This window comes from Dysidea avara, chromosome 3 (assembly GCF_963678975.1).
Source record: "Dysidea avara chromosome 3, odDysAvar1.4, whole genome shotgun sequence".
Classification (NCBI taxonomy): domain Eukaryota; kingdom Metazoa; phylum Porifera; class Demospongiae; order Dictyoceratida; family Dysideidae; genus Dysidea; species Dysidea avara.
In genome coordinates, this window is record NC_089274.1 from 27,049,911 (window position 1) to 27,100,794 (window position 50,884).

A 50,884-nucleotide genomic window follows, 5' to 3' on the forward strand; every position below is an offset into this window, starting at 1 on the left:
ACATTACAATACTCACACACACACACACACACTACACTACACACACATACACAATCCTTGCTAATATGCTAAGACAAACACCAATTTTGGCCGGAAAATGTCAGATGTCCTACAAGCACTGCATACATACTACACACATACACTAAGCACATACAACACACACGCACACACACACACACAAACACTTGGCTTGACTTGACTTGACTTAATTAAAGACCACCATCTCATGGTGATGTCTTTCTATAGTGTAGCAGATGGAATCAATCAATACCACCTCAAGTGAGTTTGTGCACACTTGTGCCTTGACAAATCCCGGCAACATCTAAATGTTTGATGACAATTAAGATTCTATTGCTGTTCCCTTCTGTGCATCTGGATCTGATACTATCACACAGACACACACAGAGCAGGGAGCAAAGCAATGAAAAAGTAAAGCCTTTTCTGCTCCAGAAGGATTTGCACCTAGCGTACAGATATCCCAGTGCTGGTTTACTAGGTAGGCTCTAATATCTCAGTAGCTATGTACTAGTAACCCGCAGGAGGCTGCACCATGTCACACAGGTGAAGGTGTGGGCACCTAAAGTCCCACCTGGACTATCACCTGCTGTGGGAGATAAGGACAGATACAGACACACAACTTTACACACATACACATGACACATGCTCATCACATGTACGCACGCATGCACACGCTACACACGCATACAGTACACATGCATGGATCTATTGTATGAAAGTGACTCACTCTTTAACTACATACACTATAATATGTATTCACTAGTACTAGTATTCACATGCCTGTGATTAATAATCACTGTACAAGCAAGTGAGAAAATTATATAGTGCAGTGTGAATGTTGAAATAAAATTAGAATGCATCACATAAATTACAATCACTGACTAGCACATTTTTAATTGATGGCTTGTGACAAAATTATGTTCACACATCAGTATTTATAGGATTACTGTCCCTAACTGCATATAGATAAAAGTCTATGCAAACTGGCTGGCAATACAGTACCCAATATAATTCTGGACGGGAAATTTTACCTGCTTATTATGTTAGCAGCATGAGATATTGGCTGAAAATCAATTGCAGCAACCCGCAGTATTTTTGGTAGATTGTAATTGTAATTTTTTAACAGGGGATCCACTCAGTAACTGAATACTGATTTTCAGTGCAGCCCTGAAAAGATTACTGTAGCATAGTTGAAAATTTTCGGGAAAGTGAAACGTCATCACAAAGGATTAAAGCATGAAGATAGATTCACCAAAGCTGCACAAAAAAATGCAAAGTAAAAGTACTAAGCCATAGGCAGGAGGATAGTTCAATCATGGCTCCTACATTAGGACAGTTTTGGACTTACAGGCCTGTGTGGGGGGTAGGGGTGAGTGGTAGGGGGCTGAACATTCATTAGTGCAAATTAAAGCATCTAGAAATGCTCCAGCACCACTGATGCTGGTGGGAAATAATACCAAATAAGTACATAAATGGTACAGTGTAGTCCCAGCTTGATACTAGTCAGTGACTGGAGGGACAGAAGGCAGAGCCAAGAACTTCACTTTACAAAGTATATAAAACTAAACACATACCTACACAAGCATCACTAAATCCAACTAGTCTGGGTCAATCAACTCCAAGATGGACTCGCTCGCTTAGTATTCAGCACAGAACACTGTGGCACGATTGATTGTGGGACGCCTAAAGCAGCATAGCTAGTATACTGCTAAATCACCCCGTGTACACTAGCTACTCTAGCGCTCGTATGGACCAATAGTCCAAACTAACGTACCATGTACCTTTGGACTATTTATCCATATACTTTAAGATAATAGGTTGATCGTGGAGTACCGGTACCTCCGTACAGTAACGTGGTCTAAGCGCCTTAAATAATTTTGTGGCGTCTATTATGCTGCTTAAAGAAAGTGTTGATATGGAAAATTAATGCCTTGATATGGTTTCGTTGGATGAAGAAGACAAGCAGCTTGATTGAAGATAAAAGAAAAGACAAGGCGCATAGGGCGCACATTCGTCGGAACCCCAAAAGGCACATCCCACCGGTGAGTTTGTTGTTGTGGCGTAAAATGGTGACCGTACACTGTTTCGTTGGGCTCTAGGCTTTCGACTGTGGTCAGGCAGTGAGTGGGACGAAATTTCAAGTTTTGACAATTTTAAAAAAATTCTATATCCGGCCGCCAGTAAGCGTTTTCTTGTTTTTAACGCTACATTTGATGTTAGATGGACTAATACTATTCCGTAAAGGTGACTTTCGTTGTGTAAGAAGTTTCTAAGCTGGTTTTAAAGGTTGTATTTTTGGCGGCGCGCATCACTTTTGATGCAAACCCTACTAAACAGTACTACCGTACTGTTTGATACTGAAATTGCCAAATGACAACACCAATATTTTTCAGATTTTCTGATGCAAAATCATATATTAATAGATGGCTGACAAGTTTTGATGCTATTTAACAGCAGCAGTCTTTTCACTGCTGCACCATTTTACCTTAAATTTGCATTCCCATATGTTTGCAATACATTCTTTTTCCTTTTAAATCATAACCTTATGTCCATCCAAACTTGGTAATGCTGTGAAATCAGCAAAAATGTTCCCCCTTGGCTATAGTCACTACCAATAGTCCTGTAGGATCATCTGCAACTGGGATCAAAAGTTCAAAACTGAATCAAGTCATCAAGAGGTTAGTTCGAACTTAATCAAGAAGTCCTCAAAAGTGGTGATCAAACGCATTAGTAAACTAAACTATTTACAACACTTTGATATACTAGCTAAATCTTCTAGCCAAAATTTATATACCCGCATGGGGTTTATATTCAAGCAATCAAGGCAGACCTCATCGTGAGAAACCAGCAAACCATCCCCCATGCAGCTGTGAAGCCTACCATCTTTATGATGGGGCTCATGCACATACAGTTGTTTTAACAAAAAAGGCACAACTAGCTAGCTATGTGGGTGCAATACTGCTGTTTACCACAGCTCATCTCTATACTATAGCGTAGCCTACTCCATAATATGAACCTACTATCTTTGCTCCATTGTTGAATCACGTGATACCAGTCTTTCAACTTATGATGCACTAGCTCAGCAATCATTCATCATTTAAATCACCACTTGTTTCTTCAGTGATCAGTATCCAGCAGTGTAGATTCAGTCTTCAGCACAGATTCTCCTCACAATTCACCTCATAACAATTGAAATTAAGGAATAAACGTTTGCAATGACATCACTGGTGAGATTTCACCTTATTCTTCACCTTAAATGTGTGCAGACTTTTCCCAAAGGATTTCACCTTCAAACAATGCTCGGTCCATTGAGATTAAAATCATATTAGAGGCGTGTGAGCTCCTCTAATACGTGTCTCTAATATCTATGGTAACGGCCCCACATAGTCCCTACCTGGAGGGGTAGGGGTTTAAAATTTATAGTTTCATTTACTATAATTATATATAGTTCATGGATTCAACCCACACTACCATCCACCATAGATTATATATCTATGCCTCCACCAATTGGTCCTGACCTTTGTAGGGATAGTATGTAGCTACTGATGCGCACAGAAAGTCTGTTGTACCCCTGACAATGCCGGTACAAAATATTCATAATGATTACTCCGCCCTTCGCCGGCATAAAGAGAAGGACCTGGTCAGTCCTTCCTCTTTATTCTAGGGGCGGGCGCCGCAAGATTAAATTATTATTATTATTATATACTAACTTTAGGCCGCTATTTGATGATTATTAGTTTCTCATCCAGCCTTTCTAATTATTATGATGCGGGCGGGAGGGTATTACCATTATGCCATTATTTTATAATATTAACACACTGATGTACAGACCTTGTCCAAATTGTCTTTCTTTCTTGCTACAAACATTTCCTTCACTACTTTTCGTGATCGCCAACTGTTTTTCGACAGTCAACTGAAAGCCTGCTTTGATGAAGTCGATAAAACACGATTGCAACTGGTACTGCAGCAATTTGCTAAGGAAACAACAGTTCTCCTGGCGATATATAGCGCATTGTAGCGTTCATCAACAAACAATTATAACAGTTTGGTATTACGTGTTCTTCTGAGCATGCACAGAGTAAATAATGGCTTACCATGCGGTAGCTTAAGAAGGATGCGGGCGGTGGATGAGAAACTAATAATCACCAAATAGGGGCCTTATAGAAAGGAACACGAAGGGTTTGGCACTACATATCATATCTCATCACGAAGTGCTGGAGAGAGTAATAATCACGTGATATATTCCCGTTGCTAAGCAACGACCATCAGCTTTCGTCTGGGTAACTTGGGATCCTAAACTTCAAATTGAGTGGAAAAACTAGCTAGCTATAAAGCTATCCATATACGCGCATAAAACTTGAAACCTTGACTTTACTGAGTAAAGGACCGGAGTAGCCACTAATTCAGTGTCAGCATGATTAGGTTAGTAGAACTTTTATTTTTCATTTATTAAGGCTTTACAGCACAAGTGCTGAAGGTCTGTAGGACACCTGGTCCTACAGTCTGTTTAAAGTTGTTACGGAAAGTGTGTTTGAAAAGGTGGAGAAAGGAGAAAAAATCCATGACTAGACTTAGGCAGCCTCAAACCTGCAGCCATCCAATTTTAACGCCCGAACGCTTACAGGAGTCTGCCAGGCGGTCAGGATGTTTTCTCCTTGTCAATTTCATGAACTATGCCAGTTGTCACATTCACACACTGAACCAGCACTTCCAAAGACCATGGCCAACACTTAAAGTGTCATGCACCAACTCTATTTGTATTGGACTCAACGGATATGCTTGCATGCTTGTACTGACTCAGCATGTAAAGCATACTCTAGGATGATCTGGGGGAATGTTTCCAAGGTAGCAGATAAGTGACTGAGAGCAATTTTATGTACTGAGTGCTCTATTTTTGATCAACTGTTATATTATTTCAATCTTAAATTCTGAAAATTAGTAGGGGGTCCCCCGGGTTGCTATGCTTATGGGTGCATGTTATCATGGTAATGTAGCTAAGCCACACCTGTGACAAATCCCTACAATATTGACTCAAAAGGATTTCTGGTAGCAATGGTAATTGTCGCAGGAGTATCTCAGACTTATAAGAATCAAAGTAGAAATTTGTAGTTACATTAGCTATATACCACCCCATGTATACAGGGATTCCATTTTGTTTTGTGGCCTTTTCAACAGTCCCTCTTTTATAAATTTCCGTTTTAAAAACTCAGCCATAACTATTATAGCTATAATACAATGCACTACTAACAATTCAGTAGGTTTGATGTTGGTTGGACAACCTATTTTAAAAGCTTTAGCTAGCTCTGAGTCTATTGAATAATATATTGCTTAGTGCATGACTCTGCTCCCAGCGGCTGCAGGTTAAATGTTGATCACAATTGAAATATGTGGAAAGGCCACCCGACTGAAAAGAGTATAGTGAATGAGTGTCTGAACATTGACAATAAATTACAAAAGTTTGCTATTCATGATCTCACAAAGTATAGATTGAATTGATGATTAATTTTTGTGTTTGTTTCACACTTCGTTGTGCTAAAACTCATGAATCTGCCAAGTACTGGTCTCCAAGAGCTAAAATTTTGCTGTATCCATGAAGGTGCAAAGAATGGATGAAACATCACCACAATGAATGGTATCTGGCATGTGTTGTTGTGTATTTTTGCTGGACCCTATTATGAATAATTAGTGTGCAGCATAGAGATACATGATACTGATTATGAGCTGAAGATAAATCAATATACGTTTAACTACAGCTATAGTCTACATTAGTGCTAAAACAATAATTCAGATCATGGTATTTGTATTCGGTTGGCATGACATTATTTGATTCGTTAACGTGCTATTCGAATATTCTTTAGTACTGTAGTACTGTGATCAGATGAATAAAGCCAACATAGAAGCTTGAAATTGTGGTATATTCATACTGAAAATTCATTTTAGAAGAGATAGAAATGGCTCTCAGGCTTTATCTTACTGTCCAACAAAGATATCAGTTTATGCTTAAAGGATAATAGAATAATCAGTCATTTTGTTCACAATTATTTGAATAGTAAAAATTGGTATTAGTTTTACCACTAGTATAGTCTATATGCTATTTAATTCTTACACAGTAAATGTTAGCCATGCAGTGTAGTGGCAGTGTTCACAACATACTGTATTGCAACTGTTGTCAGTTTTTTTTTACTGTATTTCAGTTTGAGTAGGCAGGTGGCCTTTAGGTGTCCTGTATGACCCAGCAATTGTCCAAAAATTGGTCACTCTGTTCAACTACATCACTTTTGGCCATTTTCATCCTAGCAATTTTGATTTCTATGAACCATACTCCTCAAAATCCTTGTATTTTTATGATGACCGAATTGCATAATTTATATCTATAGCTTATGTGCAATTGATGTATAATACATTATTTGAAAATAGTTGAGTGCATTGGGAATTCCAAGGGAAGATCAATAAGAGTGTACAGAAGTAGGTGCATCCCCTTCTAACATGACTTTATAATACACATCAAAGCCATTCACCTTGAACAGTTTAGCTAAGTGATGTTCATGCAACCAAATAATTTAGTGGTGAATGCAAAATGGAAGAGCACAGGGGGCTATCCACCCTCAAACCAAAGAAATGTAGATTGAGATACTCTAATAGAACAGTCGGCACAGAGAATATAAGTAACAAATTTAAATCAAATTGACACTTTTACTGGTGATAGAGAACCATTGATATTTAGCTGTTGAACAGCATTGAGTAGTTCGTGCTATATAGCAAGGTGTTGATACACAGTATGTATGTTTGCTGGAATGTATAAAGTGCCTAGGCCGCCTATATCAGTATTGTGGTGTGGAGTGTGAAGAGTGAGGTATATACTACTCCAGTTTGATACTCTTCCTTCCGTACATGCATGTAAGACCAATGATTCAAAGCATACAAGATCAATGAGGTTTTATATCCATGGCATTGTTTACTTTTACATATTCACGCAAGTACATGAATACACCATGTGAAATGACAATCATGTAAATAATCTTATAATTAATCAAGTACTGGTTAGGACAGTAAAACTCTATACAAACTACTAACATGGCCTCTATTTTACAAGGCTAACACTTTAAAAAAAGCACAGTCATCCTTGACATATTGACAAAATGGGGTGTTTTTGTAAAAGTCTACAACAGAGATACAGTTAACAATTCCCAAACCTAAACCTTCGTCATCATTCTCTACCCTAGAAGCAGAAGAAGCTGGAGTATCCTTGTCATATGTTATCCTTATAACACGGTGATGATCATTGCTAACTTGATTCGTGGCTGTCACTTGAAATTGCTGTTTTAATGGCCATGTCAGCTTCTCATCGTGTTCCCCTTTCATGATACGCATAAAGATTGACAAGTGAGTGCCTGCTCCATTAACAGCCGTAAGCTCATCTTGTAACCTTCACAACGTGTGTAAAAAGCACTGGAAGATATATACTGCTTCACCTTACTTAGCTCTGAAAACTTGACAACAACTGGAAGAACATTATTTACTGGAGATATTGCTGCTAAGGAAGACAAATGAAAATACCATCCTGCACCAACTGTACTTCCACCTGATGAGCCCATTCTACCACTCTGATTCAAGAGTAGACACTTCTCTAAGGAACTAATTCTCTTAAGGGCTCCTTTTAGCTGTTCTTCAGTTTTGGTCATCTTTTGCTGCATGAACATCATATGCTCTTCTGTATTTTTCCCGTTGTGTCTATTTTGGTCTTTACGCGGGAACTCAGCATCACACCCCACCTTGTGATACTCGCACTTAACAATTTCAAGTGGGCACACATTCCTGTGGTCATCCATGTCTTCACGGGGGATGTTTATGATTCTTCCATGAGCCTTGCAATAATTGGGACAGGGTAGGGGTACTTTAAGGCATAGCTTCAAATGTGTACCATCAGCAAAGTGTTCCACATGGCAGTAGGTGCACTCGACTTTACGATGTGAACAATAGTTTTTCTCATGAATCAGCAAGTGTCGTCGTTGTACTCTATCACCACATAAATTGCCACATTCTACTTCTGCAAACTGACAACCATCGTTATCACTAAGGTGGCCACAAATCGAGCTTAGCTTGTCAATCCATCTGCAACCACTCTTCTTATTGGTGCAATAAATATCTAAACTTTTGACTTCTCTATCTATCTGCTTGTTTGGATACGTGACAAACTTTTCATCTCGACACATGGGGCAACCACTACTGGTATCAGGACTGGATCTTCCTTTCCTTTCTTGAGTACAGGACTTACAGAAGACGTGTCCGCAGCACACAGACAGGTAAGGATCTCGGCTAGGACATTGGCATATCACGCAAATCACACGGTCTAGCGGGGTACTGACGAATTCGTACTTATATCCTCCACGAGTTTCAGGGACTTCTGAAGCCATGTACTATCTGAAATATCACATAGAGACGCACAAACGAGAACAGCACCAGTCCACGTGGTTTATCACGTGAATTATATATGCATGCACCGAAAATGCAGCTTGTCTAAAGTGGCATCGCCTGATGTGAGGTCCGAGTCACTGAGAATGTTGAATCATGCAAAGATGAGACCATTTAGCGTGATAGTGCTCCTTCTGGTGCAGTCGGTGGTGCAGGTGGCAGTACACAGAGGTGAATATATAGTCTACGATTCAGTAAAGACTATAATCATAGTGTCTCGAGAGGGATTCAGAGCACAAGAGAGCTCTAGTGCTAGTTCTAGAAAAGGTGATGTTCAGCTGTTTTTTAGTACCTAGCTACTTAGGCTACTAGATTGTCTTACAGATGAAGACCAGCAGCTTAACATGGCTGTACTGATGATTATATAATAGCTATTTCAATCAGCCGTTAGAGATGTTCAACTGGTGGTGATGCTGAAGAAGCATGTGATCAGATGTAGATGATGGAAAGAAAGGTATGATTAGTTATCTTGTTAGTTTAGTTGCCCCACTCAGGGGTGGATCCAGAGTTTGGAAAGGGGGGGGGTGCACTTTGCTCAAAAGTTAAAGAGCAAAAAAAAGAAAAAAGGTCACAGTAATAATTTACCAAATATATTTACTATAAAGTATATAAAGATCTTTATTCAGATCCTTATTCATAGCTTCATCATAGTTAAGCTACACTGCCTCATGAACACTGTGACTGCTTTATTAGAGTGACTGCTCTATTAGAGTATCTCGATCTTGTATGCAATTTTTTCTGAAAGGGATCTTAGTGAAGGAGAAGGGGGGCACGTGCCCCCTGTGCCCCCCCCCTGGATCCACCACTGCCACTACACCTTCCTCCCTAAGTGAACTTTATTTTTTGGGCCCACTTCTATCTTAGAACATTTTCACCTTTTGTGAACATACCGTTTTTATTTGTTTTACGGAAATCACATTGTTCGAACGATAAGCAGGTGGATAAAACAGTGTGTTCCTCGAGGTGTTCCTCATCTTCTCAAGTGATGTTGTGAATTCTACAGAGGTGAACATTTCCTTCTTCAACAAGGCACATCTTTTTGCAACATATGGGTGACTGGCAGAATTACTGAAGCTAGGAGCAAGGGGGTAGCACTCCAATATAGCCTGTACTCTGATCTTTGTCCTCGGTCAAAGTGATAAAACTCGAAAAATAAGCCTTGACCTTTGACTTTTGCTAAAAATTGCACTTGACTCTTGACCAAATTGCAGTATATTTTAGTAAAATTACGTTCACGTTGCTATTCTAAAAGTATCGATCGTGGTATATACTTCACAAAATCGTGCTTGTCCTTTGACCAGCTGCAAAATTCTAGCTTGACTTTTGACTTTCACTTTAACCAAGGATGAAGATCGGAGTACAGGATATATTGGAGTGCCACCCCCTTGTAGGAGTGAAGAAATGAAGTAAGAACACAGCATCACAAGTAGTGAAAACTAGAAACATACATGGTGTCAAAGTTTAAACTGAAATTGTTGGTTAATTGTATGCTCTGAAATTACATGAGTACATTCAGTGCCACTAGTTAGTTTGTTCCCATGAAAGCATAGAGCTACTGAATCATGTCCGTGAACTGAGTGGAATTAGTATTTACTCTACAAGTGTTTGCATCAACTGGGTGAATGGGAAGGGAAGCACTCACTTTCACTAGCTATATGTATAGCTGTGAGAAACTGTATAAGTCAAAACTAATAATGTGGACTGCCTGCCAACCGGCATAGTTTAGAGCCATTAAAATGATGTCAGGAATTGACTGTAATTAGTTATAGTGACTGTTAGTAGTTATTATTGTTATGATGTAATGTATCACGTGTGTGCAGTTAGAGTTCTGAGATAAGTTAACATGGCATCAGCGTAGTATCCACAAGCGTTGGCTTGATCTCACCGCGTGTCCGCTCTCGAGCCTTATACTCATCACCGCCCCCCCCCCCCCCCCCCCCCTGCAAATGGAAATCTATTACAATTAACTTTGAATAGTGCCCTATCCTCAAATAGCATGGTACTCAGTCTCATGGATGCGGCAAGTCAGTGTAACTGGTAAAAAAATTTATCTGATTTTGCTTTAAGGATTTCTAATATGGTTGTAGACTCCTATATAAGACATTGTGTATACTGTATAGTAGCAATGGTAAGGGACTTATTTCAGAATGGCCTTAACCCCTGCACCTAGATTATTCTTCATTGGCCTGCCAGGTTGGGATAAAACTTCATGAAATGTAAGATTAATTTGGTATGGCCTAATTGGGGTCACTTGCCTATTTTGATGAAGTATGGCACAATGGTGGATTTGAAACCATTTTTTACAGGCTCATTATTCTTGATTTAGTGAATGCTTTAGTCTACCAATGTGTCCAGGTATACTGGTAGGGATGGCTTACGGTATGGGCAATCCTATATATACTAGATGAATAAAAAATTAGAAATTTTAAAATGGGAATAGGAATCGCTGAAAAAGCCACCAAACAAGAAGGGATCGCTGGGGTGGTAATGTAAACCACAAATCCCTATTTTGACTCTGTCATAAATATTTAGTTACATGCTCCAGTCATTTTGAAATGAGTCAAAATAGGGATTTGTGGTTTGCATTACCACCCCAGCGATCCCTTCTTGTTTGGTGGGTTTATTCAGCAATCCCTATTCCCATTTTAAAATTTCTAATTTTTTATTCATCTAGTTTGTGTACTTTTTACTTAATCCAATAATGGATTTGTTTTATTGATAATGATAATTATTGTAGATACAAGTCTCTTATAGTCATGTTGTCACATTAGCATCCTAATGCAGAGTTCATGAATACACACCAGATGGTATGATACTGAGCTAGCTACCTGTCACAAGACATGGAACTCTGACAAGTATATAATTATAAGTTAAAATAGTCGGTGGCTGTGCATTTATTGTTTGAGCCAGGACCTTATACAATAAAAATCACATGCAGATTTTCCATGGGTGCATGCATGGACTTAACATTGGCTCACTGGTGCACAGTTGTATTAAATGATAATATAATGTAGTTTGTGCAGCTAGAGTTTGTCATTCGTGTGAGTACTGTTTCCACATGGCATATATACCACAGTGAAGAAATCTATGTTGACATGTGTGAATGCATATGGCTTCCCACAGACAATATGTGGCATCCACAAATAAATTGTTTCACACACCAGAGAGAGGGAGACGTCTTGTTTTGTTAAGACAAAATACAACTTAAGTACAGGGGTCTAGACTCAGGGGTACCAAGCACTGGATAAACAGTACAGGAGCCCTGACAAGACTTACACTATTAAATTACGATACAAAAATAATAATTATAGCATGCAATTTTAGGCAAACTGATAGATCCCAGTCCAGGGAGGCTCTAAAATTAAAAATTCTGTATGAGCAGGAGACAGCAATGCGAGCAGCCTGCTCAAACAGGAATCTTATGGTCTTCTTTGCCACTTCACAAGCATTGGCTACTTGGGCAATTGTGTCTGGCCTAATCTCAATGGAAATAAGATTGACAGACTCATAAGCCAGAAAGCTGAAGGTCATATTGTAAACAGCTATACCGGTCTTCCTTCCTAGCTCTAGCAGCCAAAAGATGTTGCTGGGTATTGGTGGGAATAGTTAGTTCAAACAAACAGATAATTATTGGAAACTAAACAAATGAACAGATGGAATTATTGGAAACTAAAACCAAGTCAGGTCTGCTAAGGGCGGAGGAAAGATTGGTTGGAATAGTGCTGGGAGGGTAGACACTATAGCAAGATATCCTGGAAGGTCAGCATAGAGTTTAAAACTGTCAGGTAAGTGCTGTTGGAGTCCATGAACGAGAACCTGTAGGACTGAATCATGTCTCCAGGTATACCTGCCTTGATCAAGAGCAACAGGACATCCAGTCAAGATATGGTTTGTTGTGGGCTGGCTAGCTAGACAAAGCTTAAGGGTGGCTCATCATTATACATATAGAGTTAGCCTGTAGATTAGCTAATCTGCATGCACACACATACAGTCAGATACTGTGTGGCTGTAATGTTTATTGTACACCATGGGTATTCAGCAGCATGAAGCCATGTTGTTTACACAATGTGGTCAGACAATTAAGGCACTCACAAATAGTTTTAATTAACATGACTAACTGACTCCACCCAACTTGAGGCTTTGCATGGAAAGGAAATGTAACAATAAATAATCTCTGGTATCAGTGCTATTACTTCATTATGTTTCTGTGAGAGAGCACTTGTATGGTCACTTGTATAGCAAATCGCGATCGTGCCCTTACAGGAAGAAGTATACTCACCATGCAGAGACGCTATGCGCGATCTTCTAAGTGTATGAAGCGCTGTTACATCCTTGAGTACTACATTAAACACTACAACTGAACAAAGCAGTCACAAAACAGAATCCTGTAATTTTATTGTTATATGGCTTCTTTAATATACGGAACTGTGCCAATAGTGCATGGCGAAAAGAACTTAGAAAAATTTCGACGTGTGGGGCAGACCTCTCAACTTGGAACTGGAGTTAACCTTAAGACACCCCAAGTGCATGGCCTCATGCAACAGTGGGGTTAACACGCACACGGAATGTCAGCAAGCATGAACTAGCTATACTGCATGCATACTGCTGTTATTCGCAGCTTATTTCTATGCTTTATGGTGTTAATCTACACATAGAATCTAAGCAACCTGGAATTCCAAGCACGGTGTAGCATCACGTGAATCATAAATCTGCTTATTCAGCTTTACTGATTGCCTATCTTTGTGATGATTGTAGGTATCACTAATCCTTTCACTAAGCTTAGGTCCGAATCTGGCCTCCACTCTGGCACATGGTATATTCAAGTCCCACCGTCTATCTTAGTAACCAAGTCCATTAATGCTAGAATAACTTATTTACTACTAAACAAAAACGAGAATTCACCTTACCATGCTGTAATACAGCCTTGGGTTACAGGTTGGCTCCAGTCTTTTATAGATTTGAGCGCCATAAATTTTAAATATTTATCACATGAGTACTATTTCTTATATTAAGTTGACGAAAAGTTTTCGATTGTGAGTTTGAGTTTTATTTATAGGCGAAAACCTTGAGAATTCTTGATATCTGGAGCGTGACCTTGGGAAATTAGCACCTAACTGTGAGACCTTGAGGAGAGGCCCAAAAACTTGAGTCTCACGGTGAAACCGTGAGAGTTGAGAGGTCTGGTGGGGTGGTTCGCAATCTGTGGAATACAGGCTTATTAATAGGTCATGGACACGCAGAAGGACTCAGTGAGCATGGCTATATAGTTTTTAGCTCGAAAAAGTTAATAACTTTTGCTGTACATGAGTGAAACAAAAGAAGAATAATAATAATAATATGAATAATATGAAGATGAACAAAATGGCAAATTTCAGTTTAGTCCCAAATGCACATACTGTTTCCTTTTTACTTGATACTTACTAGTGGACCAATACTCATTGGAAATAACCACTAGACGGTTGTTTTGAGTTGGAGGATACTTTCCAAGGTGGTTTTTAGGCGTACGTTCGATTAGAGTTTTTGCAAAAAACATGGGCGATCCCTATTATGAACCCACTATCGTGGTTCATGATACATGTATATTAATACCATACCTGTTTCACTGCCCATACAAAAGTCTCAATAGTAGCAGTGAAATTTATCCCGTATTTCACTGGTAGCAGTGAAAAAATTGTAATTGCAATTTCATTTGCTAGAATTTATGTTAACAATGTAGCGCCAATTAGTGTTGACGCATGTTTAGTACATAGTGACAAATTGCGTGCATAGCAACGCTAATGCACAGCATGCGTATATGCAGCAAGTATGGTATTAACTGGGAATAGCATGGGTAGCAGTGAAATGTTTATGTGGCCTTATAAACACTGAACATTAAATTTGACACCAGCCTATTATAATGTGTTTTTACTATAACTACATGTTGCGCTGCATTGCTAAAAATCTGCGTTGCTGCTAGCTAACAGTACTATAATATGGCTATATATGCAATGTTGTACCTTATGCTCAGTTCCATATTATCTGAATAATAGAGAGCTTATGGGTGTAAGCAACTCTTTTAGAAGAATTGTTTTTTGGCTGCTTTGCATTAACATATGGTAAATACGTAGTTAATGTAAAATTAACTGTCATGTCAAATAGCTTCTGTGTGATTGCTTGGTTCTAAAGAACCAAAGCATATATTAAAGTATAGTAAATCTAAAATTTGTCCAATGTACATCCAGCAGCAAAAGACTATATTTCTTTACATTTGTTTTAGCTATAATGCATGTATGGGGTTTCAGCAGTTTCAGTCCATTTGATCCTGTACGCGAAGTCTTGTATTGAAAAAGTAAAGCTCTTCTAATATGTCACAATATCGATCTTCTGATATGCATTTTCACAGGCACTGAAGTATGTAGCATGGTGAAAACTTATTTACAATTATTGTTAGAATAATAGTGGTAAGTATCCAAAACAGAACTGAATACTTGCAGTATCATGTGATTAATGTGCACATGATCTGTGAACAAAGCTATAATTATATTGAATAATCTGATGCTCAGCTGTCTCTGTAATTTTTATGTCTTGGTAGAAATGAAGCCTCTTTGTTAACAGTAAAAATGTTTCTTATATAATGTAATTGTTACTTTCTTATCCCTATCTGTGTCGTTTTCTTTACCTTATCAAAGATCATTGGTATAATTTATGGATAGGAAACTAATAAAATAATTAATATAAGTCTATGTGCCCTAAAGGAAAGACCAAAAGAGCCAGTTAGTACTTTGATTTCTTCCGAGATCATAGACAAAGGAAACATTTTAATATATGTTGATGTCCATAGAATGATGTAATCTGGGGGAAGCCCAATGGGTTTCCCTGTGACTAAAAGAAATTCACAGCCCATTACAAGAAAGGACATCAAACAAGAGGCATATATTAAACATTGAGGTGGTCTATTAAATACATACAAAGTTTGAACTAGAACTTAAACTGTAATGGAATTTATCCTTCATATTGTGTATACACAAATACAGATAACTTCTTTCTCAGTATCTTAGTGTGAGACTGACAATACACCCTGAGGGACTCTTAGACATGCAGACAGCTATATCTCTGTCATGGTGTGAGCATGTGTGATTGCTGTAATAGGGTGATTGTTAACCATACAGCAAAATGCGAAAAACATATGCTGTTGACACAATCTATATTTAAGTAGATTGTTACATACTGGTATTCCCTCTATCCATCTTTTACACCATCAGCATTACTCCTGTGTATTATGATATTAAGTTTCAATCATGTCTAACCATTAATGATTACAACGTAGTTATCACTAACACACATAAGGATTCTGGTCACAAATAGGCTCATCAGACTGAGGAAGGGACTGTACATACTAAATAGGATTTCCAGTGACTAGTAGCTATATGCAGACACATACTACAGTAGCAGGATGCTATAATCACTATTACTACTACTGCTTGCTATAATGTCCGCCTTTTCAAACATACTTTCTGTAACAACTTTAAAACAGGCTGTAGGACCAGAAGTCCTACAGACCTAGCACTTGTGCTGTAAAGTCTTAAATAAATAAATAAATAATGTGGCTTGTTTCAGTTACTTTGTATCCTTCATAATTATTAGTAGCATGGCATGTGACATACATATAGCTCCATACAGTTATGAAGGTGTTACTTTGTAAGATATTTGTAGTTATACAGACATAGGATGCAGCTTGATGCATGTACAATGGTGTATGTATACTTATGTGTAAGCAATGCATGCATGTATGTGTTAGTAAACAGTATATGACAATAACAGACATACTGTTACACCCTCAGATCCCCCTTCATACTATGTTAGGTGATGATGAAACTTTACCAAACAATTAATTATAGTACACATACCTAAATTATTTTTGTGGTAATTCCCCAATGGTGTTTTGCCACAAGTTAAGTTATTTATAGCAGGTGAGTCAGCATGCCACATAATGGCACATAAGCACTCTAACTATAATATGAATTGCCAGTGCATTAAATACATCAATAATTTATTTTTTGCTACCAGTAGCATTCATACTACAGAGTGTAATGGATACACTCAACAGTAAAGTTACCTTTGTGGAATCATTACTATGTGCACATGATGTGGGCTGTGTATATAGATAAGGTTATTACATATACGTATATATACATACATGGGGCATCTACAAAGCTGACATGAGCAATTGGTGGTTACATTATACTGTCACATGGTCAGAACGTCCACCACATGGGATATTACCATTTACGTATAATTACAATCACCAACTGCATAGCTTGGTGAAAAGTTTCCACATTGTTCCAACCTCCACTAAACCCACACTGAAATAAAAGTACCTTCTATTCTCAAAAGCAGTACTGAGGCCTCCATAGGATGTTCAACTTGTTATTATAATATATGCCAGTTTATGGTCGTGCAGCTGTCACATTATTAATAGTTACTGTATAGCAGCATTTTAGTACTCAAATGTCTTTAATTTGTTTTGTATATATAATTATGTTGATGGAGTGCCTCTCAGAAAAAAAAGCACAATATTTAGTAGCTACATTTCTCCATGTTGGAAATAGTTCATATTCATATAGGATGTCACATATCCAAGATTGAATACCTTGTAAATAATGTGATGATAAGCCAGCACGAGACAGGTGCAGCACACCTATACATGCATAACAAACATTCCATGATGTTCCATCATTATGTTGTATATGTAAGTGTTCTTTGAGTGAGTTACTCATGCAAGTCCAGTTGGAGAAAAGGAGGTGAAACAGAGATAGAACATCATAAAAGTGATTAATTGAAATCTAACAAGAGACATGGTAGTATTGGTCAGTGGCAATAAATTCAACGTTTACAGAATCGTGCAGCCCGACTTACATCACCTCAACAAACATGACCACATCACCACTTACTGTAATTGATTACAATGGCTTAAGCTTGAACTATTGGTAGTACTTGTGTAATGTATCATCTAATCCAAAACAGCCAAGCTGTAAAAAAAAGTGTGCGGCCCTCAAAAAGGCTATGGTGAAAAAAGATGTGAAATCCAAGGTGGCGGCCAAGAAATGGCTGTGATGGTAGGTTAATGGTAAAAATTGTAATAACGACACTTCAGGTGAATTTTTGTGCCGCTTGGTCTTGGCACAAAATTCACCTAAATTGTCATTATTAAAATTTTTACCATTAACCTACCATCACAGCCATTTCTTGGCCGCCACCTTGGATTTCACATCTTTTTTCACCATAGCCTTTTTGAGGGCCGCACACTTTTTTTATAGCTTGGCTGTTTTGGATTAGATTTCATTTCTTTTTGTATTTGTATACCCCAAAGCCGGCCTATGGCCAGCTTTGGGACTTTTTTAACCTATCTTTTTTTCTTTACCACAGGAAGAAGAAAAGATGAAGTAGATGTACTTTAAATATTTTATCAGTAAATGTACAAATTATATATATAATACATATATTTATAAAGAAATCTCCATGGTGGTTTCTTTTTAACTGAACACTCTACAAGGTGACTTCTTCTTGATGCTCTCTCTACAGGGTGAATTGTTTGTAGCTGAACGATCTACAAGGTAACTTCTTCTAGCTGATCTCTCTACAGGGTGATTTGTTTGTAGCTGAATTCTGTACAGGTGATTTGCTTGCAGCTGAACTCTTTACAGAATGGTTTCTTTGTAGCTGAACTCTCTACAAGGTAACTTCTTCTAACTGATCTTTCTACAGGGCAATTTGTTTATGGCTGAATTTTCTACAGGGTGATTTCTTTGCAGCTGAACTCTCTACATGGTGGTTTCTTTGTAGCTGAACTCTAATTTCTTCTAGCTGATTTCTCTACAGGGAGATTTGTTTGTAGCTGAATTCTGTACAGGTGATTTGCTTGCAGCTGAGCTCTTTACAAAATGGTTTCTTTGTAGCTGAACTCTCTACAAGGTAACTTCTTCTAACTGATCATTCTACAGGGTGATTTGTTTGTAGCTGAACTATCTACAACGTAATTTCTTCTAGCTGATCTCTCTAAAGGGTGATTTGTTTGTAGCTGAATTCTGTACAGGTGATTTGTTTACAGCTGAGCTCTTTACAGAATGGTTTCTTTGTAGCTGAACTCTCTACAAGGTAACGTTCTAGCTGATGTCTCTACAAGGTCACTAGTTTGTAGCTGAACTCTCTACATGGTGGTTTCTTTGTAACTGAACTTTCTACAAGGTGACTTCTTCTAGCTGATCTTTCTAAAGGGTGATTTGTTTGTAGCTGAACTCTCTGCAAGGTAACTTCTTCTAGCTGATCTCTCTACAGGGAGATTTGTTTGTAGCTGAACTCTCTACAGATGATTTATTTGTAGCTGCATGAACTCTCTACAAGGTAACGTTTCTAGCTGATGTCTCTACAAGGTCACTAGTTTGTAGCTGAGCTCTCTACATGGTGGTTTCTTTGTAACCGAACTTTCTACAAGGTGACTTCTTCTAGCTGATCTTTCTACAGGATGATTTGTTTGTAGCTGAACTCTCTACAAGGTAACTTCTTCTAGCTGATCTCTTTACATGGAGATTTGTTTGTAGCTGAACTCTCTACAAATGATTGTTTGAAGCTGAATTCTCTAAATGATGGTTTCTTTGTAGCTGAACTCTCTACAAGGTAACTTCTTCTAGCTGATCTCTCTACAGGGTGATTTGTTTGTAGCTGATCTATCTACAAGATAACTTCTTCTAGCTGATCTCTCTACAGGGTGATTTGTTTGTAGCTGAATTCTGTATAGGTGATTTGTTTGCAGCTGAGTTCTTTACAGAATGGTTTCTTTGTAGCTGAACTCTCTACAAGGTAACTTCTTCTAGCTGATGTCTCTACAGGGTCACTAGTTTGTAGCTGAATTCTCTACATGGTGGTTTCTTTGTACGTAGCTGAACTCTCTGCAAGGTAACTTCTTCTAGTTGATTTTTCTACAGGGTGATTTGTTTGTAGCTGAACTCTGTACAGGTGATTTGTTTGCAGCTGAGCTCTTTACAGAATGGTTTCTTTGTAGCTGAACTCTCTACATGATGGTTTCTTTGTAGCTGAACTCTCTGCAAGGTAACTTCTTCTATTGATCTCTCTACAAGGCGATTTGTTTGTAGCTGAATTCTCTACATGGTGGTTTCTTTGTAGCTGAACTCTACAAGGTGATTTCTTCTAGCTGAACTATTTCTTTCCATAGTTGCATGAACTCCCTACAAGATAACTTCTTCTAGCTGATCTCTCTACAGGGTGAATTGTTTGTAGCTGATCTCTCTACAGGGTGACTTGATTGTAGCTGATCTCTCTACAGGGTGACTTGATTGTAGCTGATCTCTATACAGGTTACTTGTTTCTAGCTGATCTCTTGAATTCTCTTCAGGGTGACTGCTCTATTAGGATGACTGCTCTATTAGAGTATCTCGATCTCGCACTTGCTGCACCAAGTTGGATTTCGTGTTATAATTCCGTGGCTTTAAGTCTGATTCTTCTACACCATTGATGATCCTTTTTAAGATGAGTACTCCATCTGTACAACGATTTTCAAAAGTATTACCCCAAGCAGTTTATCTGGTAGGCGTGGCAAGCAGTCGTTTTTTATTAGCTAATCTCGATTGCGTAATTGTTACACACTGTTGGTTTTTTCGTTGTATCTTCCTGGATTTAAGCTCGATTTCTTTCAAACCACCAAAGGTTTGAGGTTCAATAGTTAACCTATTCACCCACCAATTTTCAGCTTCTTCCCATACGCGGTTTACCCTTTAGGCGTGACAACATATTAGTGTTATTTTTTGTGAATAATCGCTCATAACTCTTTGCCTGTTTATCGTATTCCAGCCAAAGTTGGTACCGAGATGCGTCTTTATACCCCCCTTCTGTGTGCCAAATTTCAAGGCAATCGGATATGGCGTTCGCGTTTTATAGCAGTTTTTGTAAGTGTGCGAAAAGAGGAAGAAAAATAAGAAGACAAATAAGAAGAAAAAAACGAAGAAACTAAGCCAATGTTTGAAGTCGCATATCTCGGGAACGTTTGAAGCGATTTCGCTCAAATTTGGAATGTGTAATGCTGAAGTTGGAGGGCATGTCCACAGCAAAAATCGTCGTGTTTCATCAAGGCATCACAGAGCTACGAAGGTGCGAAAATTGCGTTTTCTTTCTTCCTGTCAATATACTCACGGGTGTTGCGCGCCGGCTTCTGGGCCGCACGACACACTACAGTGTGTCTTGATTATACTTTTATTCTATCCTCCGATTGAGTTTGGTAGCCAATTATCTTATTTCATGAGGGCAAAGCCACACTCTGCCAATCTTACTAGATGTCATCTAAGCATTACGCAGAAAATTTTTCACCATCAGGCCACCCATGGTCATGGACTCTCGCATGGACTACAATGGCGGATCCAGGATGGGGCATTTGGGGCAAATGCCCCCCCCCCCCCCCCCCCCCCCTTCAAGAAATTGCATACAAGATCGAGATACTCTAATAGAGCAGTCAATTACTCTAATAATTGTAATAAAGCAGTCACAATGTTAATGAGGCAGTGTAGCTTACCTATATGAAGCTATATATAGGATTTTATTTTACATAACAGACGTGATGTATTTGGTAAAGGATAACTAGCTATTATTGTTGTGACCTTTTTTTTTTTTTTTTTGGTCTTCAACTGTTTTTCAGCAAGGCGCCCCCCTCTTTTCAAACTCTGGATCCGCCCCTGGACTAGTGGAATTCATTTCATTCACCAACTTTTATAATGACTCAAGGCTTCACTTCGTAAGCTTTAACTAATGTTTGATGTGTATTTACTGAAAGCCAGAGATTTGGCACACAAGCTGAGTGAATCGAACAATTTTATACATATCATATAAAATCATTGGCTGGCAGCCGTACATATACATATTCCCCATATAAGGATACCATTTGAACATCAATCACTTAGCTTAATACTTATGTATTTGATTGATTGATTGGTTGACTTATAATTAAAACTCACAACAATTGGCTAAAGCCATTGCACCTTGTTGGAGTACAAAAAAACAATAAAAAGAAAGACATCAGTACAGTAACAAGAACAATACAATACAAAAAATAACACTACATAATTTCATGCGATATTTGTATTGCAATATCTCCACAACATTAAAAGCCAGTTGGCATATGTCAAAACCTGTTGTACTGCCCTATAATAACTATGGGGCTGCGTCAAATATTTCAGCATAGTAACAGCATAATAATAGGCTGGAGAGCTATGCCTAGTATGTTAGGTGGAAAATAGATTGATACTCCCTAATACAGCAGTCACACTCAACTACATTGTACAAAGCTTAGATAAATACTCTCTAATAAAACAGTTACTTTGTAGTGAAATACTCTAATAGAGAATCCACTGAGTAAAACATTCTAAGACAATCATAAGAAATGTTGCTAACCTAGGAGCATAATGCAAGTATAATAGGAGCACTGAAGAACATAATAGGTGAAAATTTTGAGAAATTCCTGAAAGCATCAGTTTTGGGCAAAAACTTGAGCATGTTTGACTCAGGCCTAATAATAACCTCTGAATAGCCCTATACAATCTGTATAGTTTATGCAGTCATTTAGCAATGTATACCTTTACTACAAATCTTTGACAGTTATGTATAGGATTTCCATTGGATTAGATGATTCAATCATTTTTACCAAAAATTATGATACAAAATATGTACACACACACACACAAGCGAGAACACAAATAATAACAGTTATAATAGATAACAATACAAACTAGCAGCTAAATTACACCAAAAGAAAACAACAAAGGTCCAGAGTGAATGTGTTAAATTTTGATAGCTGAACCATTGCTCTGGCTTCCCTTTTGTCCTGTAAGTGGGGAAATGAGTATTCTGTAGTTTTAGGCTTCACTGCTGTCTGGGCTTTTCGCTACTTTGATCTGCCATTCAATGTATTTATGGAGCATGTTCCTCCATTGGTGTCTTCTCTCTAGGGCTCCACCACCAATAGATCTAGTGAAAGTGGAGTCCCACCTGACTTATTAAGGTATTTGGCCTGTCTTCTTTCATGGCCTTTTTGCGTTTAGTTGTCCAACAAGTGCATTCTTGTGCTGGGGGTGGTTGGCAAGGGCAGCACTGGGAAAAAAAGAACATGTGTTAGCATCAGACTAGGTGTGACCAGTGTCTCACCACTTTTTGGCTGATATAAAAAAAAATTTGAAACCAAACTAAGTGAACATGCAATACTTAGCATGGCAACAATTGATAGAAACAACACTTATCTAACTTTTCTTTCACCTGGAAGTGGAACAGCTTCAAGTTCTCTTCATTTGTATTAAGTCAATTTACATGTCTCTGAAATTATGGCTTTGGCTTAATTTGTAGTCACTTTCAGAACACTCTTTACAGTTTATTATCAAACTTAAATGTAGAGGTTTAAGAGTTGAACAGTATTACAGAGGTGCTTTTTGGTCATGATCAGATCCTTACCACTTCCTTGTCAGGTAGCTAGCTATGTAGCACCTTGCACACAGTAGCATATCAAAAACGTGAAATTTTCATCTGAGGGAGCAGACCCCTCTAGACTAACTGCCTTAACATTGAACCTTACCACTTTCTGATGCTCCTGATTTAGGTGATCATTGCTTTTTCACATCATATGTTGACTGTTGTATTAGAGAGTATTGATCTGATTTTATGCTTACACACTATAACCTTGATATTGTTGCAGTGTGTGAAGCCTGACTTCCATATGATATTTCCATCTCTGAAATGGATACCATGTTTTCAGAAAGTCAGAGCTGATGGTTATGGTGGGATGCTGTTGGCATACTGAAGTATGATATGTAATATCACCCTTGGACTACCATCAACTTCAAATATTTGTTCCTTCTATAGGCCACCAAACAAAGATGTCCAAAGTGTAGAAAGCCAGTGTAATTTAATTACTTCATACTATCCTAATGCTCCCATCTGGCTAGTCAGAGATCTCAACATGTACTGGTAAATGACTGCATCTGCATAGCTTAATTCTTATCCTGTGACTATAGTTTTGTACAGGAATATTTTCTAAAGCAGTAATGAGCGGAAAAACAACACAGTAATATAGACTATATATCTCTGATATGCAACCTATATTCCTATAGCAAAAATTGAGTAAATTGGTTTATACATAGCTTCATGTGTACCTTAATTGTATGTTTATGAAGGAAGAATGTCTTTTGGGTGCATTGTTGGTGTATATATGAGGATAACAGAGATTCAGTGTAAATGTTGCATCAAGAAACTGCTGAAGTACAGTCTGTACTGCAGACGTGTGTCATATACTGTAAATAGTTGACAATACATTTGGCCATACTACTGACATTACACACATACTTTTAAAAATAGAGCAGCAGTGATACTGCATTAAAAAACCAGATTTGACTAATAAATGGCATTTAACTATATGTAATACTGAGGTGAGGCTTGTTTCAACCATAATATACTGTAACAACTGACCATTAGGGTAGTTCACAATTTATATTTATACAAATGTTATTTGTAACCTCAGAGTTATAGGAGTTGTATGAACAATGAATAGTCTATAAAGACTGTGAACATCTGTTATCAACAAGTTATTGTGATTATTCCAAAGTAACATCTACTTTGTTTATGTACAAAACAGTAAATTAAAGCTGTCATCCCCTTATAAAATACTTATTGCAAAATTGAGGCTCTTAATAATTTGTACTAATTATTTCTTTGTGTGCAACTACAGGTATATATAGCATATAAACAAATTTTAAATATTTAATAGTTTAATTAAATTCATGACTCAGCATATATATTACATAGAATATAATAAATTACTGTGTGTTAAAAATGGCATTAAGGTACAGTCTGTTAAACATTATGAATAACACTGCCGGCATGTTATTTATCACAGCACAAGCAGTAAAATCAGTGGCATCATCAGTATCATGTACATCATTGATGTGATGGTGTTTCCACTGGAACGTGTCTGGATATTAGTTTCAACAGTTGGTTCTACACTCCTTCTTCCTTTGGTAGTGGAAGTTACTGGAACTGAGTTAGTTTGACCATTACACACATTTTCTATGAAATAAAATTGATATAAGTATGTAATGTATAGATGATTCTAAGAAATGGGTTGGGGGCAATGGCAGCTCAGATTAGTTGCAATATAGATTGGCACTATTGATTTTAATATTTTCATGTCTTTAAACCATTTTAAAACCTCTAAAATTGGATGTATTAATGTAACTTCTGGTGGTTGCACCCCATACCCATCTGAAATTCTACTTTATAGCTACACTATGCTGTGATACCCCATATGTTAGCTCTAGAATCACCACTGACTTGTGGTATTGATGGTTGAATACTCACCAGCTAGCAGTATTTTCTTTGTGTCTACTGAACTGGATGTGTAGCAGTAGATGTGCTGACATTTCTTTGTGACACTTTTAATAGTGAACACTACCTCACTAGTATACTCATCAATCATATTGTATTGGTATTGATAGTTACAGTTATTTATTACACCAACAAATGGTCTAGGATAACCAGTGGCCCTGCAGCTACCAGTGACTGAAGTGTTTTCAACAACTGCTTCTGGAAGTGTCCACTCTATCACAGGTGGAACTATGCATGTAAAAGAATTATTGTAATCACAAACATGACCTGTACTCACTGCATAGATTACCATCTAGTTAATATACATATAGAATTGTATAGTTATATAGCTACAATCAGTTTAGAATTTCAGTTCCTACCTTCTATTCTAATACAACACTGACGTTGATCAACATCACACTGTTTACTACAACAGTAATCTCCAGCATCACTGAGGCTTGATATTCTCCAAGTGTAAGTGTGTGAACCTTGATGGATAAGATCAGCCTCTCCAGTGACATGATTATAGTGGGTAAAGTTGTATGTCGATCCTCCACATCCAAAATGAGGACACATGAATTGTACCATCTTGCCCATAGATTTTTTTATTGGTAGTACAGCACCTCTTGACTTACTGCACATCCCAGCTATACCAAGGCAACACCTATGTACTATATGTTGTAAACAAAACAGCACCACTAACCTGTAATGGCCTCTTGGAAGGATAAGATAAAGTAGATCATCAGAGACAGTATTTGCAGCCAGCCCATTGTGTAGCTAATGATTGATAGAAAATATTTTCAGCTCAAATCCTTCTTGCTTTAATTTAGTATTAAACTGCTTGCAAAACGTTCTTTTTATAATTCCTTGTAGTCCAGAAGAAGTGATGTCATTATATGGTGGAAAGTTACCCACTGAAATTCCCTCTGTAATTTAATTTGATGTGTGGTGATCGGGTAGGTAAAAACAGTGGACCAGGGGACCAAGGACCCGGGGACCCACGGAAATCCAACTATTTTTAGAACTTTTTACACTTTACAGTATTCTATACTTGTACTAGGTACCTCTACAAGTAGTCTTGCATGGCCAATCCACTTTTTCCCAAGCCTTTTCCCCCCTCGCAGCGTCTCGTACGATGTTTACACCAATTAGAAATTATAAGCGCCTCTGAAAAGTGTCTGAAGCCGACTGCATTAATTACAGGTCACTCGCTATTTTCCCAGAGTATTTGTTTGCACAATGTTTCTAAACTTTAGTAGCTAGGTGACGTAATAGAATAGCATGCTCATTGTGTAGCAGGCGAACAATTACCAGCTAAGCCAAGCTAAGCAAGTTCCAGCAGCTCTTCATACGTCATGATGCATTTGTACAATGCACTACTCTAGTAGCTAGGCGGCATAATAGACTAGTATGCTTACTGTGCAGCAGGCAGTGGCCAATAAACGCAGTCAGCTTCAGACACTTTTAGAGGCACTTATAATTTCTAATTGGTGTAAACATCGTGCGAGATGCCGCGAGGGGAGAAAAAAAGTGGATTGGCTATGCAAGACTACTTGCAGAGGTACCTGGTACAAGTATAGAATACTGTGAGGTGTATAAAATTCCTAGCAGAGTTGGATTTCCGTGGGTCCCCGGGTCCCGGCACTGTTTTTACTTACCCGTAGTGATCAACTCACGCCACATTGTCTCTTAAGGTAGGAGAGGATGGCCAAGATATAGTTAAGCAATAACTAAAGTGGTTGATTAAGTCTAAGTGTGTATATTTAGTTGCAATGATGGATCATTCCTTCACTTGCAGTGATGCAGTTACTGTTCTATTTCTCATCTTTACATAAGACTCATATACATCTGTATAACACCAGTAAACACCTTGCCATGGTAGCTAGCCACTTTAAGTGATAGCAAGTGCAGCTGCAATCAACCAATTCTTGCAGTTGAGGTAAGCATGTGTAAATGATTCTTAATTGCTGTGCGCATAATATCAACTTTACTGCAAAATGTGAAGTTTACTGTGTGTTATTGTTGACATAGCTGATACATTTTATTAGCATCTGCTACTGTGAATAGGGTGAAGTGATACTATTTTACATACATTCATGCTACTAATATATCAAGTTTCAATAGTTGTTTAATGATTACAAAACTGTTATCATTAACACATGTAAGGATTCTGGTCACTAAAAGTCTGTTCAAAGGAAGGGACAGATCAATACAAATTTCCCTGCTCAATAAAACATTACCATCCATGTAGTATATAGCATCCTATAATGCCTGGTATAAATATAATACTGGTATGTACTTGTTTTACTTTGTTAACATGATATACAGCTTAAATGTTCTAGTTACATGTAGTGAAACACACTGTTGCAATGTAGCTATATAGACAATCTAAAATCTAAATACAATTTTATTGGATCCAGTGATGCTTTAAATAAGCATTCATATAGCAATGTGTGTGCATGTGTATGCTGAGTACAACAATACTTCTTGTAATGCAGATAAAGGACAGACTGACTGTTACACACTCAGCTTTTGCATGCACACTCAGCTATCCCCCTTCCCATCCCCTTCCCCCACCTTTCAGCCCCACTGGTGATGAAACTTTACCACACAATTAATCATGTATAGAATAGTTGCATACTTACATAATTTGTGGTGATAATTAAATAATTTCACAATGGTCTTTGGCTACAGGTTGGAGTATTCATAGAAAGTGAGTCAGCATGCTACTATTTACTGTAATGTTATTGCAAGTCAGTGTTACATTACTACTACATGCAAGTACTCAATCCACTTGAAGAGAATTCCCAGTACATGCATGTACAAAGTTGTGTAATTTTTCACTATACTATAGTGACACTCAGACAACAATCATGCCTAATAGTACAATGTATGGATATATTCCAGCTCTTTACTCATCTGTAACATGTCAACTCTCCACAAAGTTATCCAACCAAAATTACATATATCCATGTGGGTGTGCACATGCAGGTAAGGGTGTTAGTTATTGGCACAGCATGCATGTCAAAAAGTAGGATGCCTAAAAGCTGATTGTGATATGAGTGATTAGTGCTGTCACATGATTAGAAAATCCATCACGCAGTGTGTTACCATTTATAGTAACAGCCATGAATGCATATAGCTTAATAATTTTTTTGCCACATTGTGTTAACCTCACCATCTAAGCTAACATTGAAATAGAAGTACCTCTATTCACAAGTGGCAGAACCATAGGATATTTTCAACATGATATCATAATACCATTGGTCATGTGGTGTCACAAATTGCAAGGTGTAGTAGCTATGTAGTTATTTGTAGTATTATACTACCAGAAGCTTATAAGTATCAAAGGTGCAGGTTACTATGAGCTCTTGATACTATTAAATTGCATCTGCATAGTATCTGAATGGTTTATTTTGGTGTACTTGATATCTGACATAGTGCCTCTCATGCACAGTTGATTTGCATGTTCCACAGCCATACCAAGGCAAACTGATACAGTTTAAACCAGTATTGGAACCACTTGTCTCCTCAGACTGACACGTGATGGACTACACTGGCCAACACTATCTCAATACCACTGGACCAGTGGTCCATCAGTCTGTTGGACAAGTAGTTGTTACACTGATTTTAAGATGGAATCAGTCTTGGTATTTGAGTTTTGCGGTGGTTCATTATGCAGATTTGTGAACACTTTGTAAACACACTGCTTCATGGCAAACATGTACATGTGTATAGCATAGCAAACACTGTACTATTCAGCTCAACCATTCCATTCATGAATGATGCGTGTAGCTATACTTGTTGGAGACAAGTAGGTCAAACAGAAATTGAACATAAAACTATTGGAATTAATAAAACAAACATGACTGTGCTGGTGGTAAATATAATTGCAAAATTAGCTAATGGTTTGATGTTCAAATAGCATAGATCATTTCCTTACATAGGGAATATTATATGTGTGGCTGCCAGCCATTGTGTCCTGATTTGTGCACATTATGGCAACATCGACCATTTTGCAATCTTTCTTTTCTTATTGCCACTGTGGATCAAATTGATGTAATCTGAGAGGATTTAAGTGAAAACTGAAATATACTTACAATTCAGCTAAGTGTTGAATGCACTTTCCCCAGGGCAACAATCTCCTGCACTGTGGTCAGTATGTTTTAGAGTTGCATGTATATGATGATGTACTCAACATGATATTATTTACTCTTGATATAGCAAGTGTTTCTATGGTAAACATCATGATCAGACAAAGCAAGGACAAGACGGAGAGCTTACTATGTATGATGTATATATGCAGCTGGTGTTGTAAGTTCTTACTGCATGTGTAGTCTTGCATGGCTAGACCACTTTTTTTTTTCTTTTGTGTTGGGGTAGGCCTACCCCAACACAAAAGAATCTACCCCAACACAAAATAACCTACCCCAACACAAAAGAAAAAAAAGTGGTCTGGCCATGCGAGACTACTACATGTGTACTATAAATAATTAAGATAGTGAAATTAGTTGTCATTGAAATTTGGTCCAAACTTTGCATGGTCCAAATTTCTGATGCTATATACACTGCATTAAGGCCATTAAACTGTACACAAATGACTGGCACATTTGGTGATCATTGCAATGGTGAGTGTAGTCATGATCAAGTGACCTGATTATACCACCTTATAAGTTCCTGGTCCTGGTGATAATCACTGAATTAGAACTGTACAACAATGTTGAAAATGATAACTGCAAACCAAGCAAGATTAAATTTACTGACAGAGCAGAGTGGTTAATGTTCAATATGCTAATTAAAGGAAAGGGAAATTAGACATTAGTGATGAATATACTTGGCTGCCAGTCAATGTGTCTGTGTACTATATAGCTAATACAGGGGAATAATATCCATGCTGGATTTTTCCAAGGTGGTTTCTGATTTGATAGTGAGTTATAGGTGCAGGAGTCTGGGGGTGCAGCTCCAGCTGCTGACAGATTTTGAACATTAAATACTCCAAAATTTACTAGATTTATGATTTCATGGGTAGTATAAGGAATGATAACAGAGAGAGTGTCTATAACTCCAGTATGGTTCATCAAAAATGAGAACCCTGCACAAGTCCACAGGCTTCCCTTGAATTTACAGAAAGGGTGTTAATATGTTTTGGCTAACTTTCAAGGGGCTACTCAAAGTCACCACCTCCTAAAGTATTGACTCACTCAATCAGCACTTATATCATAAGTGTGAATTTACTATAATATTAGAAAGACTTGTGGCACTCATTTTTAAGGCCCATACTGGAGCTCTCTCTTATCATTTACTCTTGGTATATGCTATTTTCAATACATGCTTTGTTCCCTTTAAGTCACAAAATGTTTATGGCTGTTCAGACATTAATATAGTGACCCAAATTAAAAACTTTAGATTTAGCTGCTAGTCTTGTATTTATATCATTCTCATGTAAAAATTGCATTCTCTAATGAATGTTCTATTAGAATAGTTTTTTTAAATTTATTACTTTACAGATCATTGAACACAAGTGCAAGTATACATTAGGGAAATCAAAGAGGAAGAAAATACAAGATCTGAAAGTCAGCTGGCAACTAGTGCCAGTTGCCTTATTTACTACTTACTCACTTACTTATAATTACTTACATATACTTCAATATATTACAGTTACATGAGTGGGGAAACTTACTACAATTTCTACAAGGACATAGCTAAAAATGCAAAGTACAATTATTATCAGTGTCAAAAGTATTTTAAAATGATCCCTTACAGTTTGCATTTGATAATAGGGAAGGAAAGGGATAAGTCAATGATTGGTAAGACTGCATGCCCTATTAGAATACATCTGACTGCTCTATTATAATATCTCAACCTTTATAAAGACTTAAAAAGTATAGTAGGGGTATGTTGTGGCCTAGCTTGTTCTCCCTTAACTTTTGAGGACCAATGTAAGTTTCCTAATGCACTGTAGCTATACTCTGTTCCCGTTCACTCTGTACATTTGTGCTGCCAAACCAAGTGTTCCCACTGCAAACCCACAAGTTAAAATTTCAGAAGGGGTTTCTGGAACCACAGGACCCCCCCCCAATACACCCCTGCTATATAGAGTGCCAAAGTACATGCTTAAGTCTGCATGTTCTCTAGAATGTGAGCCAAAGGGATGACCACTGATCTTATTATAGTTGAAGCCACTATAATTATAGTATAACTTCAGAAATTGAAATGCCTTAAATTCATAGATTGATGCATGGTGAACAATTAACAAATTGTTTTTTGCTGCGCAGAAATCACAAATAACATCTTTAAACCCCATATCTGCACGAGATTCTGTAATGAATGAGAATGCATACTCTATAGCTCCTATATATAATATATAGCAAAATTGTGAATTTGTATAATGGTTAGTTATTGGTACTTACACTCCCGTGCACCTACAGCTACAAAATGAAGATATTGGATAATGCCATGGCACGCGGCATGTGTCTTAGAAGCCATGCATAGGTGGCAGATTATGAGGAGCCATGTGCCCCTTTTAGCTGTTAAAAACCAAGGCTGTAGCTATATAGCAGATAATTTAAAAGTGCCCATACAGGTCATCCAATCCTATGCATGAAAGATGTATTGTATACACTGAGGGCACATGTGTTATTGCATAAGCTATACTTGTAGTCAGGCCTTGTGCTACAGTCTTGTAAGGAACAATGAAAATGGTTTAAAATAATGCTACATGTACACGTGATGGTGCGATATAATATACTCCAATAGAACACTCAGTGGATTAATGGTTCCATTTTGTAATAACAAGGACGGATTTAGGGGGTGCTTGGGATGCTGAAGCACCCCCTCCAAAATTTTATTATGTGCAAGCTATGAAGCTACGTAAGAAGCTTCTAAAAGTTGCAGTACAGATGCAATTGCATCTTATACGCATGCATGGGCAATGAAAAAGAGTAGGTGAATAGCTAATATTTTCTTGAGAGGGATTCAACTTATACTTTTGGTGTAAGACTTAGCCTAAAAGCTGCTAAAAATCGAAATACTCTAATAGAACAGTCAACTCCTCTAATAGAACATCCATTATGAAATTATAATGTTTTTCAAAAAGTTACCAGTGTGTTACACACTGGAAACTTCTTGAAAAACACTGTCTTCTTGACCTGTGCACTGCTATCTTACCATTGCTCCAAACATCCTGCCATATACTAATACTTTCTGAAAACAACTTCTGTCAAATTGTTTAATATCATAGTGAGTATTTTCAGTTGTTGCTCCAAACTTGATGCTTGGATTGACATGCTTAAGTAAAAAGTGAATTTCTTAACATGTATAAGGATTTAGCATCTAAGAACTGTTTGTTCTTGCTTTATCAGTACCAAAGTTTCATACTACATTTATCTGATGAATCTCCCTTTTTTAGCATCAATTGAAGCTAATAAAATTTAAGAGTTTGCACTCCCAAACTTCTTGAAGCTCAACTTTATAAGCTCAAATGATACTGCAGCATTTACGCTGTCAGTGTGCCCGGGTTATAAGGGGGTTAGTTGTGGCCAAAAACTAGTTGTATATGTAAGTGACTGGACTCCAGTTGTAAAATATGGTGATGGGGCCATATATACCGATAGTTGTAAAAAGTCAGATTGAAATAGCAACAGAACAGTCTGTGGCTATAATACAAGGCTGAAGTTATTTTTGTGTGCATTTTAAATCTCTACATGTGACTAAATGACCTCAATATCCAATCCTGTGTATTATCTTTGACAATGTATTGCCTTATAATCCTGGTAACATTAATTTTAAAAGTGTAGTCTAGCTTTTCAACTAAAATTGCTTACAACTGAACTCATCCATCTTGTACCCACAATCTTTCAGTACAATAGAGTATTTAGTTTAAAATAGCTTCCAGATTCAATCTTGTGATAGCTACATTCCAAAAATTTCCAGAGGGAGCATCACCCCAGACCCCCCCAGCTGTAAAATTCTACGTTTGTGTACTCTACAGTCAATACTTGTCCTCTCAAGCCCTCTCTTTATTGTTACTGTTTGGACATTATAGTTTGAGCCAACATACTAGCTATACCTTAAGCCGAGCAATACACTAAATTAAATTAGGAATTCTGTATATTGATGAATTTAGCATATACAAAATTTAGTAATTCGTGAATTGATGTAATCAATTAGCAAAAAACCAAAACTCTAAAATTGCTAAATTTAATGTACCACTAAATTCCAGTATTTCAAATACAAAATTAATGGCAAGTATTGATCATGTGTAGTTGATATTCATATCTTTCCCCTTCCTGTTCTTTAAGATGTAAAGAATAAATTTTTAGTTACTGGCTGTACCCTTTATATGATGGCTGCACCCTTTATGACAGTTAGTATTACAACTGTTCTGGAATAATGGTATCATTTCATCATTATTACGCTTAGATGACTCATAATGCTTTACAAGCATTGTGAGTCACTAAACAAAGTGGCATCATTGATCAGTCAAAAATATTTATTATCAAATTTAATAATGAATAGGCTAAATTTGCAAAATTTTCCTGTGGGAGCATGCCCCCAGATAGAGCATGCGAAAGTGTGGTTCACACACTATACTACACATATAGCTAGTTGTATCAACCAGCTGTTGCTTTTCTTAGCAAACCAGCTTTTATAAATACCCCTGTAAGAACCCTCCTTCTGAAACCTAGATCCACCCTTGAATAAGTATGTCCCATCCAGTGTTGCCGGCATGACACAGATCTTCAGCTGGTATAATATAAAGCAGTAATATAGTATAGACATATATCTAGGCATAGGTTGCATTGAATACATTTAAACTATAATCTCAAGGGTCAAGACACAATTTCCCCTTGCTTTACTGTAGAATGTGGTTTGTCACAGTACAGTGGAACCTCGGCTATCTGAACCCCTTGGGACCAGGGATGGTCCATAAGCCTGAAAAGTGCATATCTCTGAAACTGTGTATAAATAACATTTTTTAAATTTCAGTATATTAACTACCCTAATAGAACAGTCATTTGGTCAACCAAGAATCCGGACAAGTGGGATCCAGATAACTGAGGTTCCACTGTATATGATTCATATAAGAGAACAGTCCTTAGAACTACAGGCCATGCACACATGGACATAGTCAAACATATAATACATACAAAGGAGGTACAGTAAGTATATTGTCCAAGTTATAGCAATGCCAATATTGTGCCAGTCACCAGTTCATCTATTCTATTGGATGATTTGGATTAACATATTCTAAAGAAAGCATAATCATCCTTGACATACTGACAAGTTGGAATGACTTTGTAGAAATCTTGGAGACTAATAAAGTTAATCTGTCCCCATCCGGTGGATATACTATTGTGTACAACTCTATTAGCGGACATGCCTGGAGTGATATAATCATATTTTACCATATAATTATGATGATAAGCATCGCTGATTTGATTGACCAATTGCAGGTGAAATCTTCCCTTCAGTGGCCAACTTAGTTGATCGTCATGTGGACCATTCATGAGACACAAGTAAACGGACAAGTGAGTACCTGAACAGTCACCAACCCCATTAGGATATACAAGTAAGCGCATTTTGTAGCCATCGCTGTGTGTATAAAAGGCATTTGTGTACACGTATTTATCCTTGTTTAGCTTTGTGGAAACCTTCATGACCACTGGAAGAGTTTGATTGCCAACTGAAGACACTGCAGCTAAGGCTGACAACTTCATGAACCAATTTGCACTGGCAATCGTCATTCCCCCACTTGGTGAAAAGTTTACACCTCTGTTGATAGCTTGATGTAAACAGATTTCCAAGGAGCTGATCCTATTGAGTGCACTTGCAAGATATTGTTTAGTACTGGTCAAATCTTGTTGCATAAATATAAGATGTTCTTCTGCATTCTGTTTGTTGTGTTTATTCTGGTCCTTTCGGAGGAACTCACTATCACAGCCCAGCTCATGATACTTGCACTTGACAACTTCAAGTGGACATTCACTCATTATGTGACTATTCATAGCTTCACGGGGAATATTTGTGATTTTACCTTGAACCTTACAACCATTGGGGCATGGTATGGGAAGCTTAGAGCATTGCTTTAAGTGACTACTATCAGCAACATAGGTCATTTGGCAATATTCACAATCGATCCTACGACATGGACATTCATTCTCCAAATGACTTGGCAAATGTTGTCTCTGTACAGTCATCCCACACTCATTGGAACACTCCACTTCTTCAAACTGACAACCATCACTGCTGCTACTCAGATGACGACAAACCGAATTTAATTTACCACTCCACATACAACCTTTATCCTTGTTGGTACAATAGACATCTAGATTTTTTACCTCACGGTCTATCTGTTTATTTGGGAAAGTGACAAACTTTTTATCCCGACACATTGGACACCCATTACCTGCGCGAGACCTTCGTTTCTTCACTTGAATAACGCAGGACTTACATAAGACGTGTCCGCAACACACCGTCAAATATGGGTCTCTGCTAGGAAATTGACATATCACACAAAACACGCGATCTGGTGGACTGCAAATAAACTGGTACTCGTATCCTCCGTGGTCTTTACCATAGCTACTATCTATGTCTTTACTAATCATCAGGAATAAGAGAGGAAACCTCTACTGCTTGCTCAACTGAAAATTTCCCGCGAAAATTACACGAATTAGAATGTACTTTCACCAATATATTAGAATACAGAATGAACACAATGAGGCGACGCTGAATGGTGCAAGTAGCACTAGTGTGCAGAAGGATCTGCCGGGCGTGCTTGAGCATGTTTACTCTCTCTTTGTGCTATTCTGCAGGATGCTTTGGCAAACAAGACACCTTTGACTGATGATGAGCGACCTTTCTTGATTAACTAAAAAAAAAAAAACACCAGTTGATTTTTGACATGTTGAAAGCTGTCAAGGTACCTTCTGCTTTCCTCCACTACATCCAGTCATTCTACTCCCAGCTATCTGTGACTGTAATGAGCTAGGCTTGGGAAACTCAGTGACCCAATTCCATTTCAACGTGTTGTAGCTATTTCAAGATGACACTCTCCAATTGTGTTCTTACTAGTGTTTAATCCAATATTAAAATTGGCAGGGCCTTTAAATCAGTCCTGTGGCTACAAGTTTCAATTACCTGTGGAGGGAACTGACTGATTCTCCCACCTGTTGAGACCATTAATGCCGGATTAATATGAAGTGGTGCCTAGTTGGTACAAAGCACAAGTTGTTCAGTAATATGGATCTTGCAAGATTGTGTACTGTGAGAAGTGTCTGAAGTAGTGAATCTTAACACTGTAGAATGGAAACCATGCTCCAAAAGCAATGGCGGATCCAGGATGGGGCATTTGGGGCAAATGCCCCCCCCCCCCCCCCCCCCCTTCAAGAAATTGCTCGAGATACTCTAATAGAGCAGTCAATTACTCTAATAAAGCAGTCACAATGTTCATGAGGCAGTGCAGCTTACTTATGAAGCTATAAATAGGATTTTATTTTACATAACATACGTGATATAATATATGTGGTAAAGGATAACTAGCTATTATTGTTGTTGTGACCTTTTTTTTGCTCTTCAACTTTTTTCAGCAAGGTGCCCCCCCCTCTTTCCAGACTCTGGATCCGCCCCTGAAAAGCAGGGGCGTACACAGAAATTTTGAAAAGGGGTTTCCACTACAGCTAAGTGACTGTTATATTAGAGTAGTTTATACTATCTTACTGCTCTATTAGAGTATCTCGATCTTTTCACCAAAATCATAATTCAAAAAAGTGTTATGAGTGTTGCTATCATGTTAGAAACTATTATTTAACTAAGATAAAAGTTTAAAATGCGTCCTGTTCCATGATAGATTCCAGATTCTGGAAACCTGAAGTTTCAATTTCTTAATGTTTTAAGTAGTGTCTAAAATCCAAAGGGGTTTCCTGAAACCCCCTGAAAAGAGCCAGAAAGTTTGTGCCACTTCACGGCAACCCAGCAACCATAAAGGTTAATTGGAAGTCTTTATCCAAAATTAGTGGACTCTACAGAGCATTCAGTGAAAGGATATGCAGACGATGTTTCTATTCTTTCTAATGACATTGATACCTGTGTATCTGTACTTTATTATTATTATTATTATTATTATTATACTGGGCAGACAGCACCAGCTGATTGTGCCCAGGGGACAAGGTCTGTCCCAAACAATTACAAAAAAAATCAATAATTACAATAAAGCAGTATTGAGATAAATATCTAATTATTCCTGAAATAAATCTAGTGAGTTAGAATCAATATCATGTTGAGGGAGATAATTCCATTCTCTTATTGTTCTAGGGAAGAAACTGTTCATGTAGGCATCTGTTGTGATATGTGTAAAATGGATTGATGATGATGAATTCTTGTGTTTGTGGAAATCGCAGTGAAATAATTAAGAATTTTTAGAGCTAAAAGGCCATTAATAGATTTGTACAGCAAGGTAAGACGCATCCTTTTACGACGGTGTTGTGATGTAGGCCAATTGAGGCTTTGTAACATGGTGGTAACACTGTGACTGAAATTATAGTAACTAAACTTATTAAAATTAAAGTGAATAAAATTATTAAATTATAGTACAAGTGGTAACACTTGTACTTCAAACTGTTGACCAGAGCAGGTGACTTAGATTTGTCATTTAAACCCGCAAATTGTGTCCTACTTGTTCGATGGCATTAAGCATTTAAGAAAAGGCATACTTTATCAAAGGGCACCACTAGATCAATTACAGAAGGAGGCACAAAGTTTTTGGACAAACTCATTGATGTTTCACTAAGTGCCACTAAGAAATAAGTGATTCATAGCATATCTTATGGAATTGTTAGCAACAACTGATGGTTTGTCCATCCATGGAGAATACAAACTTTGGATCTATAGAAATTATATTCTTTCCCTTCTACATTTCCACCTGAGTATTAATGCAGGTACACAATCTACTATATCAAAGATGGAATCTATGGTTGCCTGCTACTTGAAGAAGTGGCTACATCTCCCGAGGAGTGCCACCCAAGTAATTCTTTATTACCCGGGAGTTTGCTGTCCCAGTGTGTCATATATATCTAGGGAAGCCAAATTCAGTCTACTTTCTCGTGTCATTGTTTCCTTTGACCCTCAGCTCCATGAGTTGGGCTTACATCTGCAGTTGGGGAAAATTTTTCTGCAAGTGTAAGACCATGAGTACTCCATCTTAATGACTGCCAAGAAACAACTTACCACTTTACTATTAGCTCGATATACGGCGTCTATACGTAAAAGCCAAACATCAACTATTTAAGTAATACCATATCTCACTGTGAGGATCACCTCCAAACACTTTCAGTTCAGTGTAAATTTGATGATTCAGCTAAGCTGGAAACTACTTGTGGATCTTGGAATCATTTGTTGTCAGGATTCCATCCAGGGCAATTATCCTTTCTTCTATGGGCATCATCTGACAGTGTAGTGCACGATGTGTCTTATGTGATTCCCCACGTCCCACCACTGCCCATGTTTTGAAAAGCTGCCCAGTGGCTTTGTCACAGAATAGATACACTTACCGGCATAATTTGGTGCTGCAGTGTTTGGCATCCCTTGAAAATCTACCATTTATTCGAGTTTTATGCTGACCTTCCAAACCTATAAGCCAGTGTGTCACCTCCAGCCTTACCTGTCCATTAGATTCAGAACACTATCTTCAGTCAGCCAGGTCATGTAAACAACAAAGTAAAGTATCAGCAATTGTTAGCAGAATTGGATTGCCTGAACATTTGCAACTATTACGAAACTCTCAAAGTCAGTGTTTTGGGCCATGCACTATCACCATTTCTGTGTAAAGAACTTATGGAGCCTGTTATATTATACACCAGGATACATTAGTGTCAAAAGCAGCTCTAAGGAAAGTTCTGGATGATGTTTTATGGCAGTGCATTACGGCTTCCCGAATATTTATGGCTCAGAATTGCTGCGAGTGGTTCCCAGCCTCCCCAGACTGACTTTCTTTGTAATTTAGTGTACATGCATGCATACTTATTTATTTTGTAAATACTCTCTTAACACTCCCATGCCCACACAGGTATTAATTCACTAACCCTGTTTGGTGGTTGCATGTAACCAAGGACTCATTTATGTACTTTTTGTGTCTCATTCAATAATGATGGTTCATTTCTGGATATAGTATATAGCTTGCATGGAATGTGGTCAGTATAGTGTTACCAAAGATTTGCAGTGTTGTCACAGTCTAGAATGGCTAACTATGTCAGTCTGTTCAGTCCAGTATAGCTGCAGCTGCTCTAACTGCTACTGTTATTTCTTGTGGCCAGGAATCACTCAGTAATGGAGGACATTGATGTACTCTAATGGAACAATCTCCATTTTGTGTGTACTCTATTGCTAGCTCTCCTGTATAGCTATGAGCTACTTGTTTTGGCCGACATTGAAGGTGGCCGAGTCTCACCACTGAATTAATAGCCACCATTTGTTGGTCTTGTAAAGAAAATGTAACAAGAATCAGTCAATAGGCAAGACAAATTTGATGAAAGTCCACAATATTGGCTTTGATTGTGGTCACAAATCTCCAGCTACACCATATATTTTCTCGCCTTCCTGCAAATCATTTAGCTACCATTGTCCTTCAGTTAGATTTGCATAGCCTTGTTCATTGGGTTTTACTTTCACTGTGGTCACAGATTGTATGTAGCATTGTGGTGATTGCAGTGACATGCCTTGGCTAAACTTCGCAGTGATTTAGTGCATGTCATCCAAATATCTCAGTGCAAATTTACTTTTGCTGATCGTGAGTTTTTTTCAGATACCACTGTGCGCACAATGCTTATCTTGCATGTTGATATTGAACCATAACATAAAGCACACATTGTTTTAGTTTGAGAAATACATTGCATCACTATACAGTGGAACCTCAGTTATCCGGACTCCACTTGTCCGGATTTTCAGTTAACCGACACTGTGAAAAAAGAGGGATATAAGATGGTATTTCCAGTGGCTTATTGAATACAAAAAAGCTTGGTATAACCTGTATTATACTAACAATCCCATGTAAGGCTTTAGTTAATGTGTTAAACATACTGAAACCATATATGTGATGGTATAGTGTGGGCATTATATCAGTATATAAGCTATTTCAAGTATTGTGGTAATTAAACTGAAACCATACATGCAATAGTATAGCATGCATTATACTAAAGTATAAGATGAGTATAATACAGGGTTTATATTAAGGCTTATTTGTATTCAATAAGCCACTGGAAATACCATATTATATCCCACCTTTTTCACAGTGCGAACTACGGAAATGACTGCTCTATTAGAGTATATTCTATTAGGGTAGTGACTGCACCTGCACTGCACCTGTGGTATAGGTCACTATGTGATACAGGTGGTAATGCTTTTGTGTTAACAGTACTCAGCAGGGGCAGTGGAGTAGGCCAAAGTGTGGGGGAGCCATGCAGCTATGGCAATGAAATTAAAGTTTCATATAGTAGAGTGTGTAGGTGCTATACTAAATTTGACTGCTCTATTAGAGTACGAATCTTGATCTTCCATTATAGTCTCCCCCTGTTCTCACCTATGGTTCTCAGAGCAGATTGAACTACTGAAAATTGAATTTCCATGAACAATTGCTTTATGCATAGGCATATGCATGGGGTATAGGAATCTAGGAAGTACTCTAGAAAGGATTTGTGAATGCATCAAGTAAAAACCAGGCCTTCAGATCACTCAACTAAAAACACTTTTTAAATTGTAATTAACTTTAATACATATTCATGGTCTATTCACTGTAAAAATTTTGTACAAATTGAATGTACCATGTCCATGTATCAAGTAAATTTGTACCACTGTTCATTTTCAATTATACCACTATAAATAGCATGCATCCAGTGAATATGTCTCGGTAAGACTTGATCTCGGTCTAAAACAGTTTATTTCTCTAAAATGGTTTGTGTGTGAAGGCCTGATTTTTATTTGATGCGTTCACACTTGCTGTCACGAAAATAAAATTACTGTTGAACCTCTAATCTGTAATCCAGAATCCTCTCTAATCCGACCAAAATGTCATTTACAGTACCAACACTTTTGTATAGAAAAAAATTCTCTGTAATCTGACACCTCTGTACTCTGTAATCCAATGTAAAATTTGATTCCCTATAGACTTGGAAATACATTGTTTTCAACATTTGTAATCTGACAGAGAATGATAACAGCATTAAAAACAATCACAGAAAATAATTTTTAAGCAACCAAAGCATTTAATTGGTTGACAATAAAAAAAAGTTGTAAATTCTAAACTTAATTCATGTTATAAACCTTGTGTGATCTATTTTACCTGTAATTTACTGCATAATCTGACATAATTCTAGATATTGTACAATGTCAGATTACAGAGGTAACTAATTGATAATCCAACAACCTCGATCGAGGTTCCTTAACTATGATCCAGCAAATTTATGGCTGCATTGAGCATCAGATTAGAGAGATTTGACTACACTCTCTGAAGGGATTATATATATATTAATTTTTTCCAGCATTTTTGTAAGAGTACAGAGGTTGCAGAAGGGAGAGTGGGTAAATTCACCGGTATGTTCTATAATGTGTGTTGCAGCATAGTATTCACCTTATTTTTTACAGTGCAAACTTTAACAATGTTGTTCAGTTAGAATGTTAAAGGTAGTGCATGAAAACTGCAGCTGAGTCACAGCTGAAGTCTGAATGACTACTTTGGGGGGAGAGCTACATTATGTAGCTATAGACAAGTAGTAAATTAAGACTCCAAATAATCTGTTGGTATAAGTGATAAATTAGAGGATGAAGCATGTAGTGAGGAAAACCCCAAAAAAACATAATATTATGTTGTTGCTCAGACCTGACTACCCTGATTTGCACATATTTTAAAGAATATTATAAGATCACGTGACACCCAGAAATTTAATTGTCCAAATGATTAAGATATTCTAATAGAACAGTCATTGGGTAAAATTTTGATCTTAAAAGGTATCATTATAACCATAGTAGGCATTGCTAGATCCTTTAAAATCAGTGCCCACCACTCCTATAGCTAAGAATCTAAAATTTCAGTGACTTATTGAGCTGTATAGCTACTAACTACGTTTAGCTACATTATGACTATGGTATTTGCCATGTCTCAATATAATTATTCTGATCTATTTTTGAAATAATATGGCTTGTGACCAGAAACATGTTGACCCATATGCCTGTGTTTTTTTTTCAATCATCACATTACAGTTGTTTATGAAGTGTTAAATCACAACTGCACTCATAGGATATCTCATATCAACACCTCATGATCAGCCACAGCTACAACTTAAGCACTTCATGCAATTGTCAATGTTTTCAAGCACTACTGTATAATAGGAAATTTTGACAGATTATATAAGTAAAAGTTGACAAATATGTATATGTATGCATACTTCATCAGCTTTGACAAATTCAAAATGTTGACAAAAATCAAGAAACCATACATCTAAACACATGCATACTTTTAAAGGTGCCTATATGGACATTTGATGAATTTAACAGATTTGTCAACTTTTTCTTTCATCAAAATTTCCCATTGTGTGGTAATTTAATCATAAAACTTGTTGGATTTGTTTACTTCACCAATACTTCACTGATGTTCATAGAGTGCATACATTGACTTTTAAAAGTGTTAGTCACAAAATGCATTCATATAGTCTGGAAAAGTTAAGAACTATTAAGAAAAACAGCTTCAGTCACTCCTCTAACTAATGGCAAGCACACATTGGGTAAAGAAAGCACTTTAAAGAAAGCACAGTGGTCCTTGACATACTGATTGTATTCTCCAAGCAGTGAACACACTATCTTGTATTACCCTATTAGCACATTGCCTTGGAGTGGTACTATCATATGGCACTGTAATACTGTGATGGTGGTCATTGCTAATCTAGATCTGGTTCATCAAGACTATCTGAAATGTTTGCATTAGCGGCCAAGTTAGCTGGTTATCATGTGGACCGGCCTTCCATGAGACACAAGTAAATGGACACTTGAGTGTCACCACAGTCACCAGAATCCACAAGCAAATGCATCTTATATCCTTCGCTGTGTGTATAAAAAAAGAATTTGAATAGAATGGAATATTACTCCATTCCATCTTCATGACTATAGGGAAAGTATGATTTTCTGCTGATGACGTTGCTGCTAATGCTGCCAAGTGGATGGAGCACAGCTTCTGTGATATTTCTTTCAGCATTTATATCTCTGTTGGCACTTTAATGCTGGCAGACCTTCAAAGAAGTAATTCTGTCCTGGGCATTTGCAAGCCGCTGCTTTGTATTAGATGAATCTTGTCGCATAAGTGCAAGATGTTTTTCTGTGTTGTGGCTGTTCTGGTCTCTACATGACAGCTCACTATCGCAGCCCAGCTCATGATACTTGCACTTGACAACTTCAAGTGGACACATTTATTCATTTGTTAACAACACTTGCATTTTATCTTGGGTGCTAATTTGTGTGCACTTATAATTATGCAATCTATCATATGAACATGTATTTTATTTTATTATTTACCTTTTAATGTAGGAGAGCCTTCATTTTACCTTGATAATTACGCACAATTAGGATATACACACTCCACGAGTTTAGTCCTGTGCTCAGACTGTACTTTTGTGTATGGGATGTCAGAGGCTTGGAGGGCATCAAACATATGTACTCTAATACATTCTTGCCAGCTGAGCTGTTTGATTCGTGTAATTTTCACAGGAAGTTTTTGGCCGAGCTATGGCAAGTTTCCTCTGATTCCTGGTGACAAGGAAATCAAAGACGATGGAGAATACAAGTACCAATTTGTGTATAGTGCAGAGAATAGCAGCACGATGGGTCACATCAAAATTAATTATGACTGGCGAAGTGGAATAAGCATTTCATCTACTTTAGAAAATCTTCAGCGACAATCACTTTCACAGAGAAGGCAAGTGTCAAGGCTTAAATTTTTCATCATATATACATCAGGATTGAAAATTCCCGATTATCATAATCAAGAAACTTCAGTGCAATCGACCAGATCTTACATTTCTCAACACCATTTATAAACACCAATTTAGTCATCTCCCTAGAACAATTGAAGATTGGAATGACTTACCCCATAATTAGACTAAGTTGATTTATTTGTAGTTGATATATGTGCATGTATGTAATAGTTAGCTAATCATAATAATGTATGTGTTTATTTGATTTTTACTTGGGGCTGGTCCCCTAGCTGCATCAGTAATTACTGGCTGTCCAGTACAATAAATAAATAAGTATAGTCCACCAGATTGCATGTTTTGTGTAATATGCCAATTTCCTAGCAGAGATCCTTACTTGATGATATATTGTCAGTAGGTCTTGTGTCAATTTTGTGCTGTTGAAACGAAGAAACCGAATTCTCACACTGGTAATGGGTGTCCAATGTGTCGGGATCAGTAAAAGGTTTGTCACATTTCCATGCAAATAAACAGATTGACTGTGAGATAAAAATATGGATGTCTATTCTACCAACAAGGATAAGGTTGTATGTGGAGTGGTAAATAACTTTGGTTTGTGGTCATCTGAGTAGCAGCAGTGATGGTTGCCAATTTGAAGAAGTGGAGTGTTCCAATGAGTGTGGGTTGACTTACAGAGACAGCATTTATGGAGAATGATTGTCCACATCGTAAGGTTGACTGTGAATATTGCCAAATGACCTATTTTGCTGATAGCAGTCACTTAAAACAATGTCCCAAGCTTCCCATATCATGTACCAATGGTTGTAAGGTTCGAGGCAATGTCACAAGTATTGTTCATGAAGATATGAATAGCCACAAGACAAAATAAGTTGAATACTTGATCCTAAGAGAGTCAGAGTCTCAGCTATGCAGATCCATGCTCACGAGAATGATGATCCCTAGGGTGCTGGCACTTTGTTAGTACATGTTATAGGCCTTAAAGTTTTTAGCTTGTATTGATTTGCACACCTCTCCAGTTCAGCAGTTTCATGCTCTTTCATAAAGCTAGTGTAACATCAAAGTAGTAAAATGCAAACATGGCTTCATGCATGGAATGTGAGAACCTTTTGATGGGGCCATGCAGCATCTAACTTGTTACAGTGGTTTAGGAGTAAAGGAATTATGCCTATGCGATAAAGAACATTATATGTTTGGCTAGCATGCATGTATGTGTATGTGTGTTTGTGTGCGTATATGGGTGTGTGTGTGTGTGTGTGTGTGTGTGTGTGTGTGTGTGTGTGTGTGTGTGTGTGTGTGTGTGTGTGTGTGTGTGCATGTGTGTGTGTGTGTATGTATGCACGTGTGTATGTGTGTAATACATGTATGTGTGTGATTGGTCCTTCTGCATGTAGTCTCAGAGCAAAATGGCCAGAGCTGCAGCAGGACAATCAAGTGACTATGCAGACCATAAAACAGGCTGAATGTTGCAAATTATATGTTTGGACAGATGTATATGTAGCTATGCTACCATGTAAATTAATGGGAAAATCATCCGCTCAGGTTAACTACAGCATAGGGGCATGCATCCATATAGGTGTCTGATTTTTTACTTCCATGCATGCACAGAATGAAGGGCCGAATAATTAAGAATTTTTGGTTATATGATTCATGCATGGGCTGGGGAACACTGAGTAATACATAGCTAATAGACCAAGGGAACTTCTTAGGTATATACACTTATACCGGTTAACTAAAAGCAATCTAGAGTATTCTAGACTATAAGTTGTATACATTCTAGTTACCTTACATGCCTGCTTGTCTGTACAATAACAATATAATGGAATGTGTGAATGTGATTACAATTATAATGGCAGCTATATAGACTGTTCTATTACAATATTTCCTACAAATGAACCATTCGATTCCTGCAAGCTAGTATGTGTTGATCATGTATATAAGCTCTCTGCTGCATTGCAATAACGTATTATAGGATTAAGTGACATGCAGACATGTTTCTATAATGCATCGCATTTTAAAGGATATAATATCAGTCTTCAAGTAAGTATATATGTTTTGTGAATGCTGCACAAGCTATATTATTAGACCAGGATAAGTTGATTCACAGTTCATCATCCAAAGTTATATTTCTGATCATGAGTATGAAGGAGAGAGGTTATTGTTCACCTTTCATGATAATGAAGATTGAGATGTGATTGCTCCAGTATAGCTACTACCCTACTATTGCAAAAGGCGATTATCTTCAATTGCAGTTTTATAGGTACCTAGCACATGCACTGCATGCTGGATGGCCTTTTGGTCTCTGAATTTCTTCTCGTCTCATTGATCTTAGATGGAACCAGTTTCTCTGGTGCCAAGTAACTATATAACACCATGTATTTGCTCACACTGATAAAGAACACTATTGCCAGTGTTGGGAGTAATGCGTTACATAAGTAATGCGTTACATAAGTAATGCGTTACGTGATATTATTCTTTATAGTTAAAGTGTAACAGCTACTGTGTTGAGAGAATATTGTAACAATAACAGCAGTACTTTATATACATGCGTGTTTGTATGGTTTCTTGTAATGCTGCACTTAATAGAGCAGATAGTAGAGAGGCATTCTATTTGTTTGTAGTATTTCTAAGAAAGAGATTACTGTTACAGTAATAGAGCAATCACTATCTGTTATTTTTGATATCGATATTTTCAAAGCACAGTATCGTATTGTGTATTGACTTATTTGCTGTTTATAAATTTTCACCATAGTTATATTTCCTATGGGGAAGCCATAAAACTATGGTGTCTATTACGATTGCTTCCTGAATTTGTAATGGAGCCAAATCGTACATGGAGCCAATTGTAATGGAGCCAATTACTTCACCTTTAATCATCTGGTTGGTTGAAATGCGAGAAAAAATTCCACTTTTAATTTTTACTGAGCTGTTTTTCAGGATCCATATGCATCTAGCTCAACTTGTATCATACTATACAACACTGCATATCTCAGACAATTCGTGTATGTTTTACCTTTATGCAGGTAGACCTTCAATTCAGTGCTCAGTGGTCACTGTAAAGCACTAATAACAATAACAATATAATAGATGGTACTCCTTACATGATGGCTTTGAGGTTTGTTTTTACACAAGACATTGTTCTTATATACAGATACAATGATGATGATATAAGTACAGAACAATACCTACTAATCTGATACCATGTATGCCAAAGGATCTATGCATATGTTAATACTCTATAATTGTGTGCTTGCTTGTTCATGGCTATGGCTAGTGCCTGCGTATTTATTTGCAATAGTGTTTTATAACAAATTAAATTCCTTCCAAGTTAAGCTAAGTATGCATTTGTCTATTAACAGCTTTTCAGTTCTATTAATGTATCTTGATTTTTCATACATACAAAACATGATAAGGTGCATGCAGTTGCTCAATTCTTAACAAAGCAAAATCATGTCCTGTATCTTTTATGCTAGAATACGATTTCCAAGTTTTGCTAGCATTAGTACTGAAACAATTATTTGATTCTTTGACTATTCGGTCAGCATGACACTATTCGATTCGTTAACACACTATTCAAATAATCGTTAGCACTTTGTACACTGTATTCAGATGGAAAAACCAGCTTTGACACTTAAGATTGTGAATGAAGTGAAGTATCTATGTTGTATTTTAGAAAAGTAGAAATAGCTCTTAGGGTTTACCTTGCTCCCAACCAAAAGGTTTCAGTATTTATTCAATAGAAGTATATAAGCTTAAAGAATAATAGAATATTTGGTCGTTTTCTTCAAAACTATTTGAATACTAAAAATTGCTATTCGTTTCAGCACTAACTAACATAGCACTCATTATGATGATTATGATGACATGATGATTGGCATGAGTGAGTCCATAGTGTACTATACTGATTTTTAAGTTACTGCCATAAGCAATTTACCTTGTAGGCATGACAACAAGTCGACCCTTTTTTAATGCAAAATAATCATTCATAGTTCTATGACTACTTATCAAGACACACGTGTAGTGTGTCGTGCAGCCCAATTAGAAGCTGGCATGCAACACTGTGAGTATATTGACAGGAAAACATGATTTTCACACATTCGTAGCTCTGTGCTGCCTTTATGAAATGAAATGATTTTTGCTGTGGACATTCCCTCCACTGTCAGTAGTCCCCACAAACCAAATTTGAGCAAAATCGCTTCAAGTATTCCCGAAATATGCGACTTTAAAAATTGGCTTAGTTCCTTCGCTTTTTTTTTCTTTTTCTTTTCGCATACTTACACAGAGCTCAAAGTAACAGCCTGTCATCTGTCATTTTCCGACTCAAAAGCCACAATGACTTACCAAATTAAGAATGGTCTGACATCATGACCTACCAAAATAAGCATTTAAAAAGACATTGTGCACTATGCAAATTATTACTATTATGTACCAGTGCAGTGGCGGATACAGGGGGGTTGCAATGTTTTCAGTGAAAACCCCCTCTGAAAATAATGCACACCCCCAATTCATTTACGACTTGTTGTGTGGGTGATAAAATCACCACGAGTTATACATAGTGTATTATATTAGGACTTTCTACTGGCAAACTTCATACTTTTGCCTTTGAAATCACCATTATGGTGTTTAACAGCAAGTTGTAACCTTTTTTTTTGTCTTTGACTTACAGCTAGGCTGGAGTTGAGTGGAATCTGAAACTCCCTCTGAAAATTTCTAGATCTGCCACTGTAGTGACTGACCATATTGCATGTTGGTCAGTCATTTCGACAGATCAAATAAGAAACCTTATATTAAGCGCTGCTTACAAAAGTTGCCATAAAATGCAAACGCAATATCCAATTACTTTGAAATTTGGCACACATAAGGGAATTTAAAGGCGCATCTTGGTACCAAGTTTGGCTAAAATACAATAAACAGTCAAGGAGTTACTTGCAATTATTCACGAAAAATAACACCAATATGTTGTCACGCCTAATTATTGAACCTCACACCTTTTATGGTTTGAAAGAAATCGAGTTAAAGACCACAAAGGTACAACAAAAAAATCAACAGTGTATAACAATTGCGTGATTGAGATTAGCTAATAAAAAAAACAATTACTTGCCACGCCTACCAGAAAATTGAACTGCTCGGGGGAATGATTTGAAAATTGGTGTACAGATGGAATAATCATCTTAGAAAGGCCCTTTAGTGGTGTAGAAGAATCATACTTAAAGCCACAGAGTTATAACATGAAATCCAACTCAGTGTAGCAAGTGTGAGATTGAGATACTCTAATAGAGCAGTCAGCTAAGAAGTAAATTACTCTATTAAAGCGTTCAACTATGTCTTGTCGACATCTGTTATGAGCCACTCTGTATAGAGCTAAACTACAATAAAGTCACCCAATGTAGAGAGATCAGCTACAAACAAGTGATCAGCTAGAAATAGGCCACCCTGTAAATAGATCAGCTTGAAATCAAGTCATCCTATAGAAAGATCAGCTAGAAACCATTCACCCTAAAGACAGTATATTTATTTCAAGTCACCCTGTAGAGAGTTCAGTTGGAAACAAGTTACCTTGTAGAGAGATCAGCTAGAAGCAAGTCATCCTGTAGAGAGATTAGCTGGAAACTAATCACCTTGTAGAGAATTCAGCTAAAAAAGCAAGTCACCCATTGACAGCTAGAAACAAGTCACTGTGTAGATAGAGTTCAGCAGCTATAAGCAAGTCACTAAGTTACAGTTAGAATAAAGTCACCCTGGGGAGAGTTCAGCTACAAACAAATCTCAGTAGAAAGATCAGCTAGAAACAAATCACCCTGAAGAGAGATCAGCTAGAAGCAAGTCACCCTGTAGAGAGTTCAGTTGGAAACAATTAAGTCACTCTAGATCAGCTAGAAACAAGTCACCCTATAGAGAGTTCAGCTACATTTCATAGAGCGTTTCAAGTAGAAATAAGTCACCATGTGGAGAGTTCAGCTACAAACAAATCTCTCAGTTAGAGATCAGCTAGAAAGAGTGTTATTGTGCAAAAAGTTCAACTACATTTGAAGTCACCCTGTAGAGAGAACAGCTAGAAACAAGTAACCCTGTAAAGAGATCAGCTATAAATTTCAAATCACATGCACTGTAGAGAGATGAGCTCAAAACAAATCACCCTGTAGAGAGATCTGGTAGAAACAAGTCTCCCTGTAGAGAATTCAGCCAGAAAGAAGTCACCGTGTAGAAGAATCAAGTCACCCTGTAGAGATTTCAGCTATCACCCTGTAGAAAGATCTGCTAGAAACAATTCGCCCTGTAGAGAGATCAGCTAGAAACAAGTCACCCTGTAGAAAGATCAGCTAGAAACAATCGAGCTGCAGAGAGATCAGCTATGTATATATAGAAAAAAAATACTCTGTAGAGAGATCAGCTGGAAACAATTAACGCACCCTATAGAGAGATCAGCTTGATTAAGTCAGCCTGTAGAGACATTTCAAGTCACCTTGTGGAGAGTTCAGCTACGAAAAATCTCTCAGTAGAGAGATCAGCTAGAAACAAATCATCCTGTACAGTATTTAGTTAGAAACAAATCACCCTATAGAGAGATCAGCTAGAAACAAGCAACCCTGCAGAAAGAACAAATGGTAGAGAGTTCAGCCAGAAAGAAGTCACCCTGTAGAGAAATCAGCTAGAAACAAGTCACCCTGATCAGCTAGCTAGAAACATGTCACCCTGTAGCAAGTTCAGCTATATTTCAAATCACCCTGTAGAAAGGTCAGCTTGAAACAAATCACTCTATAGAGAGATCAGTTAGAAACAAGTCATCCTGTAGAGAGATCAGCTAGAAACAAGTCACCCCGTAAGAGATTTCAGCTAGAAACATGTCACCCTGTAGAGAGCTAAGTTGTGTATCAAGTCACCCTGTAGAGAGTTCGCCTACAAGAAAACTATCCTATAGAAAGTTCAGCTATCTTGCAATTCTTTCTGTAGAGAGCTTAGTTATAGGTTACGAGTCACTTAAAGAGTACAGCTATATACATTATGAGTCTCTCTGTATTTCAGCTACATATATACCTGTA

General features: G+C 37.5%; 3 protein-coding genes and 1 long non-coding RNA gene across 4 annotated transcripts; 1 reads left to right on the forward strand and 3 right to left on the reverse strand.

Moving 5' to 3' along the window:
- Positions 1-7,104: 7,104 nt before the first annotated feature.
- Positions 7,105-8,432, reverse strand: LOC136248446 (TNF receptor-associated factor 4-like). Its single transcript, XM_066040227.1, has 2 exons — positions 7,576-8,432; positions 7,105-7,444 (listed from the first exon to the last, which is right to left on the reverse strand). The coding sequence occupies exons 1-2, from the start codon at positions 8,430-8,432 to the stop codon at positions 7,105-7,107; spliced, it is 1,197 nt and encodes a 398-aa protein (XP_065896299.1).
- A 14,781-nt stretch (positions 8,433-23,213) lies between these two features.
- On the forward strand, positions 23,214-23,699 carry LOC136250566 (uncharacterized). Its single transcript, XR_010698578.1, has 3 exons — positions 23,214-23,321; positions 23,383-23,487; positions 23,535-23,699. It is a non-coding gene; the product is annotated as an uncharacterized lncRNA (long non-coding RNA).
- Positions 23,700-24,261: 562 nt separating this feature from the next.
- On the reverse strand, positions 24,262-26,146 carry LOC136250567 (uncharacterized). Its single transcript, XM_066042779.1, has 5 exons — positions 25,944-26,146; positions 25,583-25,656; positions 25,260-25,526; positions 24,874-25,128; positions 24,262-24,582 (listed from the first exon to the last, which is right to left on the reverse strand). Exons 2-5 carry the CDS (start codon positions 25,647-25,649, stop codon positions 24,407-24,409), a joined length of 765 nt encoding a protein of 254 aa, XP_065898851.1. The 5' UTR covers positions 25,650-25,656; positions 25,944-26,146; the 3' UTR covers positions 24,262-24,406.
- A 7,810-nt stretch (positions 26,147-33,956) lies between these two features.
- On the reverse strand, positions 33,957-35,556 carry LOC136251882 (TNF receptor-associated factor 4-like). The gene has a single exon (XM_066044283.1). The coding sequence runs from the start codon at positions 35,484-35,486 to the stop codon at positions 34,119-34,121; it is 1,368 nt and encodes a 455-aa protein (XP_065900355.1). The 5' UTR covers positions 35,487-35,556; the 3' UTR covers positions 33,957-34,118.
- Between the last annotated feature and the right edge of the window lie 15,328 nt (positions 35,557-50,884).

Excerpts from the sequence above, each read along its gene's own strand:
- LOC136248446 (XM_066040227.1), bottom strand. The coding sequence starts at position 8,432 with ATGGCTTCAGAAGTCCCTGAAACTCGTGGAGGATATAAGTACGAATTC. Across the intron at positions 7,445-7,575 it reads AGTACAGTTGGTGCAGGATG|GTTACAAGATGAGCTTACGG; the intron begins GTATTTTCATTT and ends CACGTTGTGAAG.
- LOC136250567 (XM_066042779.1), bottom strand. The coding sequence starts at position 25,649 with ATGGGCTGGCTGCAAATACTGTCTCTGATGATCTACTTTATCTTATCC. Across the intron at positions 25,527-25,582 it reads CTTCCAAGAGGCCATTACAG|CTGGGATGTGCAGTAAGTCA; the intron begins GTTAGTGGTGCT and ends GCCTTGGTATAG. Across the intron at positions 24,583-24,873 it reads AAAGAAAATACTGCTAGCTG|AAAATGTGTGTAATGGTCAA; the intron begins GTGAGTATTCAA and ends TTTATTTCATAG.
- LOC136251882 (XM_066044283.1), bottom strand. The coding sequence starts at position 35,486 with ATGATTAGTAAAGACATAGATAGTAGCTATGGTAAAGACCACGGAGGA.